Raw genomic sequence first — 60948 nt, 5'->3', positions numbered from 1 at the left:
TCTTATCGCAAGAAGTAATAGTTCATCTCATTGGTTTCGTTCTTTGCTGGCGATTGTAGTCATAACTGTAATCTAATCATCCGCTATCCACCCACATATTTTGGTCAAGTTAACATAAAATGTGAATCGTTTCAAATCTACGTCAACCAGCGGTCTGATAACAGCAAACAAGCAAAATGGGAAACGCGTGTTTTAGCGATTTCAAATCAGAATTTCCACCCGACTACATTGTATACGTAAAAACCGGCGACAGAAAAGGAGCTGGGACAAGCTCAAGTGTCTTCATTGCGCTGTACAACGCTGCTGGCACCAAATCACCAGAAATTAAACATGAGTGTCATTGTTTGGATGAATTCAAAGCTGGAACTATGAAGAGTTTCCCCGTCGATAATTTGACTGATTTTGGAAAAGTGATGAAAATTGAGATTGGAATAGAAAAGGGCAATGAGTGGTATGTGGAGCGGATTGAAATAGAGAATGCTACATCCAAGGAGAAGGGTATCTTTCCTGTTCATAGATGGATCAAGGCTGAAAAGAAGGTACGTCATTAAGCACCTTTTTTAAAAGTTAAATTGTCTACAAGTTTCCAGAAAGTATGGAGAATAAAGCCAAAAAAGGTTTGTCTCTCATACTCGCGCGTAAGTATGTGAAAGCCACCATAACGGTGGCCCTTTTACAGGCTTTTTCTAGTTATTAAAAAACGGCAAAATACAAGAAAAAGTGGGCTACAAATACACCCCCACAAACACCAAATCCCGCGTAGCACCCAGCTTAAATCATAGCACCTAGCTTTTTGCAAATCTTTCCTTATTTTTGTTTTGGCCCAAGGTCCATTGTAGGCAATTAATTGATTAATAAAATTAAAACGTAATTAAAAGAGAACACGTGATTGGTTCTTAATAATGATTATCGTTTTGTACAGCATGAATGGAAATTCTCATGCTTCTACAAGAAAGTACATAATGGTTCCCAGTTTGTGAGCTTAGCAGCTCTACTTAGGCGTGCTATTTCAAATTACAACCATAATTAATTTTACTTCACATTTTTATGCCTTTTCAATGTTTTTTAAAGGTTTTTAAATGTTTTTCAAATTTTGTGTTTTGTAATATTTTTAAAAACATTTGAGGAAAATGCTTGATCCGTTCTACTCCTCCGAGTCTGCAAATCTGCGAAGATCGAAAACAAAATACAATAATTATTTACTACATGCGCAAATAATTTTGCAATACAATTTTTAATCGTTAAAAAGACGCCGCGTGATACGTGGCAAATTAACTATAAAATCAAATACGTACGGAATGACAAACACTGGTAGTATATAGGGCCATACGCCCAATGATAAAATAAAATTTCATTATAGCAATTAGATACATTTTCAGCAAAGTACTTTTGTGCCAGAATCTGCAAGCATTAAATTAACATAGCATATGCTGCTTAAAAATATCATTGTACTACTCTACACAAATTAAATATTCCGCTATTAATTAACGGTAGCGTACCCAGGGGGTGCACAAGGTGCACAGTGATAGTGCAAAGGCTCTCAAAATTTTGAAGATCAGAACGGGCTCGAAAACAAATGTAGTGGTGGTGGAAATAGAAAATGAAATAACTGATTTGTGGTGGGGTGTGCATTCCCTGGTCTGCGTAATTTTGGCCCGATATGTTCAGTAGGGTGGAGTTTTGAAAAAACAAATAACAATTAGATAATATATTTGGATAATTTAAAATATAAAAACTTTCTTACACGTGAGCTGTCGTCGTGCCACCACCCCAATAACGGTCCGGGCATGTTGCCATTTAAGTTGGTACATGTGCTACTGTCTGTCGGAATCAGCAGTATAAGGTAGCCAAATATACCAAATTTCATAGTTCTTTTGGTGTGCTTGTGAATATAATAGCATCTCGACGTGCGTTTTGGTGCCACGGACCACCCAAATAAGTGTCCAGGCAGGCTTTCATCCATTTTCGGACACTTGTTATTTACAATTGGTACAAGCTACACTGTCTGTGATTACATCTGTGGAATCAGCAGTATAAGGTAGCCATATAATCCAAATTTTATTCTTCTAGGGGGTGTACATATTAACATCCCAACATGCGCTTTCGTTTTTAATTTTTATAGCGACTGTAAAGTCTCACTATTTTGGTCATTTCTTTGCGGGATTCTTTTTCGGGGATAGCAGGCCCGTACACAGAGGGGAGGGGGGGTGGAGTGTAGAAGCACACCCACATTTGTAGAAATATACCAAAAAAGTCCCAACAAATGCCAGTTTTCGAGCGTAGCTAGCAACAAAAAATCTGGTCAAAAAGTGTCCAAAATTTGTGAAGAAAGTCCACTTTCCAGTGTCCTGGAAAATGGTCCACTTTTTCCAAATCCGCACCCCAAACCAAACCAATCCTGCTTACGGGCCTGGGTGATGGTAAGGTAACCTTTATCCGGATCAGGATTGTTAACATGCCGTGACGGATTTGGCGTTTGTCCTATGAACTCATCTAGACCGTTGTCATAATAATATACGGTTGTGACAAGACCATTTAAACAATTACCGTCGTTTTATCTCTTCAGTTTCTGTTTCCGTATCCGTATCTGTTTTTGTAAGTCATTGTTATTCTGAAGTGGTAGCCTCCCAGGTGTGACCAATCTTTTATTCTAGCCTTTTGTTAGTTACTAATAATTTGAAGCTTGTGAATTTCAGTTTTCGTTTTGGTAAGTTATGTTAATTTTGACATAAACCCTGAGATGAGAGGTTGGGTGCTAATCTAGACAAAAGAAGAGTCTACATTTTACGGTCCTAAATTCGTGGTAAATTGTACGGCTTCAATTGATTTGTGTTTGGTGTATATGCACTTACGCCTAGGTGTAAGTGGCTTCGTAAAAAAGTCTTGCATTGAAATATATACTAACCATGTTGCCAGGTTATAAGCAAAAATCTTTCATATTGGCGATGAAATGAGCGTCTGAAATAGCCAAATGTGACGTGTCATGTCAAAAGGAGACACTTTTGGGCAGGATCGTAAATACAGAAATAGCCAAAAATCTGCCCGGTGTGATTTTTTTCACAATTTGGGTTTATTGCGAATTTGTGATGTTATTAATGTTAATAATATTGTCTGATAGTTTCAGACCGGAATATAACTGGCATCTTGTATTTTTGAGACATTTTTCAAGGTAATTCCTACTCTCAAAACTGTCAATAATATTTTTACAGGCCGATATCTCAATTTCCAATATCATAACTAACGAACTCAATATCTTCGCTTAGGAATGTCCGATTTTATTGGGGAAAACGGCTTGCGGGGAAAAATATCTCTATATGTAAAAACCTCAAAATTGATAACCTGCCCAAAAGTGTCTCCTTTTGACATGAAACGTCACAAATATCTCCCATTTTTTTGCAGAGCTTATTTTCAGTCATGGATCAAACTGATAAATTTCGCAAGGGAGGGGAGGGAGGGATACTTGAGACTGAACAAGAGAGAGTGGGAAAGACTAGAAAGAGAAGAACTCGAGAGGATATAGAAGGGGCCGGGGAGAGAGTGGGGATACTGATGATTCGGAGGGGGGAGGAGGAAGCAGAATGGTGCGACCTGCTCAAAAGCGGACCTTTAGTGATTTAAGGGCTTATTTTCAACGTTTTTACGGAAAAAGGTGGACCTTTTCATTCGGATTGGAATTTTGTCATAATAATGTGAATCAATTTAACAGTGTCAAAGACGAGAGGGCGATAGACCATTAAAAACACCGGTGTTAACACCGGTGTTTCATAATCTTGTCTCTCCAGCCTTTATTGACACAGGCATACACCTCTATTGAAATAAGCTGATTGGTACTTCACAGTTAACATTGAAGTCAGATTATAGTAAATTTACTCAAAGCCTTAATGTACGATCTTTTTTCAGAATTTACCTTTATTTTTTTCAAAGCCGATTTTTTGGCATATTTGTAATACTTACACATGTTCTAACTTAATTCTATGAGCAAAGTGTCAAATTCGCCCTATTTGTAGTAAAACGGATGATTTTCTGTTGGTCCGACATAAAATCATATTTTTTTAAGGCCCGGTCACACTATGACGGACGATAAGGTGACGAACGTGAAAATCACAAAATGTTGACGGCAAATCGACGACAAAAAGAGGAAAAACAAGATTCGCTGACGAGTGGGAACGACCTTCAGCGACAACACGACGGCAGGGGACGAAAGGCTGCGGCAGGAAACGGAGACTTGCGACCAAAACCGGACGTTGTCTGGGCGGCGAGTGACGATGTCTCGACGGAGCCCGACAACAAGCAACGAGGTCGGACGGCTGGCAGCGGATTTGCTTGCGGCAAGGAACGGCAGCTGACGGTGGATTGCGGCGATGATGACGTGACTCAGCGGCCGACATCAAAGCCTGTGTGTGTGCGTGTCGTAAAGTCCACTTTGGCGTTTCCACTCTTCACAACGTTCTGATCACCCACTCAAAAATATCAATATCAATGATAATCAAAAATATTAACATCAATATGAACAATAACCAAAATATTAAAATCAATATAAATAATAATCAAAACTATTAATATCTATATCAATAATAATCAAAAATATTAACATCAATATCAATAATAATCAAAAATATTACACATATCAATAATAATAAAAAATAGTAAAATTAATATCAATTACAATTAGTGTAGCTCTGACTTCCTCAGGACAAAGTACCTAAGAATGAGACATGTAGACAGCCTCTTGCCTACTGATGACTCTGAAAAGAGCCGTTGAAAAGACTGCCCCTTGTCAACAGAGAACAAGGAGATCTCGCCTATCTGCTAATATACATGTTTTTATGGCTCTGAAAAGAGCCGTTAACCAAAGACTGCCCCTTGTCTACAGAAACAAGCAGACCTCGCCTATCTGCTGATTTTAAAGGTTTGATGGCTCTGAAAAGAGCCGTTCACCGAAGACTGTCCCTTGTCTACAGAAACAAGTAGACCTCGCCTATCTGCTAAATTTAAAGGTTTGGTGGCTCTGGAAAGAGCCGTTCAATGAAGACTGCCCCTTGTCAAGGGCAGTCTTCAGTGAACGGATCTTTTCAGAGCCACCAAACCTGTATATTAGCAGATAGGCGAGATCTCCTTGTTCTCTGTTGACAAGGGGCAGTCTTCAGTCTTCAGTGAACGGCTCTTTTCAGAGTCATAAGTAGGCAAGGGGCTGTCTACATGTCTCATTCTTAGGTACTTTGTACTGAAGAAGTCAGAGCTACTCCTGACGAAAACTTGACACTTCTAAACTTGTCCGACGGCAACCCGCTAAAAACCCACCAATTGTTATGAATTCCCGTCGTAAAAGCCTATCCCACAATCAATATCAATAATAATCAAAAATATTACACCTATCAATAATTATTTAAAAAATAATATAAATATCAATAATAATCAAAATAGTAAAATAAAATAATGTCAATAATAATCTAAACTATTAATATCTATATCAATAATAATAAAAAATATTAACATCAATATCAATTATTATAATCAAAGATATTTTAATATTAAAATATCAACATCAATAATAATAAAAAATATTACACATATCAATAATAATATTAAAAAAAAATAAATATCAATAATAATCAAAATATTAAAATCAATATCAATAATAATCCAAACTATAATATCCATATCAATAATAATCAAAAATATTAATATCAATATAGGCCTATCAATAATGATCAAAAATATTATCATCAATATCAATAATAATCAAAAATGTTAATATCAGTATCAATAATAATCAAAAATATTAATATCAATATCAATAATAATAAAATATCAATATCAATAATTCAAAAATATTAACATCAATATCAATATCAATAATAATCAGAAATATTAATATTTTTGATTATTATCGATATTTCTTTTTATATGAACTTCAAAATTGCATAGTGCCGGACAGTCTATTGAAATCGAACTGACGTCAATAAAACGTCAAACATCGCACAAAAAGACTTGATTAGAATTTACCGTCACTCATCGTGAGTTGCCGTTAGTTGTCGCTGAGAATCCGTCAGCGACCGCAGACGGCCGAAATTATTCGGCGGGAAATTTTCAACATGTTGAAAATTTTGTGACGACAAAAAATAGTTGTGATTCCGTTCAAATTTCGTTGGAGACCGCAACCCTCATTTCTTTGACGTTTCCATACCGTAGGAAGCCGTCTCTAGTCGTTTTGAGGTCGTCACAATTTCGTTGGTAGTCGTTGTCAACGACCATAAAAAAGACTTGATTAATTTCTACAATCCTACAAATGCATATATCTATTTCATGAATCGCACAAAAAGTTTAAAATCGTTGACCATCGTTTAAAAATCGTAACCCATCGCAGACCACCGTTTCAATGCCGCAGGTACTCGCAAACGATACTCGCAAACAATATCCGTCACTCTCCGGACAAAATTTGCAAGTCACTGTCGCATCAAGATCGTTACAATTTCGTTGCTTGCCGCAACGTGTCGTCAGGGTTCGAGATGTGACGTCGCTTGCCGTTGTTTATTCGTCAATGGTCGTTGACAACGACTACCAACGAAATTGTGACGACCTCAAAACGACTAGAGACGGCTTCGCACGGTATGGAAACGTCAAATAAATGAGGGTTGCGGTCTCCAACGAAATTTGAACGGAATCACAACTACTTTTTGTCGTACGAATTCCCGACGAATAATTTCAGCCGTCTGCGGTCGCTGACGGATTCGTCAGCGACAACTAACGGCAACCCACGATGAGTGGCGGTAAATTCAAAATTGCAATTCGCAGCTTAACGTCGCTTGCCGTTCACCCCTATTCGTCATAGTGTGACCGGGCCTTTAACGAAATTGTGACGACCTCAAAACGACTAGAGACGGCTTCCCACGGTATGGAAACGTCAAAGAAATGAGGGTTGCGGTCTCCAACGAAATTTGAACGGAATCACAACTACTTTTTTGTCGTCACAAAATTTTCAACATGTTGAAAATTTCCCGACGAATAATTTCGGCCGTCTGCGGTCGCTGACGGATTCTCAGCGACAACTAACGGCAACTCACGATGAGTGACGGTAAATTCTAATCAAGTCTTTTGTGCGATGTTTGACGTTTTATTGACGTCAGTTCGATTTCAATAGACTACACGGCACGATGCAATTTTAAAGTATATATAAAAAGAAAATAATATCAATAATAATCAAAAATATTAATATTTCTGATTATTATTGATATTGATGATAGTATTTTTTATCATTATTGATATATTGATATTGATATAATAGTTTGGATTATTATTAATATTGATTTTCATATTTTGATTCCTATTGATATTTATATTAATTTTTTTGATTATTTTTGATATGTGTAAATATTTTTTATTATTATTGATATTGATATTAATATCTTTGATTATAATATGCCTCATTGATATTGATATTAATATCTTTGATTATAATAATTGATATTGATGTTAATATATTATTGATATAGATATTAAAAGTTTAGATTATTATTTATATTGATTTTACTATTTTTGATTATTATTGATATGTGTAATACTTTTGAATATTATTGATATGTGTAATATTTTTGATTATTATTGATATTGATGTTAATAATCCTGATTATTATTGATATAGATAATACTTTGGATTATTATTGATATTGATTTTACTATTTTTGATTATTGTTGATATTGATGTTAATATATTTGATTATTATTGATATTGATATTTTTTGAGTGGATGATCAGAACGTTGTGAAGAGTGGGAACGCCAAAGGGGACTATACGACCCGCACACACACAGGCTTTGATGTCGGCTGCTGAGTCACGTCATCATCACCGCAATCCACCGTCAGTTGCCGTTCCTTGCCGCAAGCAAATCCGCTGCCAGCCGTCTGACCTCGTTGCTTGTTGTCGGGCTCCGTCGAGACTTCGTCACTCATCGCCCAGACAACGTCCGGATTTGGTCGCTAGTCTCCGTTTCCTGCCGTATCCTCTCGTCCCTTGCCGTCGTGTTGTCGCTAAAGGTCGTTCCCACTCGTCACCGAATCTTGTTTTTGCTCTTTTTGTCGTCGCTTTGCCGTCAACATTTTGTGATTTTCACGTTCGTCACCTTTCGTTGCTTATCGTCCGTCACAGTGTGACCGGGCCTTTAGATTATGATTTTATGTCGGCCACGATTGCAAACCGTAGTCTCCTACAAAACTAGTTTGGTTACGCTCCTCCACATGTGGAGGGAGCGTAACTCTTAACTGGCCGCGTAGGAGACTAACTCTGAGGCCACACCACTCGCTGTCCTAATCCAAATAGTGCGAGATGTTTCGAGTGATAGAGGTGAAGTTTATGATGTTGTTTCTTTGCAAATTCCCAATGTTTTTCGCGTCCAAATGTATTGGGAATTTTCATAATGATTGCATATTATCATTTTGGAAGAAAAAAAGAAAAATCTAAAAATTTAAAAAGATCGTACATTAAGGCTTTAATCCCTTGCGTTTTTGTATCTGAACAATAGACTTACGGAAACTGAAAAGATAAAACGACCCTTACTGTCGTTTTTGTATCTGAACAATAGACTTACGGAAACTGAAAAGATAAAACGACGCTTACTGTCGTTTTATCTTTTATGTTTCGGGAGCTCTATTGTTCAGAAACGAAAACGCAAGGGATTAGGTGAGTTGATCTGTTCCTTGAATTCATTGTTAAGTTTGAAGTACCAATCCGCTTATTTCAATAGAGATGGATGTCTGATGTTAATAAAGACTGGATAAGACAAGATTATGGAACACCCACAGTGTGTGGAAGACCGGGGTTTTTAGTGGTCTAGCGCCCCTTTCGATGCTCAATGAATGACAAATAATATACATTTAAAATAGATTTGAGTCTGGCAATTTTGCCTGAAGCAATTATCGGATTACCAATTCCAATGAAAGAAATCCAATTAGTCATGATGCAGTCCTTTTCAGGACTTAAACCCCATTAAAAGCTATTAAACCAAGATAACACTCATTGAAAACAGCTCAATACTGATTAAATCAGATCTTCTCTGGTTGTGCACATGTGTCTGTTTTACATGTGCGGTATCGCAATGAGCTGGTATTATAGCTTCAGTTGGGTAACCGATTATAAAGGAAACGCAAGGAAACAATGGTATGTGGACCTTTGTTCACGAAATGAGACAATGGTCTGCTTTTTGTCAACCAGCATTCTTGAAAATGAGCAACATAATGATTGTTGACTTAACACGGTTTGGAAATAATTTCTTCATATTTTTTGGTGTTATCTGTCGTTTACATATCCTTCCTAAAACACCAAAGCAAAGTACGAATATTTCCAAACATCTAAATTAGCTAAAAATTTAGGACATGTTACAAAACTATATTTTCTAGAATTTTAGAAGAATACTTTTAATATTGGCCGGTTATTTTTCACACAGCGACGTTAACTAGGCAATGTACTATTACCTATAACATACACTAAAACACCAAAGTACGAATATTTCCAAACATATAAATTAGCTAAAAATTTAGGACATGTTACAAAACTATATTTTCTAGAATTTTAGAAGAATACTTTTAATATTGGCCGGTTATTTTTCACACAGCGACGTTAACTAGGCAAATCCCCATACTTCTAGCGTACGCTATTTGTAGAGGTCACGCGTCAATGGTAAGAGCACAGTGTATTGTGTATATGAAGACGGACAGTAACTGCAGTATGTTTTACTTCAACGCACTTCTTTGGTGTTGTATATTACCAAGTTTTCAGGTGTATTTGGGACGAAAATAATTCCCCGTTTCATCTCTACATAATCATATGACCGATTTTTGCGCGATTGCACGAACAAGTATACGTAATTCTTGGCAACACTGATTACTAGTGATTAATGTATATTTCTACGCTGGGCTATTTTCACGAGCCACTCCCGCCTAGGCTGAAGTACCTATACACCCAACGCAAGTCAATTGAAGCCGTACAATTTATCGCGAATTTACGACTGTAAAATTTAGACACTTCTTTTGTCTAGATTAGCATCAACCCTCTTATCTCACGTTTTGCATGTCAGAAATTAACATAACTCCCGAAACCGAAAGAGAAGTTATCTTCGTTCAACTTTTCTGTAGGCAACAAAAGACTTTTTCACACGTACCATGCTAACACTTGAGATCCAAAAACGAAAACTGAAACCGAAACAGAAACAGAAAAGATAAAACGACGGTTAGTATGTCTTTCATGAACACACGCTCTAGACCGTTGTGACAATTCTAGACCTTTGACACAATTATAGAGCATTATCTTTTTAATTTTATAGTTTTTGTCCATGATGAACACGCAAAGTATAACTTTGTCTAAATTCTAGACCATTATCATAATTAGTTTGTCGTTCATGAAGACGCACTTTAGACCTTTATCAAAGGTCTAGACCATTTTGACACCAATGGCCACCCATATTAACTATTCAAAAACATGATAAACAGATAAATATGAAATACATAGTGTTTAAGCGTATTCATGGTATCAGTTTCTTATTAATCTATTTACGCTATATAAAGTAAAAGCGCTTCAAACTTCTTTTTTTACTTTCCTATTTCTCGCTTCCTTTCGGATGATTTTTTTTCATTTTTAAACGTTGTCAATGTGAAATAGAAATAAAATCCTCTTATGTGTCTTTGTTTGTAACTTTATATATAAAGGTTCACTTTTACATTAAAGTCAAAAATCATATTTTTCATACCATTAAAGTGTCCATACCTGCATAACGCAAAATTACGAGCTATACTATTGAGGCAAATATAATATAAAATTGGAGACCATTTTTTCTTAAACTAAAACATTGATCATAAGATACTTTTTCGGTCAATCCTGAGATATATAAGTTGATGCAAACATCGTTACTGCGCTTCCCACTATGCACAGTAACGATGATCGGATTGATCGCTAACGATGTGCAAATGCGCAAAACACCAAAAATGTGAATTAAATTACCGTGAAGCTGCAGCAATTCGGATGTTAGAGCAGCATGAAAAAAATAAATGGGAATGATTCATCTTCAAGTGTATGTTTATCAATATCTCACCCACTAATTTTTCCAACAGATGAAACTGAAGATACATGACACCACGCTTCCTCAGGACGATGAGGATGCAGATCAGCGCAAAGCTGAACTTGAGGAAAAGAAGAAGGTCTACAAATTTAAGAGTCAGGAAGGGATGATGCCTGCTATAGAAGAATGCCCATCTGATGAAGAGTTCTCTCATGATTATCAGGTAAACAAGGTCAGCAGGTCAAATACTTTCATGCACGTTTATACATATATTCAAATGTTTGCCTTTTGAATTAAAACACTTCAAAGGTCATGTAGGGTGAGGTAATGATCATCAATTAACAATAACAGCTTTCTTTCTCTTTATTAATAACAATAAGTACTTCACGAATTCATCCAAATTGCCCAATATAATATTTATATCTTGGGGTGTTTTTTTTAGCTTTATATCCAGAAAATGAAATGGACCTTGTTTTTGGACAGAAAACTCACGGGGTTCACATCCACGAAATGGAAAAGTTTGGAGGACGTGAAGAATGTTTATACCGACATATTTCCAGAACCCACCGTAAGTGTGGTATATTTTATTTACACTATGTCGTTGCATCGTTTTTGCATAACAATAATTCCTTTCATTATAATCGTGTATATTATATATCTCCTTGTTAAGTTCAAATTTGATAAACGGAATAAAAAATATCTTTTTGTTAAAATCCACATGTGATCGGTATGTGAATTTAGTCGCCAGATCTGATGTGGAATACGTAATAGCTTACGGAAATATACACGTTATTAACTGGGAATTCATTAGTTCTTTAAAACGGCCTATAAGGAAAGACAGAGATAAAAAAGACTAAATCGCGTCTGACGTCAGGGCAAAGGCACGGCGTGATTGGTTGACGACCTGCGCGGTACGGCATTTTCTGTCTAGTCAGAATTTTAGACGCGAACTAGTCTTTTTATCTCTGTCTTTCATTATAAGCATACCTAGAAGGATATTGAAGATATTATCTTCATTTCATTTTCATTTCATTTTATTACAAAAAGCATCGTGGCCCTATAAGGCCAAATTGAGCAACTTTTACAGAATACATGTAAACAGCAAATTTAAATTCAAATAAGGCATGGTAAAAGATGAAAAATATTGCACAAATAAAGCATAAATGGCTATTAAATATTGTCACATACACATCAGCATGCAGGGCTGAGTCGGGGTGTGGGTGGAAAAAGGGCACACAAGTGAAGGGAATATGAGCGCATGCACACACTGCAATGTACACACACACCCCCACACACCCCATACACACCCCTATACACACCCCTAATCGTAAAACGTGCCAACCGGGGATATGTGTGTGTAAACTATTTAACCGAGACTATCCAAATGTGCTATGTTATGTTGCATTGCATGTGTGGATTACCCCCACTTTGCTGGAAAAAATCATATGTGTGTATTTATGGGATAGTGGGGATGTACAGGGTGTCCCAAAAAAAAGAGGCCCCTCATTGCGCCCTCTTTTTCTCCTATTTCTGAAAAGTTGATTAAATATATTTTGGTATGTAAAGAAACCTTTAATCGTTAGCTTTAATCATGGAAGTAACCAAAACAATTATTTCAATCGGCTAACAACTTTTGAAGATATGCTCTTTTGAATAAAATTACCCATTTTTCACTCTGTCCACGGATAGCAAACAGATTGGTTGGGATGGCTCATGCTGTGGAGTGGCCTGCACGACCACCAGACCTCACACCACTTTTTTTTTCCTTTGTGGCAAATATAAGATCTTTGCAAACGTATTACTGAATGCATTCGCAAGTATCCGGCGCAAAATGATGGTACGCAACGCAATTGATGCAATGAGGCAACCAGGTAGAGGACAGAGCAGCACAGTAAACTCAGTTCAGAAGAACCAAAGACAAACCAAACTACCTTTTAGGGCTATCTTTTAAAAAAAAAAGAGAAATGACTTATGTTGTAAATAAAAAGAAATCAAGAAACAACAAAGTAAGAAAGTATGAAACATAATAAAACAAAAAGGCATAAATAACCAAGCAAAAATAAGTAATTGCAAGTAAAGCAAAAGAAGTCCAATTCGGCATTCATTTTACCCACAAATTAATGACACTATTAACAAAATCCATTGCCCATAAACCCACTGGTAAAGCCCATTCCATAAATAAAGTTATTTTTATAAAGTTATCATTGAGGAATGTTTGATATTCATGCATGGTATGTGTACTCCTTTTCAATCTTTGAAGTAGCCAAACCTTCTCCGTGGACAGAGTGAAAAACGGGTACATTTCTTTAAAAGAGCATATCTTCAAAAGTTGTGAACAGATTGATAAAATTGTTTTGGTTTATTAAAGCTAACGACTTAAGGTATTTTTACATACTAAAATATATTTGATTAAATTGTCAGAAATAGGAGAAAAAGAGGGCGCAATGAGGGGCCTCTTTTTTTTGGGACACCCTGTACTTTATGCTATGATCACCTAATCCTTGACCGAGCAGTATCAACCTCACCTGGATACCCGAACTGTTATGAGTCCCAGGATGCTTTCAGTTCAGACCATGCTTTGCGCACATCCTTGCCGCACTGCTTAGGTGCGATTCTGGGGTGACGGGGCCAGCAACCCCCAACCCTGTAAACAACTTGCTACGAAAAAGACAAACAAGCCTCGAAAGGACATATTTAAACGGAGACGACCAACGCACGTCCATCGACTACGTGAAACGGATATGAGTATACTGGAAGTGAACATCAGAGGCCTCAGATCAAACTTAGGAGAACTTTCCAATTTTTGCAATGAGCTTAAGCCAGCTATTGTCGTTGTTGTGGAAACATTCTTGGACTCCTCAGTAAAGGATGGAGCTGACTGCATTACCATCCCTGGCTACTCAATATGCTGCCGTAGGGATAGACCCAATATAACAGAAGGAGGAGAAATTACTGTCTACTGCCTGGAAGGTATCGCAATTCTCCATGAAAAGGACCTGGACCCTACAGACCTGGAACTGATGTGGTTCTCAGTGGCTCTTAGATCTCGGAAGCTACTGGTTGCTGCAGTGTACACACCACCGGATAGGAACAGTGATATGATCAGCTACTAGGATACTAACACCTTGTCTAAACTTACAGAGTTCAGCGCCCAATCTATGATCTTACTTGGAAACTTCAACGTCCACCACAAGTCGCAAGACAGATGCAGCTGGCCGACGCACATTGGGGATGTCCAACTCTCTTGGGCTGAAACAAATTGTTACTGAGCCAACGGGGGAGGACCAAATCCTAGATCTGGTTCTGACCGACCTGTCTTCAACCGCTACAACTTTTGCAAGAATAGGCACATCGGACCATAATCCTGTCCTATTTAAGTTGAAGGTGCCCATCTACAGAGATAAACCTTACAAACAGAAGGTTTGGCTCTATGACAAAGCTGACTACTGGGGCATAAGAGGTTTTTTTCTTCTGCAAACTGGACTCAAGTCTTCCAAACCGACGACCCTGAACAAGCTTGCAGTAACCTTACTGACATCATAAGTGATGCAATGGATATATACATTCCGAGTAAGTTTGTCACCAAAAAAAACTGGCGACAAAGTTTGCTTTGACGACAGCTGCAAGAGGGTTGCAAATAGGAAGCGTTGCCTGTTCAAGAAGTTAAAGAAAAACAACACCAAGGAAAACAAGGATAAGTTTGCAGAAGCCAGAAGGGAATACAATCAGGTGGAGCAACAAGCCAGAAGGAAGTACAGCAACAAGCTGAGGGAAGAACTTTCAGATGGAAGCCTGAGCAGCAAAAAGTGGTTGAACACGGTTAACACTCTGTCTGGAAGGAAAGTCTACACTACCGCAAAGGAGAAGGCTAAAATACTAGGACAGACTTTTGCTAAGAAATGCCTTCTTGAGAATGCAGAAGAACCTGCTCCAGAAGTAAAGGGGATACCACCAAATTCTAAGGACTCCATAGTTTTCAAGGCCAAGAACATCAGGAGGCTCTTGGAAAAATTAGAACCTGATAAAGCTAATGGACCTGATGAGATCCCCAATAGAATCCTGAAAGAGTGCAGTGCTGAATAAGCAAGACCTCTCAGCCGCCTATTTGAGCTGTGCTTCGCAAATGGAGTGTTTCCCAGCCAGTGGAAGTGTGCTTCAGTCATCCCGGTCCATAAGAGGGACTCAAAGTCTAATCCATCCATGTACCGCCCCATCTCTCTTCTTAGCAAAATCAGCAAGGTAATGGAGGCAGTGGTATAGAAGCAGCTTCAGAAGTGCCCGTTGCAGCAGCATCTCATTTCAGACAGGCAGTTTGGCTTTAGACCCCATCACAGCACAGCTGACATCTTAACCATCCTCTCTCAGTCTAGTTGCCCTGGACTTCAAAGGAGCATTTGACAAGGTATGGCACAAAGGACTTTGCTCTAAGCTGAAAGGCAAAGGAGTTTCTGGCAAGCTTCTGACCTGGATTGAGAGCTACCTATCTAACCGGTCTATCAAAGTGGTTCTATCTGGCCAATCCTCAAACAGTACGTCCATCCATCAATGACTCTGTGCCACAAGGCTCAATCCTGGGCCCGCTGCTATTCACTGTCTTATTGATGATCTGGGAGATGAATGCGAGAACACCCTGTATCTGTATGCAGATGACTCCACCCTGTTCTGCGATATCAGATCAAGTGATGACAGCATGGCTGCAACAGCGAGCCTCAACCGGGACCTTCGAGCCCTCCAAGTGTAAAGCCCTGACTATCTCAAGAAAGAAGAATCCAACTAGACTAAAACTTTATTTTGGAAACACTAAACTGGCAGAGATGGATGAGCTGGAAATCCTGGGTGTTACTATTGACAAGAAACTCACCTGGGCTAAGCACATTTCCAACACTGCTGCCAGAGCTGGACAGAAGCTTGGAGCACTAAGGAGGGTAGCAAACAAGCTTGATGTTAAAGGGAGAGCCACAGTGTACAAGGCCCAGGTTCGCAGTGTTATGGAGTATGCCTCACTATGCTGGATGAGTGCCTCAACCACCACCCAGAAGCTCCTTGACTCCATACAGAGCAAAGCATTGAGGATTATTGGCGTAGATGAGCAACAGGCAAGAATGGATCTTAACATCCCCTCTTTACATCACAGACGACAGGTGGCTGCTGCATCTGTGCTCTACAAGATGCACACAAGCTTGTGCCCGCCAGACTTGAAAGCATTGCTGCCCAAGCCTTATGTGATCAGACGAGCCACCCGCACCAGTCCCTCAATGCCAAGTCATGCACTGACTGAGCCAGTCTCAAGAACCTTGCCAACAGGCAGAACTTTCGTCTATGTTGCAGTACATGTTTAAATTGTTTATGATTTAGCAGAGGGTTCTTGTCACTCTCCTAAGCTGCTGTGAACCATTGATTAGCCCATACGGATTACTAATATACCCAGCAAACACAAAACGTTTTCGACATGATTCGCAAAAGGTTATAAAAGGTTGTCAGAAAACGTTTAAATGTCGGGTTATTTAAAGGGTATATTAAGAGTATAAAACGTTTTCATAACCTTAAAAAACATTTTTTGATAATCTACTGCTCAGCAAACAAAAATGTTTTACAGAAAACGTTTAAATGTCGGGTTATATAAAGGGTATAAAATCGTTTTAATAACATTCCAAAAACATTCTTGAAAACTTGATACAAAACATTCTAAACATAATGTTATTTTGGGGTTGAAAAAATATTTTGCGAAAAATTTTTGCCCAAAATATTTGCAATAACGTTTTAAAAACGTTTTCATGACCTTTATATAACCCGACATTTAAATGTTATTAAAACGTTTTGAAAAAAACATTTTAAGAACATTTCTGTGTTTGCTGAGTGCAAATATTTTAACATAATGTTATTTAAGTGTTGACAAAATATTTTGTAAAAAATGTTTGCAAAAATAGTTTACAATAACATTTTTGAAAACATTTTAAAAATATTGTTGTAGTGTGTTTTCATACAAAACGTTTTAAAACGTTTTCATGACCTTTATATAACCCGACATTTTAATGTTATTAAAACGTTTTTATGTAAACCAAAAGCCAAAATATAACTTATTAAAAACGTTTTTAAAACGTTTTTGTGTTTGCTGGGCCCAGCAAACACAAAACGTTTTCGACATCATTCGCAAAAGGTTAGAAAAGGTTGTCAGAAAACGTTTAAATGTCGGGTTATATAAAGGTACATTAATGATATAAAACGTTTTCATAACATTAAATAACATTTGTTGGTAATTTACTGCACAGCAAACACAAATGTTTTACCGAAAACATTTAAATGTCGGGTTTTATAAAGGGTGTAAAAACGTTTTAATAACATTCCAAAAACATTTTTGAAAACTTGGTACAAATAATTCTAATCAGAATGTTATTTTGGGGTTCAAAAATATTTTTGAAAAAATGTTAGCCTAAAATATTTACAATAACGTTTTTAATAGGTTTTCACGACCTTTATATAACCCGACATTTAAATGTTATTAAAACGTTTTGTAAAAAAAATTTGAAGAACATTTCTGTGTTTGCTAGATGCAAATATTTTAATATAATGTTATTTAAGTGTTTACAAAATATTTGGCCAAAAATGTTTGCAAAAATAGTTTACAATGACATTTCGAAAACATTTAAAAATATTGTTGTAGTGTGTTTTCATGCAAAACGTTTTAAAACGATTTCATGATCTTTATATAACCCGACATTTTAATGTTATTAAAACGTTTTTACCTAAACCCAAACCCAAATTATAACTTATTTAAAACGTTTTAAAAAGATTTTTGTGTTTGCTGGGTCTGTACTATGCAATAGGGGATATCATGTCACCCCCCTTATACAGGCCATATACCTAAATAATGCATTTAGCGCCCACTAGGAAGCTTGTATAGCCCTTTGAAAAGTCAACCGGGGATATCCCCGTTTGTAGGTGTAACCCCAGTTACACGGTAAAAATTTAGAAATGTATCCCCGCTTTACACGTTTACGCACGCAACAGCATCAAAACACTGCCACTCACACCTGTATATCCCACGTGTAATCGCATAGGGCCTGCACTTTGGCTCGACATTTGAAAGGGGTGTGAATTCATTTTTGGATACGCCCCTATTATAATTAGGTAATACTCGAACACATTCCCTATATGTATATACATGTCCCACATGTAGTAAATGTGCGTGAAATTATTGATTAGCTCCATACAAAGGATTTGAACCGGTGTCCTTCACCGTAATCATGGCGCAATGCAGTGCATTCAATCAAACGTTGTCGTCAACCTATTTGATCCTATAGTGCATTTGTTATGTGTGTGAGACGAGCTGTCGCGGTAGATTGCAATAGCTTGTAATCATGCTTTTGTTGAATGAATTTGAGTACTCCGCCATATTTACGGTATGAACGTCATAATCTAGGTGATTATTTGCATTGGATGTCTTGAATACGCTGGCGAAGTTGTGTAATAATCGGATTAATGCTATAACAGTAGGTGAACACAAGTTTTGAATATATCGCGTTGCAAAGCCCCATCCCAGCGAAAGTGAAAAAAATCAAATTGTTACTTTTATAAATTTTTTAATGAAAAAATGGCAAAAACCCAAGAAAACGGCAGTATCGACGAAGTTGAAGCCCCATTCAAATAGGCCTACATGTAGCTAATTTATATATACTGTCAGTATTTAAATTCGATCAGTTCAATTCACGCCGAGTGTCCTTGACAGGTTTGACTCTGCTTCAGCGGTCATGAAAGAATTCAAAAGATAACCTCTGCCCCAACAATCCCAAGCAATTGTCTGAAACTGTTCTTCGGATGATGATAGTCATATAATGATCAAAAGATTATTACTGACTATATCATTGAAGACTGAGTTCCGCAGTCTAGTACAAAATCTGAATTTTGATGATTTTTACGATCGTCCAGATGAAAAAATCACTGAATGGGCCGTTAGTTCCCTCTACTCCTTACCCTGGCAATATGAATCAAAGAAAAATAAAGAAAAATTAAATAAAACAAGAAAAAAAAAAGAAAAGAAAAAGAAACAATAAAAGAAAAACAAATATGAAAAGTTAATATTTGGTTTATAAAATTAATGTGACCGTGATGAGGCTCGAACTCACCACCTTCCGATTTAAAGTTCGAAGCGCTCGTGTACCAAATTCTGACGCCTTACCAAGTGAGCTGTGCTCCTGAGATACGAAATAAAAATAAAATAATACACTGTATACCTGCTTGTGTCGGTAATTGATTTACTCAAATTCCATAATGGTACAGTGCAACAGAGCAAAAATGCCCAAAATTTAAAAGCTATATAATTTATGAACAATATACACTACACATAAAAATACTAATACAAGGGAATTTCAACATAAGAATCCAAACAATTAAGTACCAACATGCACAGCTTTGTCCTTATATCACATTTGGGTTTTTAACAAAATGTTATCAAACCTCTACTGTGATTGGCAGCTGCACAAGGCATCTCTTTGATAGCTGATAATGGCCATCCATTCAGCAAGTGGCTACTAACTGACCTTGACAGGCTTGAATGAGCACTGTCATCTGCTACAAAACCATCACACTCTAGGACCTGGTCGCCTATTCGCCACTTGCACGGTTCCGCCATTATGCACTATATGCGGGAGAGCCTCGAACTGGCAGCATACATGAAAGGAAGAATTACGTAACCTTACACAGAATGTTATATGACTGGTTCAATTCCCATTCATGTATGCTGCCAGTTCGAGGCTCTCCCCGCACATAGTGCATAATGGCGGAACCGTGCAAGTGGCGAATATTAATTTACTAGTCAACATTTGCATAGGAACCGCATAGTCGGAGGCAAGGTTTATTATTGATTAGGCGCGGATTCTAAAAGTACAGCTCCTATGCGTGTGTAGCAAAAAATTGGAGTAGAATGTTTGGAATCATGTAACTAAAATACTACTATTCTGCAAAATGTGCTCTTACCAATTTATAAAGCATTTCATTAGCTTTAATTTGACATATTGTTTGACATGTTTGGAATTATGGTAAATCATTAAATAAAATATTTATTAATTAATCAATTATGTCAATTAATAAAAATTTAATGCAAATATGCATATTTTCTCTGACAGAATTGTAGGATTTGACAAGAGCCATCTTTCTTGTAAGTTTGATTCTTATAACATACCGGTATCGTATTGCGTCCCGTTATAGTTGCAGAAAAATTCGCGTGCAGGACACACATACGCACCCCCCACACACACCCAGAGGATCGTACCGCTTTACAATCGTATAACATTCATTGGCGCTAGTAGTAGTAAATTCCAATTTTCTTTGCTTTACCTCACTTGTTCTGCTCAAAATTAAAAGGGGACATATCTGACAGTAAAAGCTTACATTTTATGGAAATTATGTTTAAATTTGCTTAAACAGCACAAAACAGATAAAGCAGACTAATGTACTATACATAGTCCTATACATGTATGGTATGCCAGGGACTGTTTAAGAATAGATTTATGATATTTACTTCGAGGACTGTTATATATCAAAAATGTGAAAAATATCAAATTTTAATAATTTGTCATAAAATTTGTATTATATCGTGAATTCCAAACAATGAAATTTATTTGATATCAGAAAGACATTCTTCGTATTCAGAATGCAATTCGATATGTCTGATGTGCTCTGATGTCCCAAAATAAATACTGTCCAAACGTTCATACCCCTCCCCTTAAGGGCTGGGGTATGAACGTTTGGACAGTATTTATTTTGGGACATCAGAGCACATCAGACATATCGAATATTCTGAATACGAAGAATGTCATTCTGATATCAATAATTTTGATTTTTGAAATTCGCAATTTAATACACATTTTATGGCAAATCATTAAAATTGATATTTTGATATTTAACAGTACTTGAAGTAAACTTTATAAATCTGATGATTTATACTTAAAGTGTATGTAGGTGGGATGAAAAGCCGACGATCAATTGAAAATTTTGACCTCTCGTATTGAAGATATAGATTTTTTTCCCAAAACACCAAAAAAATTAGGTCTTTTTGGGAAAAAATCCATATCTTCAATATGAAAGGTCAAAATTTTCAATTGACCGTCGGCTTTTCCTCCCAGCTACATACACTTTAAGAATATATCATTAGATTTATATAATTTACTTCGAGTACTGTTATATATCGAAAATTTGAAAAATATCCAAATTTTTTAATTTGTCATAAAATTTGTATTATATTGTGATTTTCAAAAATGAAAATTATTTGATATCAGAAAGACATGCTTCGTATTCAGAATGCAATTCGATAGGTCCGAGGTGCTCTCATGTCCCACAAAAATACTGTCGAAACGCAATAAACGCTCATTTTAGATCCCTTAATTTGGTTAATTTTCTTTGTTTTTTTTTCTTTTCTTGTTTTATTAATTGTTTTCTTTATTTTCCTTTGATTTATATTGCCAGGGTAAGGAGAGTAGGGAACTTAAGGCCCATTCAGTGATTTTTTGATTTTTTTTTTCATCCCGACGATCGTAAAAATCATCAAAATTCAGATTTTGGATACTAGACTGCGGAACTCAGTCTTCAATGATAGTCAGTAATTTTTATATTTTGGACATTATTATGACTATCATTTGAGGACTGAGTTCTTATGATCCGAGGAGCAGTTTCAGATAATTGCCTGGGATTATTGGGGCAGAGGTTATCTTTTATTCTTTCATGACCACTGAAGCATAGTCGAACCTGTCAAGGACACTCGGCGTGAATTGAAAGACCATGTCACTCGCCACAAAAGAATGTCAAAGGTCATAAAAGGCCTATGGCTGATTTTGTACCTTTCGTCATTGTCATAGATGTGCTAACGTACATAGCTTGCTAGTGTAGTGGTTCAGCCGAAAGCCGTGTGTCTAAGACAAAAAATAATGCATTTACGTGAGTCTGTAATTTATATACCGGTACTGACAGTATATAAATTAGCTACATGTATTTGAATGGGGCTTCAACTTCGTCAATACTGTCGTTTTCCTGTGTTTTTTTTTTGGCCATTTGTTTTTCATTAAAAAATTTATACACGTAACAATTTGATTTTTTTTTCCACTTTCGCTGGGATCACTGAATGGGACTTTGTAGCGCGGATTATTCAAAACTTGTTTTTACCTACTGCTATATAGTATTAATCCGATTATTACATAACTTTGCCAGCGTATTCAAGACATAGGTTATGTAAGGGATAAACTGTACATGGGTATAGGGTATAGAGGCCCTGCATGCTTTTATCGATTTGCTCCAAACAAAGGATTTGAACCGGTGTCCTTCACCGTAATCACGGCGCAGTCCATTCAATCAAATGTCGTCAGTGTGCGAGACGAACGATGTATAAATCTGGAGGTCACATCATCACTTATCATGCTTATTGTAAAAAGTTTGTCCAATGCATATACTGTGTGTATTGTTCCCGGGTATTGTCAATGCAGTCAAGCAAACAGGTATTATATTTTGAAAAGGCCGCTATAGTATATTCACAGGGGTGTCTCGAATGGCCAATCATATGGGACATAATCAAATTGCAGTGACTGCTTCCTTTGTTACCACATGTCAGTCATCTTGTGATTATTGGACCATGTAAACCTGCAAAAAACGAGCCAAAGTGCAGGCCCTATGCCTCCAAACGTGGACGCTGTTGAGGACCATGCAAACGTGGTCGTCTGAATCCGTACTCAATCTACATACCGAGGATGTTTTCCGCCATTATTTTTGTGTATTTTTGTGTGTATGGAATTTAATCTAGCAACTGCGGACGTTTTATTTCAATACCGATAGAGATCGTATTTCGCAAATATATTATGCATGCATTTGCGGTCGTTTGCAGACCTCCAGAAACCGAGGACGCTCCCCCATTGCAGGGTGGTCCGCAGTTTGTGAAGTTGCAGTGTGTGTGAAAATACATAAAAAAATTAAATAGAAATGATCAACAATCATCAATTCTTTAACAATATCCTAAAAAATTCTTCTTTAGAAATGTATATATATGTTTACAAAAAAGTGCAGATTGTGGGGGAAATTTTACAATACTCGATTTCTTTCTTGTATTATCCACAAGTGGTATCCCATTCAACAGTAGGTCCTTAATACACGGTTTTCATAAACTTTCGACAAAATCTCTATAGAAACATTGGAAATATTTCCCATTCTGAAGTGCAAATCGATCAACCGTGAGCGGTCTCACACATCACATCAAAGGCTACTATAAGTGGATGTCCAACTACTTCAGAATAAAGGACTATGAATAGATGCGACAGGATTACCTACGGGATTATCTCAATTGTATAATTCTGTTAACCCTCCTCTTCCTTACATCTTCTCTGATGTAATATATTAAAAATATTTAAAAAAAAAAAAAAAAGGTTTAAAAAATGTTTTTAAACACTAAAAATGTTTAAAAAACCACTAAAAATGGCAAGTTCAAAAGGGCAACTACTGATTCAACAAATTGATAAAATATGGCACTGGACCTTTAGCAAATCTGGATGTTCTGAAATTTTTGATATCGCATTTGAATTTCTACCATGTGCTTCAAACCTGGTGGGAGGAATGATATGTTTAGTACGAGCATTAGTTGATATCCCTTCGTCAAATGAATGACATAGTAATTCTCTTCTGTTAGTTAAAAAAATCAAGATTGTACGAAGCAATTGCATCATCATATGAAGTAAAGTTGAAACCAAGGACTGTCCTGCATTTGTCAATCCACACATAATAATTGTATTGACCGCTATCACAAGTTTTAAGGAAAAAACAGTCCACAACCAAATAGAAGCTTTAAGAAGTCATGATTTCAAAGTTTCAGTTTGAATCATCATTGAGGTGTCTTTTTGAAAAAAATTCTACAGGGAGTGAAAAACTGGAGGGAAGATCGTTCATTTGGAGCACAACGATTGGCTAGTCTCAACCCGACGACGCTGCGACTTTGCAAAAAGATACCCAAAACGTAAGAGTAAGGCTAATGGTATTAGGTCATAAAAATTACAGTGATTTATAGTGCGCTATGTATCCATCCACAAACATAAGCACACTTTACAGGAATTCGTATAATAAATATCGTCAATTTCCAATGTTAAAAAACACTGATATTTCAAAATGCTGACTGAAAGACCCCTTGCATGGAAGTACCGAACCACTCGTATGTTACGTTCTGATATGAGTGACCCCATGTTTTAATACCAATTTTCTACCATGAAATATTTTGAATACTATTACACTATAATAGATTTCCTGTGACTGACGAGATGGTGCAAGGAATTTTGGGAGGAATGACAGTTAACGAGGCGATTGGAAAGAAGAAACTGTACATGATACACTATGGAATCCTTAAAGATCTGCCGTGCTCAGAATTGAATAAGGTAATAAAGTAAGACTGTAAGATGATTACAATATTAAACTTAATGAATAACAAATCTGATTGATTAGGGTATCAATGAATAAATCACCAAATCAAACCAAATTCTTTTTTAATTCACTAGAATTGCTTATAATACTCATTGGATTATCTGTTACTCAGGTAATGCCAGCGCCCATGGCACTTTTCTTCGTAAACGAAGATAAGGATCTCATACCTATTGCTATTCAACTGTTGCAAGAACCAGGGTCTGACAATCCGGTAAGGACACGTTTCTTATATTTTTCAGGAAGAATATTTGATAAGTGGTGTGACCAGGTTTTCCAAAATATTAACTACTACAGTACTTTTAACCATGTAGCTATTGCAGCCACATTCAACCACCCCCCTTTAGGTACATATTTCCAGATTCCCTGACTAAATGACTAAAGTGAGAGTCCGTGTTCATTTTTTCCCTGACAAGGTGCATTTCCCCTAACTGGGTGCATTTACACTGAGAAAAGTGAGGCCTCTGGACCCGTCTCCCTACTTTATGCACGCTGCTGATTTGGATAAATTGTACATTTGTACAATCACAATATTATGCCTTATATGTTAGAAAATTAATTATCAAGCATGAATCACGTGGTTTTATTTTTAACAAACTCATATTGACCATAAAAACGAATTAAAACAGCCGTCTCTCAACACGCGATATTGAACATTCCCGGGCGCCGAAATAGTCGAGTGCAATGACGTCCCAGAAATACAATGAAGGCTGACAACAATTGAGCACAAATAACCATGAAGTCATTGTACTGGATAATTTCGGCGCGGGAATTTTGAATATCGCGTGTTGAGAGCCGGCTGTTTTTATTCACTTTTATGGTCAATATGACTTTGTTTTGAATAAAATCATGTGATTCGTGCTTGATAATTATTTCTCTAACATATAAGGCATAATGTTGTGATTGCCGGAGTCATCCTTTAATATTAGATTGGACTCAATATTTAAACCAGAATCGGGCATTCTAAAGGGGAACTAGCCTTGTGAAAAACGCGGGCTTTGTCCAAAGGCCTAGTCTCTTTTATAGCGGAGGAACACATTCAAGAAGATTATCTTACATGCCGTAAAATGATACATAATTATCCTTGAAAGACATCGTAGTGATCAAGATCCCTATATCCCTATACCAGACCCAAAGTGGAGGGTTCAATTACAAAAGCATCGAGACCTCATTCAATGAACAAGCTGCGTATCATCACCTGACGTGGGCTGATTCTTTTCACGTGGTACACAGGATGCGAGCTTCGGCAAGTGCCAAAGAATACGAGAAATGGTAAAACGGATACAGCCTCAAGTTCTCACTCTTATATGACATAACGTAACTTAAAAAGGAGCATTTTCTACAGCGCTTTTCATGGCTAGGGCAGTGCCTGTATTTCATGACACCCACATCGTTTTCTCATATCATCTATTCTGGTTCATGTGGCTGGTTTCCGTTCCAGATTTTTCTTCCTACAGATCCTGAATACACATGGCTTGCAGCAAAGATGTGGTTTAATCTCGCTGACGCCTCGTGGCATCAATCTGTAGCTCACTTGGGATTCACGCATCTATTAATGGGGAGCATCTGCATCGCAACTCATCGCTGTTTGTCGCCTTCTCATCCAATATTTAGACTAATGGCTCCGCATTTCTTGTATCTGATCGCCATCAATGTGTAAGTATTGTTTGTTATCTATCTTCGTGGTTTTGGGATTGATAAGTTGACAAGTTGAAATCAGGTTGACGATTAACGTCATTTCAATGTCGATTTCACGTTGATATATCAACTCGTCGATCATTAACCTGATTTCAACCTATGTTGTAATGTGTTTGGGTAGCGGGTCAAAGTATGTTGCATGACTCTGTATTTATTTTTGTAATCAAACTTTGTATTCAGGCTGATAAGATAATAAGATGCGATTTTAAATTTCTGCATTTCGTCTTAAAACAACCAACTTGAATATTGTAAATATATCATTTGTTAGTTTTGTAAAATTATTCGAAAAGATTTGTTACCCATGCCAGAATATTTTGCAGGGATGAAACTTTTAACGGCTCTTTTCAATGACATCAAGGCATGAATGTCACATGTACAATCCATTTCGTTGATCAGAGAACCACATCTTTTCAGAACCATTTGTTAATCTATGTTAATAATCAATTCTTTTAAACAGGAAAGGTGTGGGTAAATTGTTCAGCATAGGTGGATGGGTGGACACAAGCATGCTTATTGGACATGTTGGAATGCTAGAGATAATACGCCGTGTCTGGTCAACTTGGCGCCTTGATGTACAAGGTAATCTTCCTAAGGACTTAGAGGACAGAGGGGTTGCTGACCCGGAAGTACTACCTAATTATCACTACAGGGATGATGCGATACTTCTTTGGGACGCCATCAAGAAATACGTGTCAGCAGTTGTTGTAGGACATTATGGTGAGTTTATCATTTGAATAATTATTAATATACAAAGTAAGACCGTTTGCTTCTCAATATGGAACGGTGCAGGTTTTGCGATTCTTGACAGTCACCAAGTGATATACGTTACCTTCTCAGGTTTAGAACTACTCGGCTATGGAATTGTTCCACAATAGTCACAGGAAGAATCTAAATCTGTTTTTATATACCCCACTTCTTCTTACAACCTTCTGGTGAGCTGACTGATATCCTACCCTGAAAGATATTGATGTCAACAGTACACAATCTGTAGGGATGTAGTGAATATCCGATATTGTGCGCATATATACCGAGTCCTACTAATTTTCTTAAATTGCAGGTTCAAATGAACTCTATATACTTGCATTTTTACATACCAAGGATAACCCGACTTTGGAACCCCCTACCTGCGTCAACTTTCCCAGATTCTCCAAATGCAAAATAGATATGAATGAGTTTAAATATTTTAAATATGTCATTCTCAATTCAAAATCTTTATTCCCATAACAGACAGTCAGGAAAAGTTAGAAAAAGACCATGAACTTCAAGATTGGGCGGATACTCTGACAGCTGCAGCTGGATGTGGAATCAAGGTGTATATTATCATCCTATTTTTGGTTTAACAATAATAAGGACCTGCACATATCGTTTGATTTGAATTTTCCATTAACGTTACACTGAAAACAGTGAAAAGGCTGCTTCACAGGTCGGACATCCGGGCCTTTTATTTTCTAACAGCTTTCGGTAGAGTCCCTCTGTACTCAACTGAAAGTGTAAAGAATGATTGAAACAGGCAGGGTTGGTTAACCATTATCAATTCTTAAGCCATAAACATGATCACGATCAACTACACATTTTATTATTTTCTATTCTTATTCAATGGGTGCGTCTTGTAAAGAATTCACGTAATTTGATTGGTTTTCTGGTGTATAATATCTCACAATAGTTGATAGTGATATTAGTCAGGGCGCGCGCCGTAATACACGTGCGAGAACTAAGAACGCGATTCGGCGGCTTAGATGTTCGTAATGGTTTCGTTCGTTCAAAACAACGGGGATGTCCTTACAAAAGTAGCTTTATTTTTTCTGAAAAAAGGCATTTTTCTCGCAAAATTACATTAAAACTGAATAAGAATGAGAATAAAAGATAGGATTTTGTCTTTTGCCTATCCAATATCGTGTCATAATGGGTGGGCTGCGCCGGCATCCACTACTTAAAATATTGGCCATCCCATCCCATATGACACGATATTGGATAGGCAAAAGACAAAATCCTATCATTTATTCTCTAATTATTAACAAGATAATTCAATTCAATTTCAATTCAATTCAATTCAATTCAATTTGAATGAATATTTGTATATTTCAGTGTACACTTACAAACTTTGTTTGCACCTCAATATTCCGTCGGCCGTATCACTAAGTGACGTTTTTCATTTGCTGCATACTATTGATTAAAACATTATTGTCGATTAAAACCTGGTTTAAAGTAATGCAAATATACCACATTTTCAATATAATTCACTCAGAGCATAATTAATTTATTCTGCAAAAATCAATATTTAATAAAATACGTCACTGTAAAAAGGGCTAATGACAATTTCGCCGATCAAATGACAAATACTTCATACAAATACGTCACTATGTGAAACATATGCGCAAATACGTCACTACGTGAAAAAGGAAAAACAGCAATACCGTGCAATGACAAAGTCTGACAAATATGTCGTACAAATACATCAATATCTGAAACGGCAAATTCTTCCAATTGCAGATACGACATACTGGGCTTGCGCAGAATAGATGATCAGCAGTATGTCGTTCTGTGATACAAGGATTTCAAGGTTTTGCAAATACGACATAATTAAAACAATAAATATCTTATTAATTATGCCACTTTGAGGCATGGGTTTTGGTGAATACATAACAAATATTCCAATTTTTCTCAAAAATGTTTTAAAAAATTTCGAATGCGTCATTATGTGATACGACCGGCGATTCCTTGGGGAAACTAAAATATCAACTTCTGCTTTCCGTTTGAAGGGCGTTCCGGGAGATGGAAAATTCGACACTTGCGAACAGCTAATTGACACATTGACGTCGCTGATATTCATATGTAGCGTTCAACACGCTGCAGTTAATTTTCCACAATATGATGTCTACGGGTTTCCGCCACAGTTCCCGGCTTATTTGCGTGGTCTACCTCTGTCGGATAAGGTAAGCGACGACTATTGCGGGGCAATAAATACTATTTGGACTGCCCGTCCCGTTCAGTAAGGCAAAGATACAGTCTGGGCTTATTGTTGTTTGTTCTTGTAAAACTTTCCGCATCTGCAATTTTGGTGCAACTGAAGAAAGTGTTATGAGTCATGAGAGCATTATATCGTATGTTTCATGGAAAAAAAAACCCCAGTATTATGTTTTTACATCGTATCAATTAATTCGGCATCTAGGAATATCGCATTGGAGCAATTGTTATTTTCGCCTCCTGTGGACCCAAAATTCAACCCATAACTCCATAACCGTACGTCGTAGATAGGTCAAACTATACTTTTCTGAATCCTTATGACTAGAGAAACGCATTATTGTTGTTTTAATCAAGTCCGAGCACCGTGTAAAAGTTCTATGACCACAAAATATGGGTGTTGTTGAAATGGCTCCATATCCTATAATGATTAGCTCTATCTCAGCCTAATATGGCAAATTAAACATGATTTGCACGATGGTTACGGATATCTATTGCATTAATATCGCACATGACAGGTTTAGTGACATCCATTTTATTTCTTTTGCAATTTGGTGGTGTTGGGTGCCCCCACACAACTATTAAAACCAATAGTGAAATAAGCACGTAATATCCGTATAGAAGTAAACATAATGCTGTCTGCTTCTTATAGACGCCATTGACGGACGCTGATATAATCTGTATGCTTGCTGATAAAGACAAGATACTGCCCATGATGGTGATGACTAAGTTACTCAGTAAGAGAGGTACAAATGGACTTGCGGACTTTGAAGTGGAGTATCAATTCGATCCGATCGGTACCAAAGCCATCAAGGCGTAAGTATTTATCGGGCACCTCCCACCTATCAAACCTGATTTCAACCTATGCTGTAATGCGACCCGTTTTATACTACATTTGAACGTGAATTGATCTGGTGGAGATATGGTCGAAAGGTGATTGAAATATGGTTGATGTCATGTAGAAAATACGGATGAACATCGACGTTGATAAAACGTTGCTTGGACGTTGACACGTTTTATTTCAACCGTTGAAATTGTGACGTTGATTCAATATTAATTCAATCCCGAATCCTGATCAACCCTGTGCCCAATGCGTTTAGACTGAGAATCATGACGCTTGCACATGGAAGTCACAGTCGGTTTCGAAAAGAGTAGGGTTTTACTGTCTCTATCCTCGTGTGTTTATTATGGAGTATCCTACCATTACCTTGACTGCCGTGGTACCTTGATTTAGTATTGATAAATGCTCGCTGTTAACATAGTTAACACTGGAATTGTAATTTTAGTAATCAAACTGTTTTTGCTCTTCCCTCAGATTTCGAGAAGACCTGAAAGAGGTTGGCGCTACGATTGAATCACGCAATGCTGCACGCTCTACTCCATATACTTACCTTCATCCAATCGAAGTACCCAATGCTATCAGTATCTGATTTTCTGACATTCTACTGGTCTGTCATGATGAATTACAGGATGCATCGATCGGTTTGCGACTTTAACAGTAAAGTTAATTTGTTTAAGAATAGTATAATGTATTTTCATTGACAAAATATAAATCAAAGGACTACTTCAGTTCAGTTATCTCCAAATGGAAAGATTTTATTTACATCAGTGTGTATAGGCCGTCAGCTTTACAATACAAAATTCACTAAATTACTCATGAACACCAGGATGCAGACATTCTCGCTTAATGTTTATGAACGGAAATGCAATTTGACGGTAATAAGTAAATATACTTTGCAAAGGTTCTTGTAAACAAATCCAAAGAAACGTTGGGTAAAATGATGTTAATGTCGTTTCATGCTGCATCGTAGCACTTTCTCAAATTGACTGACCAATTTTTCAAATGTTCATCGTCTGCTTCTTGTTGGAGCTTGACACTGGTGGCGCTGTTTTTAGATTTAGGAGCTGGTCAAATATATGCTGTTGAAAGTGATTTCGCTATCAATACGCAACGTCAGTAATTGCGGTACAAGGGAGGGACACTGAAAAAAATGCCCATATATATCGCAAAGCTCATTAGCCAATCAAGATCACTGTATTTTTACAGCGTGTTGCAAAAAGTAAAAAGAAGGAAGAAGAAAATTACACCAGTACATAGTATCAATTAGCCGAGTGTATCGACTGTCACGTTATTCCGTTGTTGAAAGTATTACAACGCGTTGCAGCAATAAGTCTCGAGTTGCAATATTAAAAAACATATGATATTACCAATCATATCGGTGCTTTCTGAGGTCTCTGGTGTGGAATGGGCTATTCCAGAAATTAATGGCACCCCCCTAAAGAAAACATGTTAGTTTTTACCATAAATATTTAAAAATTCCCAGACCAAAATTTTATTTAAAAAAAATTGGAATTCCCATTGTGACAATAAAATTGTTAAAAAAATTGGAATTCACGGTATCCCTAAAGAAGACATGTTTTGGGAATTCCCAAGCTTAAAATAGAAAGGTGTCTTTTTTCTTGGGAATTCCCATGGCTTTTTTAGGGTTGTGAAAATAATGACCACTTTTTTTGTGGAATTCCCAGAGCAAAAAATGTGAAAAAAATTGGGAATCCCATGTCTTCTTTAGGGGGTGCCTTTAATTTCTGGAATAGCCCAATTGCATTTAAGCTAACATCATAAACATGTCCCATAATCTGAAATTAGTGGTGGTCATTGATCATTTATAGGTTAATACATAAGGGGCTTGTGCATTAGACGCATCAACATCTCAGTACGCGTGCATTATTTTGTACAATTTCACTCCAACAAGTGATACGCATTTATTAACCTATTTCATACACGAGAAAAAAAATCATTTTTATAACAAAATTGTCAAATATTTGGAAAATGCAAGCAAATATAAATGCAACAACCCGCAAGTAAAATGAACGCGTCCGAAAGCACTGCGCGTACTACGCGGAGTGCGCGCCCGTGCAATTGTAGAACATTTATGCACGGCTAGTAATTTACTAACGGAGGCTCTGATTGGTTCTCACTATCTAGGAGTGTATGAAAGTCTTTTCAACTTGTACTGTGACCAATAAATGAACATTGCTTTTGTCCGCCAAATTCAAATCCAGGCAGTGATAGACACCAAGTATTGAGATGTCAGCATAAAGAGTTCATGAGATAAGTCAGAGATAAGTAAAGGGTAGCAAATATTGAAGTTGGAAGTCGAAGGAGTAAAATAAAGTATGTTCATGGTTAAGTAAACAGAGCACATCGGTGTCCTTTGTCTTGATTTCGTGTGCGGGGTGGGGTGTGTGGGGTGTGTGTGTACACGACGAACGCATTTGGCTTGAATAGGAGCTAAGTGCAACTTTCAAAATCCGACTTGAAGCCACTCAAGCGCCCATAACGCGAGCAAATGATATCGTAGAGCAACAAACGAGGTATCAAAATGTGCAGGAGAAAGCTGAGTTTTATATACAATAAATAAGTTTTTGCCATATATTTCAGTTCCCGATATATCTGATCATCTATAATTGTTTCGATACTTTCTGGGTTGAGTTTATTACCATCCAGAGGAGTAAACAATGTAATTAGCCTCTTTTGGAGTAATCTGTTTTACTCCTTTCTGATATTAAAATTTTACTCAAACAAAGAGTAAAAATTTACTCATCCACAAAAGAGTAAATATTACCATCGAGAGGAGTAAAAAGGGGATTACGCTTTTTCAGAGTAAATTATTTTCCTGCACATTTTGCACTGCACAATGAACAATTTGTTACGCCAATACGTCGGAGTAAAATTTACTCCGCGAATGGAGTAATCACCTTTTTACTACCAAATGAAGTAAGATTTTTCTCCATATGGATTTAAAATTTTTTTTAGAGTGTAGTAGGACTATTATCAGTATACATTATTTGCTTTTAGAATTCACCAAGTCAAGAGTTTGTCAAAGGATGATACAGGTTGTCCCAGAAAAAATTACCGGGTGAAAAAATATGATCAGAAGTCGAGCAATTAATATAACAAAGGCATCGTGTAGCTCATTTTATTGTGCATTCCATACGTAAATTATATTTGATTCAGATGAATGTTTAAGAAGAAATGAGCGATTACATAATACGCGCACCGATGCAATTCATTCCAAGTTTGATCAACAGGCGCTTTTATCATAATTTATTCGCTCATATTCGCTGAAGGTGGGCAATCTGATTCACATTGATACACAGTCGTTGAATTATTAGAAACTTAACATGGATTCCTGAAAGTGGATAGCCTTTACATTAACATCTATATTTCTTCATGCAATAATTATGTTAAACTTAAAAAAACACACCAAAAACAAAAACAAGAAAGACATGATTAAGTGATGAGCTTTTAGCTTTAAATATTTGATATATTATGTCTAATGTTTTTAGTTTTTGTTTAAAGTTAACACTTTTGCATTCTTTATTCATGACAATATTTGAAGCAACGGTTTGTCTGAAAAACTTTCTGCAATTGGAAGCTTCTCAGCGCTATTTATTTGTGTTGTGCAATATGCTATATTTTAACTTTCCAAAGACCATTTGAGCCAAGAATGATCACGATGATCAAGTGTTAACAGCTTCAAGTGTGGTTTTTGATATCATGCAACATTATGTTGATGTATTGTTAATTTAAATTTCTTGGAAATGTTCCAAAAACATTAATATAGTAAAAAAACTTTCAACTTTGGAAATCTTTATGCAATAATTATATTTAGCATTAACGAAGAAAAGATATTTACAAGTACCGAGCATCATCTTACATGCAGGCTTTCATTTTTAATATCGTGCGGTATTGTCAAATTTGAAGAAAACCTAATTAAATGTTTTGCAAGAAATAGATTGTTTAACAAGAACGAAAAGTATTTCACCGAACAAAATATAAAGCCCATTGACATGTTAACCACTAGTGCGCATTGTGTTGAGTAAACTTTCTTTCAAACTTGGAATGAAGTGAATTGACGCATGCGTTATGTAATCGCTCATTTCTTCGCAATTAATCAACTGATTCAAGTAAAATTAGCGTATAAAATGCAGAATCAGATGAGCTACACGATGATTTTTAAAGTTTTGGAATCTGATGCCTATTTTGCGACTTATGTCCGAATTCATTCACCCGGTAATTTTTCTGGGACACCCTGTATAGTAGCAAATCTCGTAAGTGGAGAATGAAGTATATTATATTTTGCTTTATATTTATTTGAATTAATTCCAGTTCAGAGCACATCTCACAACAAAGGTAACTAAGAAATCAAATATAAATTTTTACTATTGTCACACTACAGATCATAGTAAAAGCTTTTATGAAAAGAAAGTACAAGAATCTTATGATTTGGCTTATACCGTAAACGTTCGCCTAATGGCGCTTTTGGATTCTTAGAAATGTGAGAGCGCCATCCTTGTAAAATCTCAACAGCATTAAGGATACGTGTATGTTAAATTGAGCAACCTGGACATAATGCCTCAGAAAAAATATCGTGACATGACCCAATACTTTAGGTCACTAGGTTAGTTGTTAGAGCAGCAGATGTTTTGGGGTTTCTTCAGGTATTCTTTCTCAAAGTGCCATTTGACTTAATTTGTAAATCGATTCATACGTTATACCTAACTCATTTTGGTAAATCTTTTTTATATCATTGTAATTTCTTCATATTTTTTAAATATTCTTCAGTTGAAAATTACACCCTGCTATTGTCTGACCCGTTAGCTCAGTCGGTAGAGGGTGCGCCTTGAATGGTGAATGGTACGTGTTCGAATCTTGATTTCTGCTTCCACTTTTATGTGAAGAAGGGTTTTGTCCCCATTTTACGAATGAATATTGTGAATTGTTTTTAATTTAATTTTAATTTTCTTATTTTTTTTAGATAAATAGGCACTGCGAACAAACGGCAACAAAAACCGCTGACAAAATTTGCTCCACCTGCTACCTATCAATGCGTGATATATTCCACTACATTTAACAGTTAAATGACCTTTGAAAAATAGAACGTCCTCAATGTTTCAAATTGTGTAACTACATTACTTTATTCATTTATGCATTATAAATGATCAGCTATTTTTTCTTTTTATTAAAAGGATCGAACCCAAGTAGATCAGACCATTGATCATATAACTATCAGACCACGAAGTAGTTACGTAACTCCGTGATGGTATCGTAACCAAGCACTGTTTGTATGGCGATCATTACGATCACGCTATCTTGGTATGCCCTTTTGTGTACTGATTGACATAGTAACATTACGTAACTTCGATACCGGGCTTCGATACTGAATAGTTGTTGAGTGCACATAATATGGAAAGCCATTGGGGTATTGTGTGCCTTCCAAAGCGCCTTATAACATGTTCTCATTGTGTTGTGGAATCCAGTGGAAAGCCAGTATTCAATGATAGCTAATAGAGGCCTTGCGTTTATCGATTGGCTCCAAACAAAGGATTTGAACCGGTTTCTTCCCCGTAATCATGGCGCAGTGCAGTCCATTCAAATGTTGTCATCAACCTATTTGATCGTAGTGCATTTTGTTATGTGTGTGAGACAAACTGTCGCGGTAGATGCAATCATGCTTTTGTTGAATGCATTTGAGTAGTCCGCCATATTTACGGGATGATACGTCATATGCACAGCCTCTATTCAGTTGGTCGTTGTATGATTTTGTTCGTTCACTCATTCAAATTTTATTTATATCATTTGAAGACTGAGCCTATTATGATACATCCTCCGTGGAACAGTTTCAAACAATAGCTAGGGATTATTGGGGCAGAGGTTATCTTTTGAATCCTCTTAGAGGGCTATCATTTTTTTCGGAAGGGGGGTCCCAAATTTACAAAAAATCTGCGTCAATAAAATTGCGCACCCCCTATTTCGGCAACAAAAATTTTATGATCCCAAACCCCAAAATTGTCTTTTTGAATAAAATAACACACTTTCTGTGGTCATCGTGTGACTCCCTACATTTTAGTCATAAAACATTTTATGACCCCTCCTATTATTCTTTTTCCAAGACTTTATGACCCCCGTATATTTGGGACCCCCCCCCCCCCTTCGAATAAAAATGATATACCTCTTATGACCACTGATGTATAGGCAAGGACACTCGCGCGAATTGAAAGACTTGTCGCACACGACAGTTCGTCTCACACACATAACAAATGCTTATACAATCAAATAGGTTCATTACAACATTTGATTAAAATGAAACGATAAAAACAAAGCATGAAAAAAGACACATACAAGATAAAATAATAAAATTATATAAACAATGTTAAAGATATAATAGAGAATAAAATTTCCTCAAATCAGAAAAAAAACATTGACAGACATCATAATCTGTCAGAAATTACTGCATGAGATTGGAACCATCAATCGTCTCTTTATCCTCGCACTATAGTCTAATGCTCTGCTCACTGGGCCACAACGCATCAGTTGAATGATTACCGCATTATCATGAACAAGTTTGTTCGATCTTGTTCATAATTGTATGTGTCGATAGGTTTCACCCTTTAACTACACGTACCCTTAATGATCAGTGATAATAGTCGGCTTTTTACAGGGATGGCGCTCTCGTTTCCATGCACTCCATAGCGCCATTAGGCGAACGTTTACGGTATTACGGGAAATTAAGTCCGGTTCAGAGAACATCTTACGACGCATTAAAAAAGTAGCTAAAAAATTATGTATCAACTTTATTATTGTTATACTACAGATAAAAGCTTTTAGAATTTTATACCTTCTACAAAAACCCTAAGTTCACCTTAGATTATGTGAAATTAAGTCCAGTTCAGAACACATCTTAGTATCTATCAAAATTGAAGAATTTTTTATAAAATTAAATATAATTTTGCTATTGTTAGTTTGTTTGTTACCCTACAGATAACGCTTTTAGATCTTGGTACTTTCTTTAGTGACAAACTAAAATAAAAAAAAGTACCTGCTTTAGTGAAAAACAAAATAAAAAAGTACATATTCATAATCATTTTAAAAGAACGTTGATCACAATTTATGTGCATGAAGTTGATTATTGTACAGTGATTTCCATCAATTGATCAGTATTGATGCATTTTAACCATAAAGATATCTTGACGCATACATACTTAGTATAAAGTGTTAAAAAATGTTGAGATCGGCGTTTCTTGTAATTAACAAAAAGTGGCGAAATCACCCTCATAATTTGCTCATGGTGGGCGAGTTTATGCAAATTTTTCCTTTCTCCTTTTTTTCTCTTTACTTTACTTTCCCTTCCCTTCTTCGCTTTCCACAAACTAGAGAAGACAACGGCAAATGTGACTCTATATTGGTCATTCTGGGGAGAAGCCCGTGATTCCTCGGGAGTAGAGACATTTTGTACAAAGCCTGGTTGATGGCACATATTCTAGAGCTAAACCACCTTCCTCTTCATACCCAGTGCATTTCTAGTGAATTAAGATCTTATTCATTAGTTATGCTATAGACCTGATTTTGGGTCAAATTTGACTCGGAAAATTCAGTGAGATGTAGAAAATAAATCAACTAGGTCGTTCTTTGAACGTAGGATTATTTTAGGGCCAAATCGGCTACATTCAGTAGCGTAGCCAGCGTGGTGGTGGGGGTGACAGGGGCAGAGTGCCCCCCCCTGATTTTGATATATTCGGTTAAATACCAGAATACAATGCATGGTCTGACCGCACTGTTCTCCAGAGGTTTAAGGAACAAGTCAAGCCGGCACATAACTCACAAGGGGCTCCTTGTCTTGAGAGACCAGTATTAACCCTAACCTATCAAAACCATGAAACTCTTTATTCAGCACCAAACAGGTATCCTCCTAAGTGCGTCGCTGGCTGTACTGTCTACGACATTACAGTAGCAGTTGTGTTTGAGTTGATGGAATTAACTTACTAAAACCTACACAGCTGGCCTAGATCGGAACATACTGGCCGTTGAACATGATGGTTCCCCCGCCCTAAAGCTGGCATGTTCAGCAACTGAGCTAGGGAGGCAGAGGACGCTCATTCCACCACTCTGGTGAAATACCAGCCCGCACCTGGGAACACCCAATGGGAAATCCAACACCAGAAACAACACGTTAAACACTGTATTGTTTTGTTTTGTTTTGTTTTGTTTTGTTTTGTTTGTTTGTTTTTTGACTGAGTGTGCTGAAATATTTACATCTACAGTGAGTAAAACAGAAACCAAGTAGGTAAGAAAACTCTAAAATTAATAAGCACATATATTTATAACCATATTGGTCATTTATAACTGAGTCTACTGAAATATTCACATTTGCAGTTTGTAAAGCTGGAACCATATTGGGTTTTTTACTGAGTCTGCTGAAATATTTACATCTACAGTGAGTTATGCATAAACCATGTAGATAAGATCACGCTAAAATTTATAAGCTGATAATTTTATATTTTTAACCATATTTTTGGTTTTGTTTTTGTTTTTGTTTTTTGACTGAGTTGACTGAAATAATTACATCTGCAGCGAATAAAACAAAAACCTAGTAAGATCACGCTAAAATTTATAAGCACTATATTTTTTTTTTCATTTAGTCGACCGAGATATTTACATTTTGCAGCAAGGAGCAAGTAAGCAGGAGTAAAGTAGATCACGTAAGATGACGCTGTAAGCACCTTTGTTCCATAACCATTAGGGTATAGGACATTTTTTGTTTTTGATATAGCCCCCGAATGAAATGTATTTAATTATGTTTGTACTCACTCAGGTAGCATTGTGTGTGAATTTTACATCCGAACTAGAGGCTATTCTTTTTTTATGGGCATTTTAGTGTTTAAAATGGCCCAAAATGAGGGTTTTCAATACTGCCGTCCATTTCCAATCGTCACCCCCATAGGCTTTACATGTAAAATAAAAAGGCTCGTAAAAATTTAATAGCCTCTAGTTGTAATGTAAAATTCACACCAAATGCTTTTTGAGTGATTACAAAGATAATTAAATACTTTTCATTTGGGGGCTATGTGGAATTTTTTTTATGTATTCCTTGTACAATGACATTTCACAGTAAAATGTCCATTGGAAACAAAGGTGTAAGTTATAAACACATCCATATATTTTTTTATTGAGTGGACTGATATATTTACATTCCCGTATTTGTTCGGTCGCGGGAAGTATTGTCTTCTTGTGCTAATGTTTCCACTCTGTTTTCAGTGGTGATTGTTTTGTGAAGATTTGAATCATTCTCTTGATGATTCTCTGCTGACGTGTAACAGCCAAATACCTGCAGGAATGCCTTTCGATACCGCGGATTTGTAGAGCCATATATCAGAGGATTTAAAGCAAAATTCGTCGGGCCACATATCCGCGCAAGCCATCCAATCAAGAAAAACGTCTTTTGCGAAACGATCCAAACTCCGATGTATTCATGTATTAGAAAAACAGCATTCCAAATTTCGTATGGCCCTAGCAGAAGGAAAAACGCGATACCATTGATTATCAGCATCCGTGTGATATCTTTACTTATTTGATACGTCGAGTTAGATTGAGGCATGTTGGTGTCACTTGCTCTTTTACGCAGTGTCTTGATGATGGCAAAGTACATTATGACATTAATAGGAAACACAATTACAAATTGGGCTAGGTCGTTGAATACCATTAAATGAAAACACCAGGAACAAGATAGCGTACACGTTTGGAATACCAACCAGGTGTCCTCTGAAGTAGATGCATCTGGATTTTGAGCGCAAATAGTAATTACATCATACTGTATCCGTACAAATCCAATAACTGCAAGGAGGAAACCTATGATCCAACAGATTAACGAGGTGTCTCTTGCCCGTGATCTTCCCCTGAACACTCTGTGCTGCATTGGCCTGCAAATAGCAAAGTATCGCTCTACAGTGACGATACATATAAAGTTCACACCAACAAAGTACGTAAAATACAAGAGGAAATCGAGTACCGCGTAAACCGGGCATCCAATACGTGCACTTGGTAAGAATTCGTACTCAGGGGAGAGTATGTAGGCGCTAAGAAACCGGCAAGTCATAAAGGTCACCGAGCACATATCTGAAATGGACAACTGCACTAAGTACGGATTGGTTATCGTTCGCATCGCAGGAGAACGATAAACTACAAAGAGAAACGTTATATTTATAATTATACCACATACCCCGATTGTAGGTAGTATATTTGAAACAAAAGCACGAGCTGCGGGTGTGAATTTGATGCTACGTAAATCCGATTCTGTGTAGTAGGTAATCTCCGAAGTGTTTAGGGAACAATTATCATACATTGTATTCGCGTTTCTTTTTCTGCAGTTATGACGAAGGTGTTGTATTTTGTATATATGGCTTCATATATGAACAGGCTATATGAGATAAAAGTTTGCTTTTGGCGTTTCGCAGTGGAAAATTACCAGATAAGCCTCGATTATGAATCGTTCAAAACGCTGTATAGTGAATTAAGTGGAAATGTAAAGCTGAATTTATACTCGATTGCTTTGGCAAAAAGCAAATCGCGCGCATGCTCTCTGTTTACTTGTTTTCAGAGCGTCGAGTAGTAGCGTATACAAAACATGAAAGAGAAAATCAGGAAGGCAAAGGAAAAGAAAAGGGGCAAAGAGCCCGTTTGCCGCCAAGATAGTGTAAAATACCAAATAAACCATTTGGCGGTCATTCTAAAGGCATTTTGTGGACTTAAGTTTCTTTGCCTCTGCATTCAAACGGATTCCCGTCTTTTCGCCATTGTATGCAAACCTACTTCATGCAAAGAACATTTCCATTCAGTACGTAATGTGATATCGACAGGATTTTGGATCAATGTTCATTACAGTTTGCAGAATTTTTTTTTTGTTCAGCAATGCTGCAATACTTTTGTATAGCGTGTGCACCAGGAGGTAGGATGAACTTTACATGGCACCTAATTTGTATGCGGATGCGTTTTTAATTGTCACTGACACATGACGATGTTTAACATATTTTTCACTATGAAACCAAGCTCTTTTATCAGTAGGGTAACAATAGCAAAATTTGTATATTTTATTGTAAACCTATACGATTTCAGATAATGTAAGTCAAAACTTATTTTTTTGTATTTGCTTTTCATTAAAGAAGGAATCAAACTCGAAAAGCTTTTATCGGTATAGTACACCGATAGTAATAATTTTGTATGTCCATGGACTTAATTTCAGATAAACAAATAAGGCAACACGCAAGTTTCTTATATTTAGTACAGGGCGCCAAGTGGTGATATTTGAGTTAGCATTTTGTCTTGCTACATTAGTGGAACCAATGAATTGGGCCAATTGGGCCAATAAATAATTGCACACCTGCATCGACCTGGGCCTATTGGATAAGTATGTGTTTTCTGGCTGAACTTGCCAGTATGTGGTCAAGAGAGTGAGATTTGTGAAAGAGTAAGAGAGAAAGGGGGAAAGAGAGAGCAAGCTTGAAACAACGGTTTGCCCAGTTTCGCACCCGTACTGGCCCCAGAGTTCGACGCCGATGTGCAAGCATTTATTGTCCCAATCACGGGGCCAATATTGGCCCAGTTAAGCAATGTTCGCTGGGAAGTTTCGACATTTGACCTATTCGACCTCAGAGCTCCTAAACTAAGCACCGTAGAAAAATATGACAATTGACCTTTTTTTATTTCATGTGGAACAAATTGAGATACATTACAACATGTTGGGACTAAGTTTTTATTCTTTCAGGTTAAAGAATGCCAAATCTCAAACCCATAGCGCCCTGTACTAATTTGCTTTTCAATAAATCGCAATGTCTCTATTATTTGACTTTTTGCTTGTGTATAATTTCAAATTATTAACAAACCCTTAACTTGAACGAATTTAATCTTTCCCCAGATCAGCCAGTGCATACAAACGTTGAAAAAAACCCCAGTGTATTTGGTCGGATTCGAACCAGCAACCTTCGTAATACTAGCGCGACGCTCTAGCACGCTGAGCATCACATTCCTAGCGGAAGGCACCAGAATTGCATATTGTTAACAAATAACGAAGTCACATAGGGATGAACGAGGCCACACTAAGCTAAATGAGGACGCCGTGATGTTGTCGCAAGCTACGTAACATCCCAGCAAACACAAAAACGTTTTTAAAACGTTTTAAATAAATTATATTTTGGGTTTTGGTTTAAGTAAAAACGTTTTAATAACATTAAAATGTCGGGTTATATAAAGGTAACGAAATCGTTTTAAAACGTTTTGTATGAAAACACACTACAACAATATTTTTAAAATGTTTTCGAAATGTCATTGTAAACTATTTTTGCAAACATTTTTGGCCAAATATTTTGTCAACACTTAAATAACATTATGTTAAAATATTTGCACTCAGCAAACACAGAAATATTCTTAAAATGTTTTTTTTTTTCAAAAAGTTTTAATAACATTTAAATGTCGGGTTGTATAAAGGTCATGAAAACGTTATTAAAACGTTATTGCAAATATTTTGAGCAAACATTTTTCGCAAAATATTTTTTCAACCCTAAAATAACATTCTGTTTAGAATGTTTTGTATCAAGTTTTCAAAAATGTTTTTGGAATGTTATTAAAACGTTTTATACCCTTTATATAACCCGACATTTAAACGTTTTCTAAAACATTTTTTGTTTCATGAGCAGTAGATTATCAAAAAATGATTTTTAATGTTATGAAAACGTTTTATACCCTTAATACACCTTTTATATAACCCGACATTTAAACGTTTTCTGACAACCTTTTATAACCTTTTGCGAATGATGTCGAAAACGTTTTGTGTTTGCTGGGATTTTAAGCAATGTCCAATATCAGTCTACACGCTGCTAGGGTTGAAATTATTATACGTATTGTGGGATAGACTTTTACGACGGGAGTTCATAACCATTACCAGCAAACACGCAACGTTTTACAGAAAATGTTTAAATGTCGGGTTATATATATAAAGGGTATAAAAGCGTTTTTGGGCGAAAATCGCGAAGCGATTTTCGACCCATATTGCGCTGGGTTTTGTTCTACTTACTTCTTCACGGCGTTTCAGAATAAAAATGAAATATTCGTGCTGTCTATGTAATCAGGAAACTACAGAGGCGATAGTGTCCATTTAAATTTGTCATTACTACTTCATGTTGATATTCAAACAGTGCTATAAAGTTGTCTTACCAAGGAATATGTTTGTATTAAAAGAAATAATTGTTTTACAACTTCCATGAACTAGCATTACTTTTATGCAAATCAGAAAATTGCAACAGATATTTTTCATTTCTCTCAGACTGAGCAGTATTGCCAGATTGTACGTACAGTTGGGCTATACATTAATAGCCTCATTATAGTTTTATTGATACTGGCAAAATACTTGCTTGCATGTGCTTGTTGTTTTACCATAGCGTATAGAATATGTTAATGATACTTGGCCTTCACTTGGCTCTGCTGATGTAACATCAGTAACGCCCTCACTCAGGCTTGCTGGTTTAACGAGAATCCTTTAATCGGTGTAAATGAATAAGTGGAGCTAAAAGGCGCAAGGTACCATTCGGAAGTAAATTATTATACATGTACCGTGCCAATTGGACTTTCTGAAGGGGGGGTTAAGATGAGCTGTAAATCTGTGTATATACTAGATAGAGAGACCTGATACTGCTAATAGGCCTAATATCTGGGTAAACGTGGAAGTTAACTAAAGAATGTCATTTATATTATGACACATTTAAAGCTAAAGACAAAAATGACATGTGAAAATGTTATTCTGATGGCATTTATTGTTAGAACACGGAGATAAAATAGCATTGAATTGTTAGAAGATGCACTTCTCACAACACACGCATCATGGTCATCATGATATCAGGTAAATTACATTTGATCACGCACTAAAAAACTTCACACTGTGGAAAGGACATTTACAACCATGCATGACTCATAGATGGATTGATATGAATATTTAGTAGGTACCGAGATTACCCAATCAGCGCACAATGCCAGTAATTGATCACGCAGCAAGTACCATCATGATAATGCACTACTGTTACGTCATGCGTGATTTTCATTGATAGAGCACGGTGATTTCCGGTAAATGATAGACACCTAAATATGGTAATTTTGCAAACATCTATTGATTTTTATTGGTTGAAATTGCACACGTGTTGTTTTGTTTACATGGCCTTTAAAATGAGACCGGTTCACAAAATATTTGAGCACGGGAAAGGAATATAGCGGGTTCATTAAAAATATTGGTTCCCAGTGTTGCACAGTGGCTAGGTGACCGTGTTATGGCTATGTAATTACCAGTTGCTCGGGGTTAATATCAGTTGGAAGATGAGTTAGTAAAATAGTAATATTGCACAGTAATAAATTATAAAATACACCTAGTTTTGAGAAGCTGAAGGGTAGAGGTAAAATCTGAATGTGGTGCTGAAGATATACGATAGAGCTAAGTGTGTTAAATCGGGTGAAGTTTTTGGGTCCCTATACGTGCTCTGTGTGTTGCTGTGTGAGTGGGCCAAACATGGCTGAGGCAATTAGGGACTGATCGTTATTTACGGCAGGGGGGTAATGGGCGTTTTTGAAAAAATATCGACAAAAATATTCGCGTTCCCCCCTCGCGTCCGCTCAAAATTTTCGGATTCCCCCCTTGTTTTCCTGAATTTCTCCATTTTTGGTTCAACAAAAATTTCGCGTTCCCCCCTCAAGACCCCCAAAAAATTTCGGATTCCCCCCTCAAAATGCCCATTCCCCCCTGTCATAAATAACGATCGCTCCCTTAGTGGAAGATGTCCACCTAGTTTTCGTAACACTTGACTTTCATTTACCTGTGTTTTCATTGGTCAATAATCTAATGACATTCATATTTTGTTATGGATATGACTGATGCACATAAACTTATTTACATAATAATGTCAACGTAATAACTACTGTGTTATGATGGTGCTTTTATGTTATCTCGATCTTTATAAGATTCTTTTTCCAGTAGGCCTATTATTAAAATTACAAAACTACATTGCATGTGTCTGTAGTAATTATTTGTGTTTCTTTTGAACCACCCTTTTGACAACAATTGCCTATCAAGAATTATGCAGTGTGTTTTTACTACATGCCCTACTTGTCATTTGACAAACGTACAAACATGCTTATTATGAACAATCCCATTTATAAAAACAGTTCGAATAAGATAACTACACCTTTATCTTGGCACTTCCTCAGTGGCTCGCCCTATTCCTTTTTAAAGGAATTTTTATTTAAAACAACATTCATAAAACATTTTTGAAAACGTGGTGCAAAACGTTCTAACATAATGTTATTTAACTATTGGCAAAATATTTAGGAAAAACGTTTGCCCAAAATATTTTACAGTAACGTTTTAAAAACGTTTTCATTACCTTTATATAACCCGACATTTAAATGTTATTTAAACGTTTTCAATAAACGTTATAAGAACATTTTGTGTTTGCTGGTTAGTGAGTTTGTAGCGGGTTCGCTGTCGGACAAGTTTAGAACTGTTAAGCTTTCGTCAGGACAAAGTACCTCCTAAGTATGAGACATGTAAACATCACTGATTTCGTGCCCATAATTTTTGGGGAGAGAAGTCGCCTAGTAAATCGGTAACAAATAGTTTTATACGGGAAAGTAGTAAATAATTCTTTACAATATCGCCATAACAGAGACAGATTATACAAACTATACAACAACACCTTTTACTTGTATTGCATTATGAAAGGAGCGAAATAAAATATCCGTTTGGATATAAATATTTGTCTTCTTAAAGACGCCATTGACGGAAGCGGATATAATCTGTATGCTTTTAAAATTGCGCGATGAAATTAAAATATACATTTCAATTTAATCGCGGGATGCTGCAATGTTTTAAAAGCATGTGGAGTCTGCATCTCCTTTTAAGGTCATTCTGCCGACCTTGATTTTCCAGCAGCCAATCACAAGCTTGCACGGCTGCGATATCGCATCGCGATGCTTTAAAGTTTAATAAAATCCAACTCCATCGCGGACCGAAATTTCAACCGTGCGATGAGAATTTTTACCTCAGAGCTCGTAAAAACCTGGCTCAGATTTTAGTTTTTATAGCATCGCAGCATCGCATCGCGCTGCGATGTAGAATAAAATTACCGCAAAAAGTGGAAATTTTCGTAATTTTGGGTTTTTCGGGGGCAACAGGGGCAAGAGTGCTGACTGGGGGCATTTGCCCACCCCCATGCTCACCCCCGTGGCGTCGCCACTGTTCATTCATTCATTCATTCATTCATTCATTCATTCATTCATTCATTCATTCATACATTCATCGCGTACGTAGTGCTTGACAAGTCCGGAGTCAAGCCGCTATCATCTGCTCTTGATAATTGAATACATGAATACAAAAGCCACCTAAGTCCATGGGAAGTGATTTTGAGAGAAAAACCTGTGTATCATTTTAATTCCTTCAGTTAGATTTACCTGGTCAATATGGTAAGTTTTACGTGCAAATGAGTGGATTAACCTGTATTAGGTATGACGATTAGCATTTCAGGGACTTCGTGGGGTTCATTTTAAATTTTGGACTTAGGTGGTTTTTGAATCATATACAAAGACAACAATGTTAGAATGAGATTACCACTAGTAAGATAATACAAAATAAAGCGCACAGGTATGTATAATGTTGATAAGCATTCTGCCATGTAATATAAACCACACACTTTCCTTTATTAAACCCATTTTTTTTTCCAAAAGTCACTCGCTAACAATGAATGTGTTACAAGTGGACTTTTATACATACTGGATTTTAATCAATGTGTTACAAGACTCAAATCATGGAATTGGGTGATTCTTTCATACATGCTATTTTTCACATGCTCAATAGACACAGTGGATGAATTTGAGTTGTTCTTTCATACATATGACAGGCCTATGTAAAGGAACACTTTCCCATGCTTAACTCAATTTGGTTTAAGTATGGACTTAGGTGGTTTTTGTATTCATATATTCAATTAATAATCATTATTATGGTCATACCTACCTTCTGGTATTGGAAATCAGCGATTACTATAATCAAAACTACTCCTCTTTTCGCCAAACGACAAGTGTTTTTAGACAAAACTTTTAATGCTAATTTATTGCACATTCTAGGGAAGCGTGGTTACCTTTTTTAAATAGCCGAGTGAGAGGGTTTTCAATAAAATATTTTTTGTGTTAACAACAATTGAGCGCTATTAATACACATTAAAGTTTTTAGGTAAATAAAATTCCAAAATATGGTACGTTTTCTTTGCTTGTCACGTGGTAGGCCTATGTTGAAGTTGCGATTATATGTTCAAATAAGTTTCAAATGGATACCAACAATACAAGTAGCCGAGCGGTCTAAGGCATTAGGCTCATGGAGTATCCAAAACGGTGCGCCTTGAGATCGAACCCCGCCTCTGCCGAAGTTAATTTTACTTTTTTTAAATTTCATATTGGGGAAATGTGACTGGGAGAATTTATGTATGGCGTGGAGTGGTGTGAATCAAAACCCTCTCCCTACGGGATTTTCATCTACCATGTTTTTATAGCCAAGGTCATCAGCTGTCATACAGGCTGAGTCAAAAAGAAGTAAACTCATGTTTGAGGGGCAGTAACTCGAGATCTGTAAGGTATCTGCTAAAAATGAAAATACCACTGAAAAGAACAAATTCTAAACGTCTAATTAAAAAAAAAAAAAATTGTTGCAATTGCTCACAACAACCTCAAGTTATACTCATTTGAATACAACCACCCATTTTTGTAGCTGCACACGGTTTTACTTCCCAAGTAGGGGCCTACCTATTATATTGATTGGTAAGGCGTGATATTCAAATGCAAATAAAGTTCTGTAGCAGGTGTGGTTTCGATCAATAATTCCTACATGTTAAAGGCCTCTTTTCAATGTGAATTTTACCTCATTGCACTACATTATAATAAAACGGGCCAAATGACAACATGGTACCATAATTTACCGCACGGGAGCGCACGTTTCTGTCGACGAAGTATCATGAAACTAAGAGTCCCACTGAAGTTCAGCGTCTTTTGCGTCTCCAATTTCCTATAGCTAACCGGGTTCCATGTAAGGGAATGTTATATAAGCATGTGAACACGCTCAATGTGCATAGGACACTAAGGAACAGACAGCCTAAAGTTTCAGGCAGACCACGAACTGCTAGATCACAAGTGAACATTGCTAGATTTAGACATGCCTTACAGCTAGACCAAAGATCAGCTCAATCCTTTACCCAACATTCCCCAATCAAGCCCCTGCCGGATCGTTCGTAAAGACTTGAATTGGTACCCCTACAAACTATATAACCGTCATGGACTTTGTTGAATATTAATTAAAAGCAAAAGTTGTCTTTTCAACAATAAACCCTGTTAGCACTTTGCTGATTTGTCGAAATTGAAATGGATGGAAATCAATCAGCTGTGTGCAGCTACAAAAATTGGTGGTTATATTCAAATGAGTATAACATTATTTTGCTGTGAGCAATTGCAACAATTCGTTTTTTATTTAGACGTGTAGAGTTTGCTCTTTCCAATGATATTTTCATTTATAGCAGTTTCCTTACAGATCTCTAGTTACAGCCCCTCAAACATGAGTTTACTTCTGTTTTGACTCAGCCTGTAATCAGCTTGTTTGCCATTATTCTGGTGATTAATGAAAAGCCAACACAGTTGTCAAATTTTGAACTTGCTCTGTGCATAAAAAAATCAATCGAAGGCCAGTATTTGAATCAGTAATACTGATTGAACGAAGTATGTTCGAAGAGCTTTCATTTGTTCTACAGCCTGATTTCGGCCCGACCAGTCATATTCAGTTTTGACTTGAAAAGCATACCTCTTGTGTGTCAACTTTATTTGTTTTAATATTTGAATGCATACACCGATAGGTCAATGCTCTCCTCCGACCCCTCTTAATGATAACGTTTATAGAAGCATACATAATTGAAAGTAATCAGGGAAATAGGAATCTGAAATGTAGATTTTCTTCTCTTAGGAATATACCGGTATGCTTTTTAATAATAATTATATCGATATTCATGTTGAAAATGACCTCGGCTATATTTTATTACAGACCCACAGGAATTAAATGCGGCAGATAAGTAAGAATTAAGAGCGGTTGTTATTTAGTAACCAAAAAAGAAACGAAGTGGCCTCCAAGCAAACCTAATAATATAATGATGGTAATGGTGCGCGTAGATTTGGAATTATTGCTATTATCTGTGCCATAAACTTGATCTCCGCTTGAAAGAAGCAATTTACTTGCTGAAGCGATATGATTCTGATGATTCAGCCATGGCAGTAAAATTACAGCGCTTTGAATCTTCTGGGAAAAAATGCGCTACATAAATCTAAAAATGTATTTATTTGTATTATTTATCATGCTTATTACTTAAAAAGTCAATTTCATAAACATTTTTTATTTTCCTGCCTTTAAATAATTGGAAGGTAAAAGCAATAACAGTCCCCAGTGGATAAGTGTCACAACTGTTAAGATCAGAAGTTGCATTGTATAATACCATATCATCGTAGTAACTATAATGTAGATAATGATCAATTTTGAAATTGCTTATTTATTATTAGATATCAGGCATGTAAAATTACATGAGAAGCGACTATATATATCCCCCGCTTGTACTCACATATCATCCAGCCACTGTTGCAGTAAGTAATGTGATCATGCGCAACTGGAAGATAATTAGTGATCATCCTACAACCGCTGATATCTTCCAAGAACGACCCATTGTATCCTACCGTCGCGACAAGAACGTTAAAGATCATCTTGTTCACTCTTCACTACCACAAACAGATGAAGAGACGGTAGCAAACCACGGCACAGTAACCTGCAAGCGACGCAGATGCAACACTGCCGCCATCTGAGGAGCAACAACAGCGTAACGGGACCCAGAGGAGTGTATCACATCAAGAAAACATTCAACTGTGAATTTTGTTCATTTTGAACAATTCCAAGTAAAAACGAAGTTGGTTTACTCACGTTTTTAGTGACGTTTCACCACTACACTAGTGGCTTCATCAGACTGGCAACTCATCACATCTGACTGCTTGCTTTTATAGGCAACAGGATGCACCGTAGAGGGCGTGATGAGTTGGTCAAAGATGTTGTTGAGTGAGTAGGCCCCTCGTCCTTGTTGAGAGTGTCTTGTCCTTTTCGGCGGATCCAGATGGCTTCTTTCAGCCACCTGGTGGTCTTGTCGGCTTCACGATCAATAACTTTTGAGTCCTCCCAATTGATAGAGTGATTTGTAGAGGCCACATGATCAGTGATGGCGGATTTGTGAATGTCCGTGACAGATGATTGGCGTTTTGCTCGAGTAAATGGCTTAGATTCAAATTTCTCCACCTCTTTCTGGTGCTCTTTAAGTCGGATACCAAATGGGCGACCAGTTTCACCAATGTAGGAACTGAGGCAGTCACCGCAGGGGATCTCATAAATGGCTTCCGCTTTCTGTTGAGGGAGAAGTTTATCCTTTGGATGAACGAGCATATTGCGGATGGTACGATGTGGCTTCATGGCTGTGGAAAATCCGTGTTTTTTAAACACCCTGGACACACGCTCGGATACGCCCTCTATGTAGGGAACCACAACCATGCCTTTGGTTTTTTCGCTGTCATCTTTTCGTTTTGTGGAAAGTTTTGTCTTAGGAGTGGATCTGTCTTTTTTGACTTTCTTGATTGACCAATCCGGGTAACCGCAAGTGGTCAACGCTTCGCGGATGTTACCCTCCTCTTTTTGTCTGTCCGCTTCCTCGGTTACCAACGCGTCACGCCTGTCTAGCAGCGTTCTAACAACACCCTACTCACTCAACAACATCTTTGACCAACTCATCACGCCCTCTACGGTGCATCCTGTTGCCTATAAAAGCAAGCAGTCAGATGTGATGAGTTGCCAGTCTGATGAAGCCACTAGTGTAGTGGTGAAACGTCACTAAAACGTGAGTAAACCAACTTCGTTTTTACTTGGAATTGTTCAAAATGAACAAAATTCACAGTTGATATCAACATTCCTAATGAACTTGTTCATAGATAAGAAATCATTCAGTTGCGTTTCAACCCATGTGATTTATCGCATTGGTTGTAAACGTCATACCACCTGTCTGTACATCGGGGAAACGGAACGTAGGCTAGCCGACAGATTTACAGAGCACAGGCGCGATATCCTGCTGCGGGACATCTCTCGGCCAGTACCAGAGCACTTCACTACCAGTGACCACACCTTTGATGACGTTGAAGTGACCGCACTTACACAAGTTTCAGATAGAAAGAACCGTTAGCTGATGGAACAACGAATCATTTTCCAACTTGGGACACTTAAACCCAACGGCATGAATCTACAATTAATGTATTCAATATATATAAATGTGACTCTTAATTTCATCCATCATGCCGCTCAGTAGTCCAGGAGTTGCGATCTGCGTACCTGTTTTCGTTTTTGCGTAATGCCTGCGTGTTTATGATAAGTGCGCTTTACGCCCTCGCACATCACGCGCTCGCTTTTCACACGCACGCACTTCATGCAACAATATTTTCTTTGGTTGTTTTCAGGTACGCGGATCGCAGCTCACACTTGATAATAACCGAAATATTGTGATTAAATCTGTGGATTAAATTCCCAGAAAATTTATATATGCTTACATCAACGTCACGGGCATAGTCTTAGCTCTCAAATGCCGTTTAGTCTATTCAATTTGCTTGTTTTAATCTCGAGATATGCTTACTTAACCACGAAAGGGTAAAATCACAACTGTGCCACTTTTACTAGAGGGCTGTACATGTAAATCAATGATAGCATCAAGTTTATCAAGAGTTCCTTCGTGAAATCAAAAGAAAGAATGCATCAATTACACAACAATACAAAATTGTTTTTAGTGTTTTATCATGATAAAGGTATAATGATTCTCTTTTTCCTAAACGATGATAACTAAATATTTCACATTTTGCTGTAAAATTAAATACATGTGCATGTCAATGATTTTACCATGGTAAATACTGTTCTCTTTGTCATTCAAGACATGTTTAAAGACAAACAAATATTGCACACTTATAGGTTAATGAACTTTGACAAGTTCATGAAATTTGACAAATTAATGAAATTAGACAAAATAATGCACGCACGCTGGTGTTGATGCGTCTATTGCACGAGCCCCGAAGGTTAACGTAGTTAGCAGAGGTCAAAGGTCATATTCTTTGATGAAATGCTATTCGGAGAGTCAGGTGACGTTGGCGCGCACTAATACAGGCATGTAAAAATGTGCGAAAATAGGAAATTTTGACCTTTGACCTTTGTTAACTATGTGCGCCATCGAAATCCCAAAAACTTTTTGCTGAAAAATTGAACTTACCATTGAGGATCTTGGGATCTTGATGGCGCAGCCCGTTATGATGCTTTGAAGTTTGTACGAGGGCGCTTTTCATCTAATCATTGGTTTTTCTAATGTAACCATTTGGTACTTTAAAAAAATGCAAATGCAGGTTGGGATAATGATGACGCACAATGTTATGCACCTCCAAAGTTTACTATTTGCAAGTAAAGCTCAGAGAGGCTGTGCACGCTCATATTATTTTATTTTTTTATTCTATTTTTTTTGTATCGCAAATCCGTACATAATTAGGGAGACTGGCTCTTAAAGCGTTTTGTAAACTAGAGTGACGTCTGCATAGGACCTTTTGTAAAAAGGTATGTTTTCAAGAAATTCACAGAAAATTGCAGGACGACACGTATTTGTGAGCGAAAGAGAAGCACCTATTACCATCGATGATGGAATATCTAGATCCAGTTACAATTCGAACTCACAAATTAAACTTCTTTGGGTTATGCTACACTCTTGTCAACTGGGTATGGTTACGTCCCGGGGGTTACGTTCACAAAAAAGTGTAAATATATTGAAAATGTGTGGCACTGTTTTCTCTCTGATATTTTGTGAGTTATTACAAAGATTTCTTTGAATTATATTTCCAAAATACACATATCTTCTTGAAAGTGATAGACACAAAGTAGTCTTTTTTTCTTCCGTTTTATTCACGTGGCGTGATCCAATTTATTACGAAACACTGGTAGACTTTTGCCGTGTCACCTGTAAAGAAAGTAAACATACTTATGAGACCATTTTTGGACCATAATGTACATAAGGACCAGTGATTACACTGACAAAATTTCATCGGTATACACGAATCCGACGGCCCATTCATGTATTTGGCCCTCTATCGACACCGCCATAGCTGCGGTGTCCCCGCGCAGTCACCTACCTGGACAACCGATTCTTTAGAAATGCTTAGTCGCGCTAAAAGTCGATCGATACATGTTAAAATCAGCACAATTCAGAGATCCACCTTTTTGCTATGAAATTAATTTTCTCGGTCAAATATAAAGCAATTTTTTTTTTTCTTCAGTAAAGTCAGTTAAAAACTTGGTGCTTGGATATACATTTTTTTTAAATCCTGGTGTTAAAATTAAGCATCAAATTGTATCTTTTAGTGTGATATTTTTGATTTTTATAGGCCTTGAGTTCGCCTGCGAGCTTTTTACGGAATTGATTTTTAGCGTCTCAAACTAATATAGTTTGCTAAAGAAAATATTTCCCACCTCTGTAAAGCACATCGTGTGGGTCTATATATTATAGTTTTGTCAGAATTTCCGTTTTATTTTACCATTTTTCCCTTCATGCTCTGAAAATGTCAAACTCGGTGCTTTTATCTCGTGCGCAACCAGCAGAAATAGTCGATATTTTCATTGTTGTCATCCAGGGCAATTTTCCATTGAAAAGCAAAGATCATGAAGATTGCCCGACTAGCGATTTGGTAGCCCAAATCCCCAATTGGGTTTTCTGGTAAATGAGGTGAATTTTAAAATTTGCTCCCGTGATAGCCTGCAATTTCAATTTATATGGATTCCATGATTATGAAAACCATTTTGTCTGTCTGTGTGTTTGTTTACCTAGGTTAGTCCGTATTAAGAGACGCACGCTTGAGGTTCATGAAAATCCACGGTCCAAACCTAGAAAAATTAGCGTGTTATTATAGGGGATTTTAATCTTCTGTCCCTCCCATCTCCATGTGAATTTTGTATGACCTACCCACTGCCCCCCCCCCATCACATCACGGGTTGCCATTTTCATTACACCCTTCAGACTTGTGTTCGGGTTTCTGTAGAGATTCATCAGTGTTCGGGTTTGTTTTTAATTTGACATGTAGGCCTATATATAGGCCTAACCATATTTGTCATAATTAAGCGCTATACCTAATGTAATATCATGTACATGTATAGGCCTATAGGGTGGGGTGGGTGCAGAGGTGTGTGAGGTGGGCACTGGGTAGTGGGGGTGTATGTAGGGAAACTTTGGTGTGGTAATCAACACACTTTAACCATGACTTTCAATGCAAGGCTTATTGTTGCCACAAATGTTTTTTTTCCTTAAGGTTATTTAATAAGTTTTTATAAACTTCCATGTTTAACCTGGTATTGTTTTGGCTGCTTCATTAGGGCCTATGACTTTCGGTGGGTTTCCAAAAGCAGTTTCAAACAAACACAAACAAAAGGCACCATACCCAGTCACCTTCATGACAATTGAAACACTACGTCAAGTATTAACATCCAAGTTATTCTGTTTTTAGGCAAGCAATTTTAAATAATTGTTGAACAGGTTTTGTTTAAAACAAAAACCTGTTTAAGTTAACAATGAAAATGAATGGTTCTTATAAGGCACAATCTCTGATGAGGAACTCAAAGCGCGTAAAGCACGAAATTTACAAACAAACATAAAAACAATCAATTTATAAAGATGTTTAAAAACAAAAACCTGTTTAAGTTAACAATGATAATGAACGGTTCTTATAAGCCACAATCTCTGATGGTTCTTATAAGGACAATCTATTTCTGGCGTTTAAATAACGAAAGTCTGGGGCGTTACGCCGGGGCGTTACGAAGGTTATTTCTTTGGAAGTGTGTTCCAAACAGTTTGCTTGATCATAAAACATACAGCGTAATATAATGTTTTGTAAAAGAAAGTTTTGTTTAAAATATTGCCCAATTGCATGTAAGCCTTCGGGCAAAGTTGTTTTGAGGAGAAGCAAATTTCAACACATTGGTCCGAATCACTCACGTGATGATGAAATATCCTCATCGTGCTATAAACATGATCAGTATAGGAGCGCTATTAGGCCTGCTGGGAATTTCGTTGCTATATTGAAGTTCTGGCAACACTGTATCATGCCGGTATTCCTATTAAACCCAGGGATATCGATCCACAATGCTAGTATTATTAGCCTTATATTTCACGCGTTGATTTTGAAAATTTCAGCCGGTGAAAAAATGGTGAAATCAAAACGTAAATTCTGACAAAACTATGATATATCGCTCACGGTGATGTGCGTTAGAAAGTTGGGAAAAATCCTTCATTAGCGAACTATATTACTTTGAAAAGCTAAAAGGTTGATCCAAGAAAAGGCTCGCGGGCAGAGTTTAAGCCTATCAAAATCGAAAATCTTACACGAAATGACTGAATTTCACGCCTAAGTTTAACACTAGGATTTGAAAAAAAAATAAGTATCAAGCACTACAATTTGACCTGACATTTACTGAAAAAATAAAAATGATTGCATTTCATTTGGCCGAGAAAATTAATTTTACATTGAAAAGGTGTAACTCAAAATTTAGCTCGTTTCAACACCAAATTCGATCGTTTGTATTGCCACATTAAATGACTGAGTGAGCCTTGCTAAACAAAAGAAACTGTTGTCCAGGTTGCTAACTGCGCGGGGTATTTAACAATGCCAATCAGCTGATCGCCGTACACCGCAACACAACACATGTAGTACAAGTGACATTTTAACTCATTTTCAACTTCCAATTTCGTGTATTTTATCTTATTATATTTCATCGATATTTTGTCATGGACACATGGGAAGATGACGTTCGACTATGGCCTAATATTTCTGATCAGGGTATGTGAATATTTCCGTAAAATAAAGAAAAACTTGCCTTGTTGTCACTGCATGTATTCATGACATCCACGGCATAAAATTCCGATTGCACACGCACGAAGCATACTTTGGTGTTGGAAAGCTTACTTTCCATGACTTAAAATCGCATGTATAAATCCAGGATTTTTGAAGAACAATGATGGAAGCTTTTAATGAAACGTTTGCTAGTAATTCCAAGTGCTAAAAGGCTAAATTGATGTCCAGATTTGGCTCAAAACTTGAGTTGATTTCGGTACCTCTCGCAAATCTACCGGCGTGGAAAAGGACGCGTCACGTTTTGGGGATTCCCAACATCCGGGATTGTTAGCCTCATAGTACAAGTTTGATATGTCACATCATGGACGGGGAATTTAAGGGTAGACGAGGTATTGTTGGTCGAAGCAACCTAAAATCGATTTTCATTATCTAGATCAATATATTATTGAAAAATAACACCTTGATGTTTTGCAAAAGTTCATTCTACAAATCGTATACTTTGCAAACTTGCTTAATTTATTGTTGTTAATGAGTTATGTAATTTTTACAAAAGTGTTGTTGTTTCAGCCCTCTATACAACGTAACTCAAGAACCGCAGCACCTATAAAAGTATATCTGTGATATTTTAATTCTTCTACACGCTCGCTATGAATTGAGCAATGCAGTTTTTGCCAAAGTTCACTACCATTCGTAAGATGCTGTGAACTACCAAATCACAACAGTTTAAAATAATAACCTTAATACGTGCGGTCATCGTCTATCAGTTTCGGGTGATTGTAGTGTTTTGTTATGATGAACAGCTGATCGCAAAATCAGCTGTTTCAGTGAGGACATAATTTAATAATTTCAAAGGAAGGAAATTAGGCACAGAATATATATTTTTTTAAATGGAAAGCTTAAACCATTATTACACAGTGTAGAAGCCTAGAAATTAATGAAATAAAAATATAAAGACTCAACAAACAAGCAAACAAAATACATTTTTAGCAATTTTTATCTTTCAACTTTTTATTTTTACAAAATGTACATTAAAAGTAATTGATGACTATGCCTCAATAATATTGTCCACTCACACAAAAATATGAACATTAACTATGTAAAACATCATATTTAAAACATCATGATTACAATCAAAATAAACATATGGTTGATCATGTAAATCCTAGTATTCTACATTTTCCAACATGTCAACTTTAACATTTTCTTCCCCGCACGGAACGAAATGCGCTGGAGTCTACCATTCATCACGCACGCTTTTAATCGGGAGCTATTGATTACTGAACAATTCAATGTTTGTTTACATTATGTTTTGCATCATTTTCGTCGGAATTTTACCAACTTTGACAATCGTAATAAAGTTTTTGGTGAAAATGATAACTTACCACACTATGATCCTTGACAGTGAGTGATTTTAGGTTCAGGTTGATGATCCATTGGCGTTTCTTTGCCGCGTCTTCTGGCTTGCCTGGAAAACGATGTAGTGAGTATGGTCTTTGACATGGGCATTCATCATGAGTAAGCGGGTGATGTTCTGTACACTCGGTTTCCTTCCATTCTTGGATTTTCTTACTATTATTGGAGCAATCTTTTACTGCACAAGTTCTGCCAGAATGTCCCCTCTTTTTCTTTCTCTTCGGGGTTTCCATATTTTCGTAAATAACGCAGAAAACGGCTAAATAGACGACAAGATTTCGAATAAGTATTGAGAATACGTGTTGAGCCGCGCGGTGTATCGTAGTGGGGACACCGCAGCAATGGCGGACGGCTGTACTGCCCTCATGCGTTTGCTTTTTCGTCGGATCGGTGTATAGCTCTTTCACTTCTGGGTGATGTCAAAAACTTTTGGATACCCCCTCGTATGTCTTCATATATGAACAGACTATATAAGATAAAAGTTTGCTTTTGGCGTTACGCAGTGGAAAATTACCTGATAAGCCTCGATTATGAATCGTTCAAAACGCTGTATAGTGAATTAAGTGGAAATGTAAAGCTGAATTTATACTCGATTGCTTTGGCAAAAAGCAAATCGCACGCATGCTCTGTGTTTACTTGTTTTCAGAGCGTCGAGTAGTAGCGTATAAAAAATATGAAAGAGAAAATCAGGAAGGCAAAGGAAAAGAAAAATGGGCAAAACGCAATCCAACATGTATGGAACAACATGGACCAGCAACGGGTCCGGTATTTAATAAACAGCATGCGGCAACGTTGCAATGCACTTGTCAATAGTGCAGGAGGACACATCCCCTACTAAACATCTAGACTTTAAGTTTTATTTCCATTACAAACACATGGCCTAACATACTGTGTTGTTTGACAATTGACTCCTATGGACTCAGGTGCAACTTTTAAAACTCCCTCTTTTTTACATAATGAACCATTGTGACCAAACGCAAATAAATGATGTGTGACACTACAAATTGGCCCAGATTTGTAAAACAAATAAGGTTACGTTACTCATAACTTTTTACAATTTTACATTTCGTTCAATAATTTTCGATTTATTTCAAAAAGCATTAGGGGGAACTTATAAGTTGTGCACCCTATATAAAGGGTATAAAAACGTTTTAATAACATTCATAAAACGTTTTTGAAAACGTGGTGCAAACTGTTCTAACAAAATGTTATTTAACTAAATTGGCAAAATATTTAGCAAAAAAGTTTGCCCAAAATATTTTACAGTAACGTTTTAAAAGCGTTTTCATGACCTTTATATAAACCGACATTTAAATGTTATTAAAACGTTTTCAATAAACGTTTTAAGAACATTTTTGTGTTTGCTAGGTTTGTATCCAAATTTTGTATGGCCCTAGCAGAAGGAAAAACGCGATACCATTGATTATTAGCATCCGTGTGATATCTTTACTTACTTGATACGTCGAGTTAGATCGAGGCATGTTGGTGTCACTTGCCCTCTTACGCAGTGTCTTGATGATGGCAAAGTACATTATGACGCTAATAAACAATACGATTGCAAATTGAGCTGTGTCGTAGAATACCATTAAATGAAAACACCAGGAACATGATGGCGCACATGTTTGGAATACCAACCAGGTGTCGTCTGAAGTAGATGCATCTGAATTTTGAGCGCAGATAGTAATTACATCATACGGTATTAATTAGTACTAGTCCAGTAGCTGCAAGGACAAAACCTATTATCCACTGCATCCACCTAAATGCAAGATCCATCTCTTGTCTGAAATCAAACTTTTGGCCTCTGAAATCAAGCCCAGCATTTTTGCCATCAGTGAGAGCTGGCTTGATGACTCAATTAGCAACTGCGAAATTGAGATTCCAGGTTTTTCTGTGATTCGAAATGATCGCAACAGAGATGGTGGTGGGGTCTGCATTTATGTGAATTCCAGTCTTGCTTTTAACGAAAGAACTGACCTCCAAGACTCTAAACTTGAAGCAGTATGGGTTGAAATTCTTTTCCCTAAGTCTAAACCTGTTATCATAGGTGTTTCTTATAGGTTACAGACACATTCTGAATTTGACTTTACTGATAAGTTGGATAATGTCATTATTAAAATTCCAAATGATAACGATGTTATTATTCTTGGCGACATGAACATGTGCAGTATTCGTTTTGATTCCTATTAGTATTATAAAAAAATATCAAGAAATGCTCACCCATGGTTTCAAACAGCTGATTTTTACACCTACTAGAGTTACTGCTACTTCTAAATCAGAATTCATGTCATATGTAATAACATGCAAAAAATCAAGAAATATGGTGTTATCAAGTATGGTGTCAGTGATCATTATATAACCTATTGCACAAGGAGTGGTATGAAACAAAAGTCATTTTCTAATTCAAATCCGTTCTACAAGGAAGTACAATAAGGACAGTTTTGTTGAAATTTAAACAATGAGAATTGGTCTTCAGTTTACAACTGTACCAATGTTGATGAGGTATTGATGTCTTTCTGTCCACTATCCTTAACTCTTCACAGCTGAAATTCTTGAGAGTATTCGGGAACGGGATAGTTGGTTGCGTAGATCACGGAGAGCAAAACATGACCCTGAACACTACAATATGTACCGTATGTTGCGTAATACATTACACAATGACATCAAAAATGCAAAACGTAATTATATTGTTGATAAACTTGAGGAAAACAAGGATAATCCAAAGCAATTGTGGAAACAACTTAAAACCCTTGGGTATCAGAAAAGTACTAAGGAATCTAACGGTGTTGTTTTAGATGTTGAGGGCGAAAAGCTTTTTGACAAAAGGGATGTTACGGATCATTTCAATCATTTTTTTACAGAAATTGCTTCAAATCTGGTTGGTAAACTTCCCAAACAATCTACTTTTGATTATAGTGTTGATACAGACACATTTAAAAAGGTTTGCGAGGAGTTTATTTTTGAGGAATTAAACAGTCTTATACAAAACCTTCCAGCCCGTTTTATCAAAGATGCGGCAGAGGCTATTAAAGGGCCAATCACTTATTATCAACCTTTCTCTTCGGTCCGGCGTTGTTCCAAAATTGGCAAAAGTCAACCCTCTCTACAAAAAGAAGAGCAGACTGAATGCAGGAACTTATAGACCTATTAGCATTCTCCCAGTTGTGTCCAAAATTTTAGAAAAGGCTGTCTTTTTCCAATTGAACAAATTCCTGGTTGAAATAAACTCCTTTATGAACTCCAATCTGGCTTCAGAGGATCATACTCAACTGACACTTGCCTCATTCACCTTCAAGATCATATCAGAAAGAAAACTGCTGCTGGCTTCTATGCTGGGATGGATTTATTAGATATCCAAAAGGCATTTGACAGTGTTGACCATAAAATCTTGTGTAACAAACTGTCTGCCATGGGTGTTAAGTCCACAGCCTGGTTTGAATCTTATATTTTTGATCGTAAACAAATTGTTCAAATTGATGGGGTTGTCATAACATGCGGAGTTCCCCAAGGCAGTATTTTAGGTCCTCTTTTATTCCTATGCTTTGTT

At 36.8% G+C, this 60948-nt stretch overlaps 1 protein-coding gene across 1 annotated transcript; it reads left to right on the top strand.

The window, feature by feature from the left end:
• The first annotated feature begins 219 nt into the window (after window positions 1–219).
• On the top strand, window positions 220–30576 carry LOC140164143 (allene oxide synthase-lipoxygenase protein-like). The gene is made up of 12 exons (XM_072187387.1): window positions 220–539; window positions 11100–11270; window positions 11490–11619; window positions 23939–24032; window positions 24312–24444; window positions 24603–24701; window positions 25929–26143; window positions 26643–26902; window positions 27413–27495; window positions 28927–29118; window positions 29799–29962; window positions 30462–30576. The coding sequence occupies exons 1-12, from the start codon at window positions 369–371 to the stop codon at window positions 30574–30576; spliced, it is 1827 nt and encodes a 608-aa protein (XP_072043488.1). The 5' UTR covers window positions 220–368.
• Window positions 30577–60948: the final 30372 nt, after the last annotated feature.

This window comes from Amphiura filiformis, chromosome 11 (genome assembly GCF_039555335.1).
Source record: "Amphiura filiformis chromosome 11, Afil_fr2py, whole genome shotgun sequence".
Lineage (NCBI taxonomy): Eukaryota > Metazoa > Echinodermata > Ophiuroidea > Amphilepidida > Amphiuridae > Amphiura > Amphiura filiformis.
The sequence above is the reverse complement of the archived record's forward strand: the minus strand, read 5'-3'. Positions and strand labels throughout refer to the sequence as shown.

What these genes read in the sequence shown, in the direction of transcription:
- LOC140164143 (XM_072187387.1), top strand. Translation starts at nt 369, where the DNA reads ATGAAGAGTTTCCCCGTCGATAATTTGACTGATTTTGGAAAAGTGATG. An exon ending in TATCTGATCGCCATCAATGT is followed by an intron (nt 26,144 to 26,642) that starts GTAAGTATTGTT and finishes TCTTTTAAACAG; the next exon opens with GAAAGGTGTGGGTAAATTGT. An exon ending in CAGCTGGATGTGGAATCAAG is followed by an intron (nt 27,496 to 28,926) that starts GTGTATATTATC and finishes AAAATATCAACT; the next exon opens with TCTGCTTTCCGTTTGAAGGG.